Source organism: Orbicella franksi, chromosome 10 (assembly GCF_964199315.1).
Source record: "Orbicella franksi chromosome 10, jaOrbFran1.1, whole genome shotgun sequence".
In the NCBI taxonomy this organism is placed as follows: domain Eukaryota; kingdom Metazoa; phylum Cnidaria; class Anthozoa; order Scleractinia; family Merulinidae; genus Orbicella; species Orbicella franksi.
In genome coordinates, this window is record NC_138154.1 from 7437473 (window position 1) to 7509561 (window position 72089).

General features: G+C 42.8%; 1 protein-coding gene, 1 non-coding gene and 1 pseudogene across 3 annotated transcripts; all 3 read left to right on the forward strand.

Annotated features, from left to right (window-relative positions):
- The first annotated feature begins 32443 nt into the window (after positions 1-32443).
- Positions 32444-32515, forward strand: Trnah-gug (transfer RNA histidin (anticodon GUG)). Its single transcript has one exon. It is a non-coding gene; the product is annotated as a tRNA-His (tRNA).
- A 1042-nt stretch (positions 32516-33557) lies between these two features.
- LOC145501114 (uncharacterized) lies at positions 33558-35715 on the forward strand. The gene has a single exon (XM_081480668.1). The coding sequence runs from the start codon at positions 33590-33592 to the stop codon at positions 34148-34150; it is 561 nt and encodes a 186-aa protein (XP_081336794.1). The 5' UTR covers positions 33558-33589; the 3' UTR covers positions 34151-35715.
- Positions 35716-40569: 4854 nt separating this feature from the next.
- Positions 40570-45497, forward strand: LOC145500556 (uncharacterized; annotated as a pseudogene). Its single transcript, XR_014051113.1, has 4 exons — positions 40570-41997; positions 42491-42594; positions 42961-43073; positions 43892-45497. The product of XR_014051113.1 is annotated as an uncharacterized LOC145500556 (transcript).
- The last annotated feature ends 26592 nt before the right edge of the window (positions 45498-72089 follow it).

Here is a 72089-nt window from a genome sequence, read left to right on the forward strand (position 1 = left end):
CCATTGTCATCCTTCCTACTGAGAAGTATGAGGAAGGGGTTTGGTCCATGTTTAGCACCAACTCATGTGGGATTTTGTGCTGGGTGATCGTACGGCTGACATCTGTAAGAAAAGTGAGCTTGCACTCTTCAAACACCCCGCGAGGTACTGGGGGACGGGTTGTTCCAGCTCGGCAGGTGAAATTGCAATGTCTATAAATAGACTTCACCCAGGTAGGTTTGGGCTCAAATCCTCTCAATCCACTTATGTTGTTGATGTTTACAAATGCCAGTGCAGTAGCCTTAACCTCACAGGAATTTACAACACCACCTCTGCTACGAATACTTGAGAAGGGAGATTAGCTTGCTATCCAGTTCAAGAAGGCTTGGTGGATGACCATGTGTATCATGCAGGATAGCCACAATATTTCCCTCTGTATTCCCCTTTCGCCTCTCTTCTTTCAATTGTTTCTCGTACACTTGCTTGAAAGTCCTGACTGTACTTTCCTTTAGGGCTGGTAGTTCTTTCTTGAAGTGACAGATTGCCTTTGAATTGTCATTCTCACTAGCATATTTGCCAATCTTGGCACGAATCTCAGCAGAGAAGTGCATGTATTTTCCGCGCTTTCTGGATGAAGATGCAGTAGAAGACTCGGGTGTAACAATATCCGCAACACTTAATACAACAGCGTTGTATTCTACGTCTCCCAGTGAAGTGCTCTCTTTACGTGGAAAACAGGCTGGACCTGAATGCTCACTCTCTATATCTTCCCTATTCTCAGGTTGTTCTGGTGTTTGTCGCCTCTGGATCGTAAAGCCACAGTGAAATAAAGACATTGCACTATGCAGTGGTACTTGACTGTCGTGGCTTTACTGGATGATTGCAAACACATAAGGGAACTTGATATCCTATTGTGTTTCATGGTTTTACGTGTCTAAACTAAAACATTATACCCATTGCAGTATATAGCCCACCCGTAGGCTATAAGTTAGCCTCGTCCTCAGGCTTTTTGTTCTCAGCTCCATCTTTTGTCTCCGTCTCTCAGAGCTGGCTATAGTGCTAACACGCACATCTCAGGAATTTAAATGACGGTGCAGGCTTTAAGATGGCCAATTCTAATCAAGATTCCATCAAACATTCCTTTTTGTGTGGCCTTCATGGATTCTATGTCTACAAAGAAATTTGGAAGCCCATCGTTGGGGAGCTTTTGAGATGTCCTCACGAACAAAACAATATCTACGATTGTTATGCAGTTGCAGCTAACAAACGGCTCCGGGGTCACCTGGCCGATTCAATTATAGGCCATTTGCCCAGAGAGATTTCTAGAGCTACTCGCTTTTTCTTATTGAGAGGTGGGATGGTTCATCTTAAAGTTACTGATGAAAACTATTGTCGATCCCCATTGATTCAGGGAGGCCTGGAAATTCCTGTTGAGGTGATATGTGAAATGGACGATACACCAAGGAACAGGGCAATAATGGAAAGATACAAGACACTCGTAACTACACAATACAAGGAGCTGAGACAGGACGCTTAATTTGATGACTGTACAAAGGATGTATTGGAGGAACTGTGCGAAGATGATTACTCAGATGCCGAAGAACTTGAGGCAAATCTTGACACTGATTAACATCTAAAGTTGATAGATGATAGCTCCTTGTACTAACACCTTGTGTTAAAAATTGTTTAAGACCCTTGAAAACAAATACTTGATTTTTCTATGTCCATTAAATTTCATGAGATCACAGTTCGCAGTCTTTATTTTTCGCAGATCTTTAAGTTCGTGAATTTTTTAAAATCAAAAATCGCGAATTTAAGAACCCACGAAAATTAAGGAGAATAAGGTATTTCCAATCTGGCTTTCGAGGTGCAGAACACCGCAATTCAGCCCACTTATAGTAATGGGAAGCTGGTTCTGGGTTATTGATAGGGTTGTAATGAAGTCTTTTAGGTTTTTTAGACTTGTGCACAGTCGTCCCCTCGTTTTTAAAATGCCAGTGTTCACATGGCAATTTATTTGGCAAAAACAACTTCCAAGTGCGAAGGCCTCTGGGATATTAATATTATTATATATTGCTTGTTTGTGTGCGGTAGATGGACAACTCTTCGTTCATCAAGCCGTAACACTTCAAAAAACAGAAAACGACACAAACTTCTCTAAAAAACACAACTGCTAGCCCTAAACTGTCAAAGCTACCCGAGATAATGGTAAATTAAAAATGTTTCTGAGCGTGCATGTGCGTTATTTCTGTCACACCACTTCTGTGGCTGTAACTGTCTTCTCAACAGTGCTTTTACAATACTGTTTTTAGAAAGTAAGTCTCAATATTAAATAAGGAGTGCACTGTGATGCAAATCATAGGTGAATATCAGCAATTGTAGTAATTGGTCCAGTTCAGCTCTGGACTTCCCGCCAAATTCTACAAAGTTTTTTGGAAAGACATTTCTTTTTTTTTAATCTCGGCCCTCAACTATGCTTTTGACTCTGGCTGCCTCTCAGTAACACAAAGACGAGGGGTTATAAAACTAATTCCAAAAAAAGATGCGGAACTATACTTCATCAAAAATTGGAGGCCTATTACCCTTTTGAACACTGATTACAAAATCGCAGCAAAATCTTTTGCAAACCGAATTAAATTAGTACTTCCAAACCTTATCAATCTGATCAAACAGGATTTTTGAAGGGCAGATTTATAGGCGAAAATATCAGACTCATTGACTCTATTATCCAATATGCCACAGAAAGGAATATCCCGGGCCTGTTACTTTTTATTGACTTTGAAAAGGCATTTGATTCTCTCGAATGGTCCTTCATAGATGGAACATTAAGATCCTACGGTTTTGGTGCTTCACTAATTAACTGGGTGAAAACCCCGTATAGTCATACTGAAAGCTGTATTCTGAATAATGGATGGGCAAGTAATTTTTTTGAAATTCAAAGAGGTGTTAGGCAAGGCTGCCCGCTCTCACCTTATTTATTTATCCTATCGGCAGAGGTGCTGGCCACAGCAATTAGGAAAAATACTAATATAAAGGGAATCTCTGTAAATAATGTGGAAATTAAGTTAAGTCAGTATTGTTATGGTGGAACCCCATCAATCTGGCAACCAACGGGCCACAAAAATCTGGCCGTTTTAAAGGGGTGGCTGTAAGGCAGGGTTCCACTGTATAATTATTGTCAGGCAAAATTCAAGTAGATGGGCACAAGTCAATGTAATTGCTGCCAGTGTATTCTTTTAATATTTTTGTTTGTTTTCTTTCAAACATTGTAACACAATAATTGAAACAATGTACTCTGATGTTTAGATAGATGCTTAGGGGTCAAAGGGCTGAAAGGGGGGTCTTTTCTGTGTCTGAGTTTTATCAATCCCCATGCAGATGCATATTTACAAGCATCCACCCATACATGTCGGTACAGGTATAAATTATTATGAGGCAAATATGTAGTCTAAATTATTTAAGCATATTTTAATATTCTTCATTACAGGTAGTAGAAAAAAGGCCAAATATGGTATTTTAACCATCAACCTACATGTACGCATTGTAATAGTTATTCTTGTTTGTTTGCTAGACAATGGCCCACACTATCACAACACTGGACTGCTTGTGTACCTGGCTGAAGTCAATCAGTCCTTCAACTTGACACTTGTGGAATACAATAACTTCAAGGCAGGCGAGGGCAAAACAGTGCTAGACACCCATTTTGCACACATAAGTCACAAAATTGTCCGATGGGTCCGTGTTGGGAACAACTTGCAAAGTGGTGAACAGCTTGGTGAGCTGATAGGGGTAAGAGTATCTACAATTGGCTACTATAAAATACTACATGTATATACAATGAGAATGATGTGTTATTCTAGAAAGTGACACAGGCATACAGGCTTTTTCCGAGTATGCCTGTGTCACTTTCTAGAATAACACATCATTCTCGTTCATTCACCAGGCTGGAAATGTACCATCACATTTATTTCATATGTATATACAATGTTTGGAGTTTTTTGATAGAGATACCTCAAACCATCCTTTTAAAGATGCTTTTAATGGATTAATTTTTATTAAGCATCTTCAACAAACAGTATGCTTCACTACATTCATTTTAACTTTGTAAGAGTTTTAGTTGCCTTCTTTTAAAACACCTGGGTAGGCATACAAGAAATTAATTAGTATTATGCAACTTTTGGAAGATGTCTTCAGCTGTTTCTACTCTTAAAGAGCCCATAACCTATGTTCTAATCTGAATTTACATTTGAGAGAAGACAAAGACGATTGGTGAGCCAAAATCACAGCAAAATTGAAAGATTTCTCAAATAGCTTTTTTGCATTTGTTTAAATTGAAAACTGTGTGTAGATTAAAGTGAGAAAATAAAACAAATTAGGTTATGGGCACTTTAATCCAGCTCAGTATATATACTTTGATAGCAGCTGTGTGCCATCAGTGTCCAGTTGTCTGAGCCAACTTTTTTTGCATATTTGCAGAGTATAAAGAACACCTCCTGCTTCCAGTTGTTAATTGACCGACAGAAAGCACCCAAAAGTGTGGGAACTCTGAAAGACATCTCATTGTTTGGCAGTTTTTCCTTTCCTGTTGATCGTGAATTTTCTGGTGGCATTGTTTGTCGCTCATTAGTCGGAGCCGGAAAGACCCTGAGTAAAACCAAATCACAGCTTCAGTCCTTGTCAGGGAGGAGTGTGCCAATAGCAGGTGCCACTGGAGCAACAGTCAAAGAAGATGTATCACACGAAGCCACAACTGCAGGAAACCAAACTGATGGTCAAACTAGAGAACCATACAGTGTGCACTTCATGCAGCATGCACCAGTGCCCTTGCAGCCAGTCAATAAGAGTCCAGTTGCAGAGTATCCCTATACGGAAAGACAGCCAAAAGCGGGCTTTGCTATAAAAAAGGGTGGAGCAAAGCGGGTGCTATTTACCATGGCTCAGAAAGAAATAATGATAGAGTTTTATGACCGCCAAGCAACAAGTGGTATTCGTGCTAAACCAGAGGATGTTGTGGAAGTAATGAAACAGCGTGGCATTGAACCCCTAAAGGAGAACCAGATAAAGAACTGGTGGAGTACATATCACCAGAAAAGAAAGGCTGCGCTTAACTCTCTCACTGGACAGGCCAATAGTCTTGCAGCTGGAATACCACATATAGGAGTAGGTCAAATGATTTCTTTAACAGTGCCACTCCAGCAATCCAATTCTGCCCCTCAAGGAACCACAGTGCCAGTCACACCCTCCACATGCACCTCCACTGTATCTTCCGTACCTGTGCCAGCTTCAACTGTGACGCTCCAGCAAACTGCTCCCACGACCACAGGAAACACAGTGCGAGTCACTTCTGTTGCCTCTGCTGCATCTGCCACACTTCAAACCACTGCTTCAAAAGTGCCAGTCCAGCAAACTGCTCCCACGACTTCGGGAAACACAGTGTGAGTCACTTCTGTTGCATCCGGAGCACCTTTCACACTTCAAGCCACTGTTTCACCACAAGTTCATGCTTCACCTTTGTATGGGATTCCCAGCTCTCATACCCCATGTATTACAGAGTGGAATTTTCCAGTGAATTTCAGTCAGTCCACACTGTTGGGTCGGTTGGGTAGTAATGCATGCACATTTATTGCCCTCTATTTTGGTAATTTGTATTTTTTATCTTGTCTTAAGCCACCTTCAGATTGTGACACTAGATTGTGAGTGGCAAGTATCCCTGAGGGAGGCTATTTTGAAGGGCAATGAAATTCATGATGACTTATATGACACTGATCCAATTGATGTTGCTGTTGACGAAGCTGTTGAATTAGCTGGGGATGAATGTGGTGTAAACTACATTGAGAACCAGTATGATATTTTTGGGCACAATTGTAACAATGTGGAATTTAGGAAGACATTTGGGTATCCATCTTGTCAAATAAAAAAGGAATAGACAACTAAAGGTTGTAGTAGATGTTGTTTTGCATGTTTTTTTACCCAATTGAGTGTACAAGGATCTGGATGGGGGGCCAAACACTGAGTTATTGTTCCATAAAAACATCAATACAGCATTTCTTGATTGACAATTTTAGCTAGTTATTGGCTGTCAGGCCTTCTTGTGAGGGGTCCTTTTTTTTTTTCCTTCAAAAAAAGAAGGCATTCATGTTCAGTGGCAATGAGCATCCCCACTTTTTAGTCACTATGGTCTAGCGACAGGAACTCGCGAGTACACCCGAAAGTAACCTGACGCGCGGGTGCTGGCATATCAACTCAATCGACTCGGAAAGAAATGTAGGGCTGGTCTTGATGAAAGGGTTATTACTGTAAACAGGTTCATGCGAGAGCACTCTGGAAAAACCACCTGCATTATATATAAAAAAGTTTGACTAGAATATATACAAATCAACTTCGTTTATTTATTCAAGTTCTTTATTTCTTGTGGCAGTTTTGGTCAGTACACACCGTACAATGTTTTAAAAATCGAGTTGTCTGGTGTACTGTTTACTTCTTGAATTTATAGTTCTTGTGCAGTACTTCATGGGAGACCCAGGGGATAGTCGGGAAGGGTCGAAACTTTTTTTTCGGGTATAATCGGTGCCTGAAAGTTTGTCCATCTTGCAAGCTTTCGCACACCGGCTATCCCCCTGGGTCTCCGACATAAATGTTCGATAGATAACTAGGAATTGAAGGGCAATAGTTTGGAAAACAAACTCACTGAATAAGAAGTAACCGCAGTATCTCAGTGATAAAAACAGACAAAATGTAAGGCCCCTGCTTTCCGCAAAGCTTACAATTGCAATATGGATCTAATCAATTTCCAAATCGCAAATCATACACGCGAGTACTAAGCGAATCTGGTTGTAGGAGAAAACATCATCCAGGTGATCTTTGACGGTACGTAATTTACCATCCTTACAACCTTCAATCACTCCCTTTATTAGTTGGAAGGACTCGGGGTTGACTTCCATGTGACGAGCGAGTATTGTTTTGTCCAGAGGTGCGTTGGCAGCAAAACAATCGATTGTGTAAACCTCGACGGTCGCTTCAGCAATTCCCAACTGGCGAGCAATCACGACAACACTTTTTCCTTTCCTCAGCTCGTCCACCACTTGGATCTTCTTTTGCGAGCGGTAGTTGTTACCGTAGAGTCGGTAGAGGTGAATTTTCTGCCAGAAAAAGTATCAATGGTCTTAGTTCCTGTGTAATACTGACATCTTACACATTTGCCACTATTCTCTAAAATCCAGAATAAAGTCTAGTAAAGGAACATACAAAAACGATACCGCTAGTGAAACGTTCTTACAATAAAGAAGTAAAATTGTTATCTCGTATGAACGCTATCTAATACATACGTTCGGTTCAGTCTGTGTCCTGGCACGCTTCCCGCTTTCCGCTACTGTTTCATCTTCACTACGTCGCTTTTTGACGTAAAGCAAAACGGCAAATGTATAAGTTACAAAGATCGACACTTAAAAAAATAAACGGAAAACGAAAAACTCACCTTTCAGCCATACTTCGAGTTGCAATTGATGAAAATAAAGGAAAATATTTATCACTGGGAAGACCGCGTGAGAAAATGCGGCTGCAAAGCAACACTATCCTTCGATTAGGTGTGATAATCTCCTCATGCCGCACCAATGAGATATGATCATTGCTAAAACCCTTTGACGGATATAGAAAGCAGAACTTGTTTTTGACAATCAATGTTCACTACACGAAATTTGTCTTCAAACAGCACTTCCCCGCATGCAAATCTGATGAAATTGCATGAGAATAGATAGTTATGTGCGAACAAGAGCCTGTTCAATTCTCTTTCATTTTTTTAGCCAAACAGCGCTAAGGTTTAGGGAAAAACTTTTGAATTTGGCGCTTCTTGGTTGAAAACCAATCAGAGCTGCTCTTTGGTAATTATTTCGTGCTTGTAGTAAACAGCTGCCGCTGCCGGAATCCCGCTGATTCCGCTATAGTTCTTACGCGAACCATTACTTAATTAAGTTACTATTAAAAATGGTTACAAATAATAAACTGGACTTACAATTTCAAACATACTACGAATAATAAGAGTTAAAAAATTCCATTAGTTTTCTGAGAGTTAAGAATAGTATTACATAATTTAGCCTTAAACGATTTAACGGACTTCTCTGTTTTTAAAGACCGGGGTAAACTGTTCCAATCTTTAATAGTTCTGACGGCGAAAGTGCGTCCTCCCTCAGAGGCGCTTCTGTGATGCACACCATAAAATGGCATGTTTAGAAAGAGAATGTGACCAGTGTGGTGTCCATTTGATGGAACTACTTCCCGAAGAAGAATCCAATGAGGGAGTGGTTATCTGGAGATGGTATGAATATGTCTCAACTGGAAAGTTTTTGGCGAATGGTCAGGAGAAGAAGAAACTTGAGTAGTCATATACGCTGATAGGGGCAGTAACCAATCAGGAGCCAGGGATTGTACCACGTGACCAAGATTTTCCCATACATTCTCTTAAATTTGAAAATCCAAGATGGCCCCTTTGGTAGCAAAACATGGCGCCCGTGATGTCACAGCTCTTGCATGCCCAAATAAGGCGATAGACAGGAAGTGAGTTTCAAAATTGATTTTTATTGATTACAGGAAGTAAAAATTACAATGGTGAGTATCCGTACGGAAACGACATGAAAGTGTTCGTGTCTACGACGCGTTTGTCGAAGACGAGTCCGTAGCGTTTGGTTCGTGTGATGACTCTGAGATGTTTGGTGGCTGGGTTTCTCCAGAAGAAGTTGGGGTTGATGACGTTGATGTTGCGTCGTTGATCGAGAGGTTGTGTGAGTTCGTCGAGTAGATTTTGTCGCATGACGTCATAATTGAGTTGCCTGGATCCTCGTTCATTGAGTGAGAAGCCTCGGACTTTGCAGCAGACTTTACCTTGGTGGGTTCTGTAACCGTAATTTTTGGGTCCAGCGGTAGTGAAATCGGTGATGAAATCGCCGTCGTCGAGTTCGTTGGTCATCTCGCCCAGGTAATCGCCTAGCGGGACATCGGCTTGGCCTGGTTTGTGCGAGTAGATGACGGAGTCGGTGTCAAAGTAGAGAACTTGTTGTTTTAACTGTTCCAGGTAGCTGTATAATTTGAGACGCGCCCAGCAGGTGGTGAAAGCGGCGACGAAGATGTTGATTCGTCCGTTATCGGGTTGATTGTCTTTGAGTTCGGTGTGTACGACTTCTAGGGCTTCATCATTGGCGATTCGGACTTGTTGTATGTCGTTGAAGGGATTGGAAACGAGGTCAAAGAGTTGTGTTGCATTGTAGATGACTTGGGTAGTGGGTTTGTGTAGGTTTTCACCGAACTTGCCCCAGAAGGAGTTGAGCATGAGTTTGGCGGTGGCTTTTTGTCCTGGATTTTTCCGGATCATTGTCGGATCGAGAGCGATGCCTTCTTTCTGTTGGTATTGTTGCACCTACCGTGCCTTGTCTTCGGGGGTGGTACACCAGTTCGGGTAGCCAGCGGATTCCTGTTTAATTTTTAGCCAGGTGTTCACGTAATCGGCGAAGAGTCCTTTACGGCGTTGTTCTGGCGGGAAATGGTGGACTTCGTGTATTTTGTTGAGCATGTATCCCGTGGCAACGGCTTTCTGGATTTCTGGTGTGCACCAGGTCCCTCGTAGCATGCGTTGCTCGGCCGTGTGAGGGCAGTGATGCAATTTCTCTAGGAGTGGTTTGGTCATTTCGTGTTCCACGCACGATCGGCAGAGTGGGAAGGTGAGTTTACCTCCGTGCCTGAAAGGTAGAACGGGATGGTATAGTTCGTGAGGCGGTAGTATGTCCACTTTGGCCATTCCGAAGTAGTGATGAATGTCTTGATCTTGTGGGTTGACAATGACTTGTGGGTGTCCTATGGGGTATTCGCATTCCTTGTTGACCCAGGGGTAGAGCGACGTCACGTTGACGTACTTGGTTTGTTCTCCTTGGGTCACATTGGTCACGTGATGCAGTTTGACGACGTTCGTGCGCCCTCCGAAGAAGGCTTCTCTGGGTTCGAGCGGTTCGACGATTTCGAACGTGTCTAGGAACTTTCGGAGATCTGGGTCGGTTTTGACCTCTAGGTCCCAGTCGCATTCCCACTTGACGTGGAGCTGGTAGCCTTGGCGACTGAGGTCGTGTTTGCGGAGTGTGGATTCGTAGACTTCCTGTAGAGTTCGATCGGTGTGGCAGATGGGATATCTGTCTCGTTTTCGAGGGAAACATCGAGGACATCCGTGCCATAGACATCCGTGGAATTTGTAGACGGTTCGAGTGGTCGGATTGTATCCGTCCACGAGATGATTGGCTAGTCGGACTTCACCTCCGTTTCACACGGTGTGGATACGATCGCCTTGGTTGGGGTGTTGTAACAGGTGTTCTTGCCAGGCTAGCCATTTCAGGGCTTTGACGGACTGATTGGATCGGGCGCCGTGCCATCCTCGAGGGGGTCTGGAGGCGATGGTGTTGGTTGGGACGAGTTTCTTGCGCCAGAATCGGTTGCAGGCGGAGGCGATGGTGACGCATTTCTCCATGGGGTCAAAGTCCGCTTTTTGTTTGAATTCTTGCCGGAACTTTTGACAGCCTGCTTTGAGGAGTTTGACATCTGACTCACAGTAGGCTTCCATTTCTTGTCGTAAGACGAAATGGTAGCTATCATTGACTTTCTCTTGGTACCAGTGTTCGAATTCGGCTTTCTTTTTGGCGGACATACCATCGGGATCATACATGTCTCGCGGTGGCATGGGTCCTTTGTACTCTTGATTTTCTAGGGTGTTGAATTTGTGAGGGAAGAATCCTTTGCACAGTTCGTGGATTCCGAAGGTGGCGGGAAAGTTGGCCAGCGGGAACGGGAGAAAGCATAGGGAATCTTTGAAAGTCAGTCTGTCGGATCTCAGGGACAGTATCTTGGTGCCTACGGTGATTTGGTCTGTGACTTCTCGATGCGTGGCGTAACAGTGTTGTAAGATGAACATCCCGTCGTAGCCTTTGAGGTTGTGAAAGAGGACGATGACGTCCCGATCGTCTCCGTCCACGTCGACAGTGAGTGATTCGAGGTGGTCAAACATGTCGGCGGTGCAGTTGGGACCGTAGAAGGAGCAGAATTGGTCCTCTTCATCATCTTCTAGGCAGAGTAGAATGGGTGTCTGATTCCCTTCGGCGTCGGTGATGGCTTTGTAGTCGCAGTACACTTGAAGGGGAGGATCTCTGGCTACCCAGACTCGCGTGTCTGGATCATCGGGTTCGGGTTCTTCGAAGGGTCGACCTTTGACTTCGTCGCGCGACACGCGTTTCTTTTTGGGCTCGTCTTCGTCTTCGGGGATGCGTTGGATGTAACATCGGTGCGTCGGCAGAAAGACTTTCTTTTCGCAGATGTGGCATTCGCCCCATCCGCACTTGTGATCGGGGGTGAAACGGTCACCTCCTCGCCTGTTCCTATCTTTTGGTTCGTAGACGTGGCAACAGTCCGGACACTTTTTGTAAGTGTCGCAGATGGATGGGATGTTGAGGCTCCGCCGTTGCAGGTAGTAGTTGTAGCATTGGTCTCCAAAGAATTTTCTGTGGCACAATCGGCAGATCGAGGTGGGTGCAGGAAACTTGCCACGTGCTAGGGGTCGTTTGGCTTCGATGAAATCGGGGCAGTCCTTTCGTTTGCAGGCGGGACACCATTTACCGTTGCAGGAATGATTTTGAAAGTCGTCGTGATCGTAGCCTTGATTGCATTCGTCGCAGAAGTAGGATTTGCTTAGGAACCCTTTAAACGAGTTACATCCGTCGTAGTGACTGTCTTCTTTGATGAGACGAATGATCTTGTCCGAGGGTTCGGGTCCCGCGTAGATGAGCATGTGCGGCGGATCGATGGAAAGGACTTTGAGTTGGTACCCAGGTAACGCGGCCTGAAAATGCTGCAGTTCGGGAATGCCGCAAGGTCCTTCGGGTACGTGGGCTAGACGGTGGAGTTCTTTGGCCAATCGCTCTTGGACGGGCAGCCCCTGTTTGAGATTGTGGTAATCTTGGTCACGCGAATTCCCGTTCGCGTCTACCAGGGCTTTCATGGTGACGATGGCGCGAGCGCAGCATAGATTGTCTTTGTTTTTGATGGTCACGCGCGACCGTTTGACGATTCCCCGCACGGCAGCACAGCTCGGTTTGTATCGTTTTCCATTCCCGCGCCCTGGACCTGGGGTGCGTATGAAGGCGGTTTCCATGGTGAACGTGTCGTCGGGGGTGAATTCTTCGTTGGAGTTGAGTTTGGCCGCGAGAGACTGTAGATAAGTGTCTAGTCTTTCACTCCCTTCTTCTAATTTGCGTACGGTGAAGGTGGTGGATTGAAAGGCGTGCGTGAAGGCACTGGACTCATGGTGAAATGGACCGTGGAGTCGGGTGTCAGGGTAGGATCCTGAGCGATTTGTTGCTCGATGGATCGTTGAAGGGCCTGAGTCAATTCTTGGCCTAGATTGTCCCTGGGAGTCACGTCTCTGTGTTGTCTGAGCGTGGCTTTGAATCGTTGTTTGTTGAGGACATTTCTCCAGTTACGTCGAGCGCCTACGGGTCTTAATTCAAATTCTAGGAGGGGTCTTGTATTGCTTCCACCTCCGGTTTGGATCATCACTCGGTCGAGAGCCGGATCAAAGATCCAGTCGTCATTGTCATCGTCGAAGAAGGCTTCGTCGTGGGTCCGTCTGTTCTGTGAAGACATGAATGAGACAAAAATGTTACGAACGTCGCTTTTTTATTATTTTTCAAACAACATCGGAGAACGCATACTCTTTTGTCATTTACATCATGGAGTGCGTCTTTGAAATTATATCCTAAAAAGACTTTCTTTTCGTGGTTATGAATGTCTACATAATGACCGTGGATGGTCATGTGATCAGGCTTGAATCGCCCGTACATCTCATTACAAGTGATAAAATCACATTTTTTGGTTCTTAATTCTATGTGACCGTAACCCCATTGTATTTTCAGTATATCGTAACATACAATTTCTTCGTGAAGTTTGTTCAATAGTTCATTGTTCCTGCGGTCGAATATGTGTTGCCAGGTTGCCAAGTTGATCACATGACACTGTATCTCTGTTGGTAACCTGTCCCAGTGACTCTGTAAGAGAGTGGGAACGCTTTCTTAACCACCTATTATGGGCGTACTTGGTGGAGCGATCAGGGTAGAGGAAAGTCTTTTCTATGGGGACGCGTTTCTTGGCCTGTTTTATAGTGCAAGATAAATACGTTTCTTTAGGTTTGTCGTCAATGTCGATGTAACAGCCAATTATTTTCATATGTGGAAATCTGTCTATTCTCTTCTTTTTTATACAACATGGTGAATTACATCGAACTGTCACAATCTTAATGTGTCCTATACCCCATTGTTCTTTCAGTTTGCCGTATTCTATTATTTCCTTGAGAAGACAACGTAACTTTTTGTTTCTTCTGCGCTCGAGTAGGATTTGGTTCCTGGCTAGACGCATGATGTAGTCCTGTAGTTCACAAGGTAATCGATCCCAGTCATTGCTATTCTGTGGGAGGTGAGGACATTAATCTCTTAACGTCCGGTATTCTGAGACAAGCATGATCTAACCCGTACCCTAAAAATATGGCTCGCTTGATGTTGCGTTCGTCCGTGTAGATTCCATTCACGACCATGTGCTTATTTTCCATTCCTGGAATTCTTCCTTTGGGACAATAATCTAACAGACATGTCTCTAGAACTACTTTGATTGGACCTAGCCCCCATTCTGCTTTGACCTGGGCGAAGGTTCGTATCTCGTTACAAAGCTCTCTCTTCATTTCACGTTCGCGCCTCTTGACGAGAGACTGGGCCTCTCTGAGGTGAAGGATGTAGGCTTGCATCTCAGGGGGAAGACATTCCCAGTAACTCTATGAAAAGAAGGTGATGAACAAGGCGTGACAAAGATGTCGTGTGAATTTGTAACCGCAAAACACAACGAAACAAAATCTCAAGTCCAAACGGAGGTAGAACTCCAGGGTGAAGGAGGCGACGATGAGTCTCAGTTCCATGGGTCAGTTGTCTAGGGAAGCTACGAACGTACTTAGACAACACGGCGTGTGACAGATTTGACAGTGCAACTTTTCATGTGTCACCCCCTTGTTCACCATCTGATCATCGAGTGCCCTGGCGAAGCAATCGAAATGCACGTAGTGATTACAGCACTTGGTACTAGCGCAGGTTTCGGTTCTGAGGATGACTTTCTTACATAGGGTGCACGTTATACTCACTGCTTCATGTTGATCCATCTGTTGGTTCATCTCCTCATCGGTCAGCTCCTGTGCCATGATCTTTCAAGCGCTCGATGCAAGTTAAAAACTCAGAGTGCCATGAACGGTTTGAACCGATCTTTTTATACTTACGGTAAAACTGGATCCCAGGTTACACTCGACCTGGGCCCAGTCTCCTACCGTGAGGAGGGGATACCCCCTATCCCCCGGGTCTGCCCTGTTCACGTGATGTCGGCCTTTTCGTTTGATTGGTGCACGATTGACATAAATCGAGGTGCGCATTCGGCATTTTTTCGGTTTTGGTGATGGAGACTGAATCTGGGTGCCGCAGCCGCCAACCTCGAAGTCAGTCCCCCGAAGTCAGTCCCCCACGTCGACGATGAACCGCCGAGACGTAGTCGTCGCCTTCAGGGTCATCTACCTGAAGAAACACCGATTCAACAAGTGTGTTTTATTTGTCAGAGAGATATTCACGTCGATTCTCGGGCATCGTGCCAGCGTACTCCTTGCTGCGGTGTGTGGATGCATCGACTTGTTACCAGGATATGGAGAGATGGGTTGTGAACTGCGGCAACTGCCGATGCGTGATCGGCGACAATCAGCCTGAGGTCGTGTTGGAAACCGACGAGGAACTCAAGGAAGATGATCATGAGGAGCACCAGTTAACGGCAGGTGCGAATGATCGTTTAGTTAGAATGGATCGAGAGATTGAGCGATATTGTAGTGAGGGTAGACCTAACCACTGTCATTGCGAGGGGTCGTACTTGTGGAATGATTTGCCATATGACTTGGACCCTGGCGTTTGGCGACATTATTATACCTTTCTCAGAAATTTCGTGACTCTATCGGGATCGAGACCTGTACATTCACGGGTGTGTGTGTCTCCCCGTGGAACCGACCTGAGAGGTCAGAACCATTTTGTACCGTCTGTTCATTTACAACACTCCTTATTATACGTATAACTTGATCCGAATTCAAAGGTTCAGACTCTTCTTTAGACGCGTGGAAGGACAAAGGGATATTGAGATTCGACAACTGTGTCTACTACCTTTTCCTGGGGGTCCCTTGTTTTACCACGAGGACGGACTATGGACCTGACACTGTTTTTTTCATTAGCAGTGGACACTCATCGCAGAATGATTCATGATGCCCTTGTACATTTCAGAGACCATGGAAAACCCTTTGAGACGCACAATTCCTTGACGCGTTCCTGGAATCATTTGCCTTATCCCATTCCTGTCACGGTGTGGTTCCAGTACTATCGCGAGATGGAGGACTTTGTGCGATCCTCGGAGTTCCGAAGTCCCATGTACATTCACGGCACCGTGTTCTTTCCCCTCAATGTCATTTCGTACGATCATATACGCATGGAGGTGTATCGCATGTTTTATTTCAACACCCCTTTCAGAGTGTTCAATTTCACCTCCAGAATTAGGTTTCGGTTGTTATTCATATCTTCGTCGACGTTCGGGGACCAAATAAGGTTCGAACGTTTGTTTGTGACATCGAATGCCTCGATTACTCTGTACCACAATGGCATGACGTGCGAGACTTGAAGAAGAAAACAAAAGAGACTCTTTTTTGAAAAAACAACAAAGTGTGTAATTTAATGATTACAACATCAACAATAAAGTTTACAATTTCCAACGTTTTTCTTGTCTTAGGTAGAGTCATATTTCAGTCCCTTTCTCCAAGGTTCGAAATCTTCCCATCCTTCTTGTAACTTTTGTGCTTCTGTCTTCTTGGCCTTCTTGTACGTCTTGCCCTTGCCCTTGCCTTTGGGACTGTAACCACCGTCGTCGTCTATGTATTTCTCTGCGACACCGATGGATCTTAAGAACTCTTTTTGCGCTTCGGTCATGAGTTTACCTGGGGCTGATTTGGCGGTTGGTTTGGGTGGAACGGGTGGCTTCTTGCTTGTGGATGGTTTGGTATATTTGAACTCCTTTTTGAGACCTGACGTGGAAGGTGTAGCAGGTTCTTGTTTGACGATCACGGGGGCTTGTGCTGCGGGGGGTTGGTTGACTCCCTTGATGATCTGTTTCAACAGACGTTCGACAGGTGCGTCGGCCATGCCTTCGGGTTCTACCGTTCCTTGGTACGTGGGAGTGCCGCGTATACGTTTCACTAGTTTGACTTCTTCGTTTGCCATGGGTTTGGTCATCTTGACGGCCATGCTGGCAGGGATACGTTTGTCTTTCAAGATGAGATCTTCTTCGGCGGCCAAACGTCCCGCTTTGTTCAACAAGGCGCTCTGGGTGATCTTACCCTTGTAATAATCTTGCGAACGATTGAATTCTTGAACGGGTATCATCATGACTTCGCTCATGCCTTCGGCTGACTCAGGGTCGTGTCAGGAAACTCAGACAATTCTCTCAAGGCCGTCTCGTAACAGTCTTGCCAGTACCGTATGGATTCGTCTTTCTTTTCCAACTCGAGTTCAAGACTTTGAACGATTCGCTTGCCTTTACCGCACTCCCTACACAACTCGATGCACCCACCGGGCGGTGTGGTATCTCATTTCGTTTGACAGGTTTGGCAGAAGTCACCGAACTTTAAAGCCATGTGCTCTTGATACAGGTCGTGGTACCTCTTGTTCAAGTAATCGTACGAGTCTTTCCATCGGGCTTCGCGACAATTGGCGTCTTGCAACAACTGCACGAGTTTAGGAATGGTATTGGACTCGTCTTCTCTCGGTGGGAAATTGGGTATGACGTCGATCCCCTCCAGCGGGTAACCGTCTTCGCCGCGTCCTTTCACCGTACACAACATGCTTTGAAACAACCGTGTAATCCGCTCCAGAACCCTGCTCCGTTTTGGGTGAGTAGATGTTCTCTTCGACGCTTGAGGGAGTTTTTGCATCTACCCACTTCGCGCAAAACCTTTTTATGTCTTTTCAGTTTCCCATAAGTCGTTGCGTCGATGGGGATCCTCTTTTTCAGCAAATTGAGAACCATCTCGCTGATGGCGTTGATCTGATCTCTGTCGGCGTAATGCAACATCCGTTGACGTTTATTTCAATTGGCTTCTTTCAGGACGCTCGTCAAGAAACGACGTTGTCGTCGCAACCACTTCATCGTTCACGTCTAACATCCAGGTTAACTTGTCACGCTCTTTTATTCACAAGTCTTCGAGAAGGCTCAACACCGTCTTGGCCACGGTGCCGACCAGTTTACCAAGACCCTTTCCCCTTTGGACCCTCCTTCTTCCTCCTCGACGTATTCCCACTCGCCGTCTCCTTCGCCTCCTCACCATGACGTGTTCTGACACGCACACACTTTACCACTTGAATGACGTAGGCAGGTGATCACGTGTCCTTTTTATAGAGTCTCTCTACACCGCTCTGCTTCTTCTTTGAACATCTGAATACAACTTCCATGCTTTTTTAACATTGCCCCAAAAACCTTTTCCCCTTTGGATCCTCCTCCTCAGTTTGAAATAATTTCCAAATAATTTAAGTTTACCAAGACCTTTTCCCCTTTGGATCCTACTCCTTCGTCTTCTCCTCACCGTGTTGGGTTTCCACCTTGAATGATTCACGAAGGGGATCGCATGTCCGTTTTTATAGAGGTGCGTGAACGAATCGTGTTTCGTAGTCTCGAAAGTATCGGTCGTACGTGGGAGGTGTGAAATCTGTCACCACGTCGTCCAACGTTTGCATCTTGATCAAAAACCGATCCAATTCCTCCACGCCACCCAAAGCGTAGTTCCTAAGTTCAGTCAATGTCTTTTCGTACGTCGTGTAAGCGAATTGGGTCATGTCCATCTTGAGCGAATACTTCTTTAAATCGTTCCATCCTTTCAGTGCGGCGGCGAAAGCCATCAATCCTACCGCCACGTACCCATCTTTCCACACGGATCCCAGGACGATGCTCGCTGCCGCAGTCAGTAAGGCCAGTCCGTTGAGAATGGCGTTGCACAATTTGTAGTAACCGAACATCTGCCTTCGACACCACCAATACTTGTGGTAGAAAGCGTACAAACCGTCCAAACGTCTCAACACGTCCAAATCCACCACAGAGGTAAAAGGTTCATCCCATAAACAGACCGAAGTACTCATGACTCTTCTCTAACCAGTGCCAAACCTTGTCTGACTTTCTGTCGGGACGTTCGATCCTTTTAGCTTGTTGCTTGTATTCCCAGATCTCGTCCTTGAAGGCGGTTTCTACGGATTGGTTCAGGATATCCTGGACTTGTCTGTAACTATCGCATTCGTCCGCGATACGTTTCATGTCTTCGTGATCCATGCTGGTCGCATCCCAGTAAGAGCGAGAGCATCGACATAGATGCAGGAAGTAGGGGAACCACTCGACTTCGCTTCTCAACATGTTCTCAGTTTCGTACACTGGTCAAATTGCGAGTCACCGTAGGACGTTGTCCGTTCTTATTCGTGGTCGTGATGCCTGCGATTTGTCGACCCGCAGCCATTTGTTGTTGTTGGTGCAAAATCTCCTCCAATTGTTGCTGCATCTGGGCTTGGTCGAGAACACGGGTGCCTCGCCTTCTTCTTCCTCCGCGACCCGATCGAATCGACGAAGGAGGTGTGGAGTCACTACCACTTCCTCCACCTCCACCTCCACCTCCGCCTCCGCCTCCACCTCCGCCTCTGCCGCCTCCTCCACCTCTACCTCTCCCTCTACCTCTGCCTCTTCCACCACCGCTACCACTAGCGCTACTTCTTCTGCGGCTGCCGGAATCATTGGGGGACGTCGGTGTGTTTTGACGTGGGACGCGTCTCGGTCGTTTCCCTCCTCGAACAGCTCGTGCCAAGGGTGTGGCATCCGTCAGTAGGGGTGAACGTCTTACCCTTTGACGCGACAAATTGGACGTACCCACTCCGGCCGTGACGTTGGTCTGTGACGCACCCGAACCGGCGCTACCAACCCCCGCTGTGACATTGGTCTGTGGTGCACCCAAGCCTGCAGTGCCTACTCCGACGGGCGAGACATTGGGCAGGGGCGGTGTCGCCAGTGACAATCGCGGTGAAGGAGTGTTCAGGCTTAGTCCTACACCCGCTGCAGGCGGAATCGGAGTACTCGTTCGAGCCAATGGAGTCCAAGGCGAGTAATCTTCCAGAGCCGAGAAGTTGAAATCGTCACTACCATAAGAGCTCATTTTCATCCATTCCCCTTTCTCTTTCTATCTTCTTCTCGGCGAGTTCTCGTTGTTTATGAACCAAATCATCGAAACCTTCACCATTATATGCGTTTATGATGGACCGTACTTGACGGTAACTCTCGCATTCTGTGACCTGTCTCATCGGTTCGTAATCCAGCTCATGGGGATTCATGCAGTATTTGAGTCTGGTCTTACAAATGACAATGAAAAGCGGAAACCACTCGACCTCGCTCCTCAACATGACGGTGAAGCAAACTGATGGCATCATACGAATCCTTCGTCTTTTAACACGTGGCTGAGAACGCGTTGATCGTCCTGACTGGCTGGATGAAGATCCAATAGCATGTAACCGTAAGGTCGATCGGTGACCTTTCGAAATGTGTCCAACACCTCCTGCCATTGCGTGGGAAACGATTGCAGTAATAGATTTCGTATCCCCAACTGATCCCGAGGGTTCTTGAAAGCCGCGATGTAATGAGCGTTGCGGGAAATGGTCTTGGCGAATTTTCCGTTAGGGAATAGATCCTGACACAGGTAAATCACCGTGATGTTCCGATGATGCGAATGTTTGGTGAAGAGATCCAACACGCGCTTGTCGTTACCCCCCTCGTCCATCAGATCGTCCAAGACCAACACTCCCCCTCCAGGAAACCATCGGGGTAACTGTTCGCTTTCGGGGATGCCCTCGTAAAACTTGACCCCACCCTTCTTGAGCTTTTCGAAACCATCTTGCCACGATCCGTAGCAGTAATGAATACTCTTTGGTGTTTGTTGGAACAAGTCGTCGTTCTCCAAGAGCAGTTTGGTGGTGAACACCGTCTTGCCGCAACCCGACGGACCCGCTATCAACAAACTCGATGGAGTGTGAAATTGAAACGCTTTGCGTCGTTCCATGATCTTGAAATGGTCCACGGTCTCGAGACGCTCCGTTTTTATCTGAACAACTTGGCCATGGGGGTCTTGATGGCTGGGATGCGTTTCAATAGACCCAATAGGGTGACTCTACAATTGAAACAGATGGGTTTTTTCTTGGCACGACTCTTGATCTTGGCCATGGCTCTCTTGGCAGTGGCTCTCTTGGGACGCTTGGCAGGCGCCGATCTCCTTTTTCGAGGTTTCTTGGCGAATTTACTCAAATCTCTGAACTTGTCCTCGTACCAATGCCTCTTTTTCATTCTTCTTTTCCTATCTTCTCGGAAAGCCTCGGCATGGTGGGCGCTCTCTTGCGTTTCCTACGCGTGGTCACAGTCGCTGGTAATTCACCGGTGTCAAGGACAGACGGCGGTTGAAAAGACACTTGTCTTCTGGCCGGTTGAAGTATTTTAAGATCGAGTCGTCGTTTTGGCGGTTGGTTTTTCTTGAAATGAGCCTCACTGGGTTGAGGCGTCTTTTTACCGGCTTTTCCATAGCGTTTTTCTAACCTGGCTATCACGTCGTCCAAATGTCTATGCCCTTGAAGCTGAAGAGCCATGTGTCTTGTTTTGTCAGTAAATCCATAATGAACAATTTTATTTTCCGTCGCACCTTTTTATGCACTCACAAAGTGATGGCGTAAGGACTTATTGCCGTAGCGAAGAACGTGCCAATACGGGTAACACTTGTAGTCTCTACTGGCATTCGTTTGAAGTCTGGCTCTGATACTCAGGTGGAACAGGTTGTATCGAAGCCAATGATCTTTTTCCCGGTCCAGTATGAATCGGACTCGACGGTAACTGTCGCAATCCAAAATGCGTTCCATGACCTGTCGAAGAGGATCGTCCAAGGACAATTTCATATACTCTTCTCGACACAGTTCTAAGAATCGATGGAACCATCTGACTTTACTACGCAACATCCTTTTCTCAAAATGAACATCTTTTATTTCGAACAGCTTACTTTATAACAAATGACGCACTCCTCTGTAGGAACCGCACGTGTCCTGGTGACACGGGGTTTTACAAATCTTGAGCCAATCCAACTCGTCCACGATCAAACATTTCAACATCTGTCCTACTTTACGATCGTTCTCCACAAACTCGTTTTTCTTAAAACGATTCAAGAACTCGTTCATGTCACGACCTTCGGCTCGGTCGATCAGGAACATCAGGGCGTAACCGCCGCAACTCTGACTGAAGAGGGACTGTAGACTCTTGCCGTTGTGAATCTGGTACTTGAAATGACGGTCCAACCAGGCTTGGATCGGCCCGGCAGTTCTGTACGTGTCCAATGGTAGACCGTAACTGTCCAGGATCTCGCACTTGTCCCTGTCGGCCCACAAAGCGATCCAATGAAATCCCGGTTTGTCGTGAGGGTCCGTGTTCACGATGTAAGCGGTCGGTCCTTCTTGAGGTACCGTCCTTGGAAGCCGATTGCAAGGTACCGTGCCGTGAAAAACACAGCAGAGTGACGGATTCGTCCGTGCCAAATAATCCAACTGTAAATTATTCAAGGCCACTTTCTCCATTTTTCTTCTCTCATTGGTACACGTCGTAGAGGACGACTCGGTTCTCGTTGATCTCCAGCATGTTCTCGAATTCACCGTACAACAAGATGGTCAGGTTTGAGCCCGGTGCGTCTCCAAAATCGATCACCAGACGCAGTTCACCTTCCTGCTTGGGGTTCAACACTGGACTGTCCAAACATCCATTGGCTGTGTTATCAAATACAAACAGGTTGCATCTCTTGGCGTGTCCCCAGTCCTCTTTCCGTACCATGTTTCCTTTTCCTCTGCACAAGACTCCTGAGGCTTTGAGGAATCTTTGGTAACCTCTTAGATCTTTACTGTCATCGTCGTGTTTGAGCTCCAAGGTCTCGTAGGGGTACTCTTCTCCTCTCACCAGTTGTTTGATGGAAACGAGATTGAATTGTTCAAAACTGAACGGATTGACCGTCACAGTTCCATTGAAGGCTGTTTGTTTCATCAACACCACCACCAACCGATTAGGTAGCTTACTGTGGAAAGGATTGTTGCCCTCAAAATGACAATTGTCATTGGGATGAGAGTAAGTGCGAATTTCACCTCTCACCGTGGGGTAAGTGGCCACTCTTCTGCCTTTCATGCTAGTCATGAGTTCTCGATACACCGAGGGAGTCACTCTCACTTGAGACAGGAACAATCTCACTTTCACGTCGGCTTCAGTCAGTCTGAGAGTATCGGCACCGGCCCATTGGACTGTCCACATAGTGGGGGCATTGAAGTACATGTCGATCTGGATCTGTACACCAGGTACCAGTAACTTGCTGAGATAAAACACTTCCAGGTAAGGTTTGAACCTCAAAGTCACTCTCTTTCCACCAAAAAACTGAATTCGACTTTGAACCATGTTCTTGAGATCTTGGGGTAAAGCTTTGTAATCGTCGTGAGCAGGATCCAACTTATTGCCTGTCATCACATCGGCTTCTCCTCGACTGGGTACACCAAGACAATTGTACCAACCCTCTGGTTTCAGGATCGATTCACCGTCGTCTCGGTTGTGGTTCAACAGCGCTTCGATGTAGGTTTTGTAGTGGTAAGTATCGGTCTGGGGGGCTGATCAGAGTGCCATTCAATCTCACATTGATCTGTTTGAAGAGGGTGTGGGCCAGATTGTTGGCGAGTCCGACGGTACTCGCTTGCGCTATATTACCTCCGGCAGCTGTCTTGACGGCCAACTCCACTTCGAAGAAACTCTCGTTCATGTCGATAAAGTCTTCTTGAGGATCGATTTGGAAGGTCACTGGGTTGATCCCCGTATTGAACGGATTGATTCTCACCTCACGTCGCGATGACATGCTGAGATCCGTGGGAGGGGTGGTGAACATGTCCAGGCGAGGGTTACGAACCCCCGCCGACCTAGCATGAGCCACTAGGTCCATCATCGTCGTCTACGTCGTTGTCTTCGTCTCCTTCTAAGGGCGGACTGTACCCAACGGTAGTCTGGTAGTTTTGAGCGTCTCCGGAAGAGCGAACTCCCTTTATACGTGCGTATCCCTCCGGGGAGACGTCTCACGCGTCTCGAGTAGATGGGAATCATGATCCAAACAGGTCTTTTCTTCTTTTACTACCCAAAAAGCTTTGGAGCTCTTGCTTTGCTTTACGTTTCCCGGAGCGTATGGCTCCCTGCTTTAACCCGGCGAGTGCACCTTTCCAATTGGGCTTTCCTCCTTTGCCACCCGATTTTAAACCTTTCAGACCCTCCATGGCCGATTCTTTCAGAACGTCCTTGAGAATGCCGGGACCTCGTTTCTTGATGCCTTTCCAAATCTGACCGAACATGCCAGATCCCGATTGGTATCCGTCGGGATGAAACCGTATCAAAGTTCCCCCGATCATGATTTCATAAAGTGTAACGTCACGATCGTATTGCCAGCTCCAAAGGTCGTCAGTTCTCCAGTTGCCTCAGCCACTTGCACCTCTATAATGTCCAGTACTTCCTTGCGCACGGGAATATATTGAACGTGGTTGGGTTCGAAGTACTGAGTACCGTCGCCTCTTCGAATCAAGTTGACCTCTCTCAGTAAATCCGTGACCTGATTTCCTACCACACTTCCACCTCCCACGTTAGAGTAAACGAGCAAGGAACGCGAACTGCTTCCGATCACACTCTCAAATGCTCTGTTCAGGTTCAGAAAACGCCAATTGCAAAAGATGCTGAGTTCCAAGAATGCAGTATTTTCGATGGGGTTTTTCACGACATGGAAAAAACGACGATTTCCAGACGAATCATGTACGTCTCCTCTGCTTCGAATGTCTGGAATGACATCATCGAAAAATTCGATTCGCAAGTTCAGGCCAATCACGTAACTATTTCCCTTCTCAAGCAACCATCCCATTTTCAAAGCCAGATCGACGTCAAATCGTAATTCAGGTGGTTCCCTTCTGGGACGGTAGGTGTTTTTGTTATCCGTGACCAAGTCTTCGCCTTCCCACTTGAACGCGACGTAGGTTATTCTACCATCATTCGTGACGTATTTTGAGTTCATTCTCGGTCCAGAGTTATTGAAGACGCGTTCCCTTTCGAATTGGCTTATAACGGATTTCATGAATTCAACACCGTTCACGTTACTGTAAACCTCTTTGAGGTCATCCGTGTCGAACGAAGCTTTTCCAAACGTATACCCGTTGGATGTTTCAGGTTCAATGCGTCTCCATGCAGTGGAGGCCAAGGTGACTTTACCTGCAGAATCCTTGAAAGAAGGAAGCGTCACGTGCGCATCTGGCATGGTGATGCTGAACAACCCCACTTTCCATCCATGTCCCTCCAGGCGTATGGGATTGGGTAACCTGATCTTGAAACTGTTCGACTTGTTCTCCGGAAACTCGTTCTTACTGCTGTGACTGGGTAAGCTGATGTAAAAATCACTCATCCTTTCTTGAAATGCAACGTGATCGTGGTCACACCCGACGCAAAGTCCACCAGTTGTCCGTCTTCCTCCGACACCTCAGTCTCGACAATGTCCAAAACGGCCGTGCGCACCGGTAGATATAGGATGTGTCTCGGTTGAAGGTCAACCGCCTCCGGATCGTAACGCACTTGTTTCAACATGTCGGTGACTTGATTTCCCGTCACCATACTCTGTCCCACATTCGAATACACGAACAAGGAACGACGATTGTTACCGAACGCTTCTTCGTAACTGCGATCCAGGTCCGTGAAAACCCAATTGATGAAACAACTCAAATGTAATGTGTCCGGGTCTATCTTGAAAAATAGTTCGTCCCCGTCATTCTGTCCTATGATCAAGTCCATGGCCGTGGGTACGACCTCCTTGGGAAATTCTTTCCTCAAGTGGGGTCCCAAGACGTAACCCGGTCGACCGTTTTGCAATGTTCCCATCTTGACCCATTTCATCTTCTTGGCCAATTCGATGCCGACAGACATTTGCGGGTAGACGCGTTTACCGTTGATCAGGAGGCTGATGCACGTTCTCGAGTTGTTGAGGACGCATTCTCCATTCTCTGCCCGATGCATGACCGTGTACAGCAATTCGGTGGGATCATCTGCTTTGCTCTTTTTCTTGTACATGGTCACGTCGACATCCGTTCGTGATCTCAACCTACGCATGTAACGATCTCGTATCATGTTCAGCAACTCGGTACCATTCCTCGGCGTGAATTCCAAATCACCTTCTCGCGTCACTCCAGAGACCTGGGTGTATCTGTTTCTAGACGCGTTCACCATATCGATCCACCAGATTTCAAACAGAATAGAATCCTTCAAACCCATCTTACGCACCGCGGACGGAAACGAGAGGTCACTGACACCCACTTTCCAGCCAGGTTCTCTCAAATGTAACGGGTTCGGCAGACGATTCTTGAAACTGTTGGCCTTGTTGTCCGGGAACTCGTTCGTGCTGGCATTGCTCATCAGTTGCACGTAAAAGTCGTCGGGAGACTCATTCATCCTTAAAGTGTAATGTCACCGAGGTCACGCCCGATGTAAAGTCCACTAGTCTTCCGTCGTTCTCGGCCAATTGCACCTCCACTATATCCAAAATATTGCTGCACACGGGTTTATATTGAATCTGAGTCGATTCGTGCGTCATCTTGGTAGAGTCGTGGGGAACCTCTCTCAAGAGATCCGTGACTCGATTCCCAGTGATGGTGCTACGACCTACATTCGAATACAGGTACATGGGACTGCGAGGCAGAGGGAGGTCCGGATGAACGACGACTCCATGATGATAGGCCTTGGCGTATTCCTCGTCCAAATAACTGAAGCGCCAGTTGCAATAGGGACTGAGCTGTAACACTCCGTTGCTGCTCAAATCCCAAAAGTTACGGCTATGAAGGTCGTGTTCGTTGACCCAGTCTTTCTTGAAATCAGACGGGACGGTGTCGTCGGGAAAGACCTTGATCATGTTCATGGTCATGTGAACGGAGGAAAACGCTTCCTCGCGAATCAAACCCAACCTCTTGACCAGTTTAGGACCAAAAAACACTCTGGGACGTTGTCTGTCTCCGGACTCGTCGGTGTTGTCCAGAATCAAATCGTTCCCCTCCCATCTGAACACGGGGTAGTATTTTTTCCTGTCCGGTGCTCGTAGACTTTCGTTGGCACGATCCATGTAATGATACATGCGTTCGTGAAAACGACGGATGAGGTATCGCATGAGAGATCTACCACCCGTCACTTTGTGTCGGTCACGGTTCAGTTCCTTCCCAGTGACTTTAAATGGTACGCGGTAACGCGAGGGAAGCCACGTCGAACCATCGGATTGCAAGATGAACGTTTCAATGGTCCACTCAATACCGAACACGTAGTCGTCATCGTCAAAGTCGTGCGCTTGAGTGACCGGTACTTGATGCGGTCGTGACGGAGGGATCGGGTAAGACACGCTCACCAAGCCCACTTTCCATTCCTTGTCGGAGTCAAATAGGAGCGGATACGGTAGACGGTTCTTGAAACTGTTGGCCTTGTTGTCAGGAAACTCGTCCGTGCTGGCATTGCTCAACAAATGCACGTAAAAGTCTTTCATTTTTTTGTCTTTGGCTTTTTCGTCACGTACAATCCCTTTTTATCAATCCAACTGTCGTACTTGACTGGCCAACCTTTCCAACGCACCAAGACTTTATCCCCTTTCCTTTTGACGATCTTGTCGATTCGGAACAGATCGTCGTCCTTCACGGACACCTTTTGCAAATCTTGCGCGTAAAACGTGCCTCCGACCGCCGTGCCGTCCCATTCTTCCACCTTGTACGTGGTGACCTCACCAGGATGCACCCGTCGTATCACAAACACCTCTTCGGTCCAACCGGGTAAATACCCTTTCTTGAACTGTCGGAACTTCTTGTTCAGTCTCACACGGTCCCCGACTTTCAGTGGAAGTCGTCTCAATTTTTTTACCTTTTTTTCCTTTTTACCGTAAAGACTCTCCCACACGTCCTCGCTATTGGCTAAAGTCACTTGATCGGGAGCCATCTTGATACTGCGATGATACGATCGATTGTACCCTCGGACCAGATCTTGTAACACGGGCACAAACTTCATCGTATTCTTCACGGTGAAGTACCGGTACAAACGTTCTTTCAGGGTCCGATTGAACCGTTCCACCACACTGGATTTCGTATCCCCACGCGTCGAAAAATGATGAATGCCATTCTGCTTCATCAAATCCTGAAACGTCTTGTTGTAGAATTCCTTCCCGTCGTCCGTCTGGAGATTGATGGGTTTTCTACCTCCTTTCAAGATCTTAGCCATGGCTTCCGTCACCGCTTTACCCGTCTTGCTCTTCAAGGGCTGGACCCAGGCATGCTTGGAAAACACGTCCACCACCGTCAAGAGGTAACGATACCCTCAATTGTACCTTGAAATATTGATCACCTCGATCAGGTCGGCCGTCCACTGCTCGTCGATTCCGAACACCACCACCGGGACCGTGGGAAAACGACGACGTCTGGGTTTGTGCAACGTGTACCCCAAATTCTGTTGCAGGACCTCGCAAGCATGTCGTACCGAGATCTTATTGGCCTGGGCGAATCGCGTCAGACCCCCCAGACTACCGGGTCTAGAAGGATCCCGATACCGTCCCAGTAACGTCCCGGTCGATAGCGGCTTCTTCTTTTGACCTTTCCCCTTCATAGTCGATAAAGTTTGTAAACGCACTGTCTCCACAACTCGAAACGTTGCTCCCGTACCTCGAGATACTTCTTAAATGAATCGGGTTGCCGTTTCAACCACAAGATATAAACGACAAAACGCATCATGTTGGGTTCGACATCGGTATAGTCAAACACCTCCAAGGGCGAATCACTGAAGTTGTACGGGATGGGTTCACCCTTACCGTATCGCTCGTAGACTCTAGCACACTTGGAACACAAGGTCGTCCAACTCCATCGATCAGCCATGGTCGCACACACTCTCGAGATCAACCAACTCAAGGCATGAGACATAATGATTTGAACCCAATTTTTTATTTCAACTTTCTTATATGTACAAAAAACGTTGTGCCTGATTGGTTCTTACGAAAAATCGACTCTGATTGGCTAAACAAAAAAGAAGGCAAAAAAGACGAGTCCGAATCTGAAAAGTATGCAACATATTCCGTGTTCTTACATTCTTGACCATACTCATTATCACAGTCTTCCTCATAGGTATCCATGGCATATTTACAATTTCTCCAATCACAACCCACTTTACAGGGTCTCCACTTCAGGGCTTCCTCCTTGTCCCCCTTCACATAGAATGCTTGTCGCATACTTTCTCTACACTCACCACACAGGTCATCCTCATCCGCTTCAAGGGCAGGGAAGAAAAACCGATCCTTCCACAGATCACGCTGATGCATGATATCATAGATCAACTCTTCCAACTTCAGACACGTTTCCTTGTGAGCGCACCTGTTGAAAGTCAGTACCTCCTCCACCCTGGGACTCTTGTCGGACTCCAACACCCGTTGTGACAGGTCACGAGCGAACCGCAAGGGTTCAAACAGATCACGGATGGCATCGCTCATCATGTACGTGAGGTTATCCATGGCGATCAAACAGGCACGCTCGGTGTCCAGGGAGGGATCCCGACAATGAATGAATTTGAATTGACCGCTACCACTTCTGTACATCACGCGACACCACTCACCGCAGAAAAGGTAAACATTTTCATTCCTCTTCATCATCTCCAAAATCGTACCACCCCAGTCAGGACGACGTCTCATCAAGAGATCAAAAGATCACAGACAATCGGGTATTTGGCCTAACGGTTTGAAGAGATTGTCAAAAATGTACATGTCCACTTTGGCTTCTGGAATGGCATCGAGATCTCTTAAAGTGTGTACCTTCTGATCCACGATCTGCTCCAGTAGGTCCCGAATCTGGTTCGAGTTGCTATAGTAAGTCATCTCTTGCCTCGTTAAACCTTCTTCCTAGATACGACAATTCAGGATGGCGATTCGGGTCTCCCCAGTCAGTCAGGTGTCTTCGAAGCCTAGAGAACAAGAGATCAACAACGTGCAATTCCAAGTTAATTATCCTCGTATAGGTCGACTTCTTGCCTTCTTCGATTAGATCCAAATTGTCAGAAGCTCGATTCAAATATCGTCTCAGATCTTCAATGATCTCTTCAAAGTCTCTGTCATCCAAAATCCTATGAGTCATCACTGCGTCAAGAGCAAGTCGAGAATGATTCACTGCGTCCAACGGGCTCCTTTTATACCCGCGTCGTGGATCCACTTTCACTCCGTACTTTCCCGGATCACGCGCCCTTTTCAGATCCCACCAATCGGAACGAAGACCATCACATGATCCCATCACACCACACGTCACCGATTGGTCGTAAAAAACGTCCATAAAGTCGAACCACGCATTCCATCACGAGTCACTTTTCAGCAGTCGTAGTCATGGATTCACACGTCGAACCCGACAGGAAAAAGAGAAAATCGTCCAAAAAGGAGGCGCGTAAGAAACTGAAACTGCTCCTACCCAAGAGAGTGGAAGGAGAAGGAGGTAAACGACTACAATCCACCTTAGATAGATGGTTATTCAAAAAACCTCGTACCAGACTACGTTTCAACGAACGCGTCCTCTTCAAAGAGATCACCCCGGACTCTGTCAGTTGGACCACCGTCCCTCTCAAAGGCTTCTCGCGACCATGGAGCGCCTTTTCGATCAAATGCCAAGAATGTAGAAGCCAAATGAAAAGTAACCATTACAAGCGGAGGCAGAGACTGACCCCCAAAAACGTGCGAAAAACCACCCACATCCTAGAAACCATGCTACGAGAAAACACCTTGTTGGGATACTAACTCAATCTCTATCTTCCTCATATAGACTCAAAGCTACCTGCCATTCAAGGCGGATGCCTGACCGTGATAAGAGAATCGCCTCCTCGAACCATGCAAGTCCTGGAACCCGTAGGACTCGACAAATTCAAGAAAGACAACCTCATAGAATTACCACCTGAAGTGGACGACCAAGGAGAATTCACCGAAGTACAAGTGTTGGAGGAATTCGACCCCGATCAGTTCCTGAACCAACTGAAAACCCAAGATCCCACCTGCCCGCGTTGCATGGTACCCATGGAATTTGGAAGAGTGAAAACCCCCGAAGGTGGTACCTGGTGGGAGTATTACCGATGCCCCTCTTCCAGATTCTACACCAAGTGTTACGTGACCTGTGGCGCCAAAGAGGTGAGCACCTACCTGAGACGCGTAGAAGAACAGACCCACCCCTGCTACAGGAACATCGACCCGGCTCGTTTCCGATGTCTATGCAACAAGTCCCTGGTCTTAGCCACCTTCCACTCCCAGTCCAACCCGGACAGGCTCTATCTCAAGTGTCCCAAGCGTAACTGCAAGTTCTTCCAATGGATCGACGAATACCCACGAGGAGTCGCCCAAGACATACTGATTCATGGACAGAACCCAAACTAAGAAAAGAGACAGACACAGTTTTTGTAAAAACACACTCTGATTTTTTATTTTACACATTTCCTTTTTTACATGTTTGGTAATTTATCGTTCGCGTCGATCATCGCTCGCATTGTGTTCTGATTACATGAGTTAAAGGTACTATAATAAAAATTGATGACATTGACATAACATCTCGCTGTGTTCTTCTGTCTACGAGTCCACGTCGACTGAAACGGTTCGAAACCGTAGCACAACATCATTCGGTGAAATGTCACTCGGTCTACGGGCAGCTTCACCTTCACGTTCCATACAAGGTTCCTTCTAATGGCCAGGATCGAGTTGAATAAAGTTCTACCGAAACACTTCTCTATTCTACGGTACCTGCTCCGACTTCGGGTCCAGTTCTCTCTATGTTCAGCTACAAAGAATAAGATCTGGTGAAGCATCACCTCCAGCTGACTAGAGTCTTTAATCTGTATCAACCAGCGTCGGCCCGTCAACAAATCCCGGATGGGAAAGTTCATGGCTTCATAGAATCGGGTCCAGGGTTCGTCCATCCGATCAATCGCTTCTTCATAGGTGACCTCGGGCTTTCCAGGTACATGGTTTTGTAAACCAATCTCTCTCAAGGCCATGACTGCGCTCAATACAAGTGAAGACACTCAGAGTGAAGAGCGGGCGACGCGGCTTTGCTTTATGCAGATCTGTCCAGCCAATCACAGATCAAGACGAAGTCACGTGTTACCTCAGACCCAGGGGATAGGGGGTATCCCCCTACCACACCCACTCACAGTAGGAGACTGGACACCATTATACCGTGTGTATAAAACAAACGACTCGGACCGTCAAAGGCACTCTGAGTTTTTTCAACTTGTATGAACGCCCATTACAGAAGACTGTGGATACTATCGTTGCTGTGGCTTCTCAAAGTACCAAGTGAGTATAGCATGGAAGTATTAGAGCGGTGTAACGTAGAGTTGACTACCTGGGAAAAGCGGGTGAGAGAGTGGATGAACGGCGAAGAAGAAGAGACCCCTTTGTACAGGGACCTAGAACAACTTTCAGGTTTTATCGGGGTGGCCCTGGACGAACTAGATCTTTTGTGTCTGGAAGAGAGGTTGGGGGTCCTTGACAAGGACGATACCAATGATTTGGTGATTCATGTAGACTGGGTCCGCAACACTTACCAACAATTGCTTCAATTTTAGACATGGAACCACCCCTCCATTGTCACGTATGCAAACAGCTGAGACCCTGCTGCCGCCAACCAATCCTAGAATTGAGTAGAAAAGGGAACCACACCCGATTCGTACGTGCACTCTTGGGACCGTTGAGAAAAGACTGGGGACTAGGGTGCGTCTACGCAACCTGTTGCGGGGTCATCTATGGCACGTACTACAATGTGGAAACCAACTGTTACGAACCCGTCTTCCTGGGAAACAGTTACGCCCAGGCCCTGTCACGTGTCAATCACGTCAAATCGTTTATTGATTGTTATCCTGAAGAAAAAGAGGGCGCCAGTCAATAGGACCGTGCACACGTCCCACCATGTAAACTAAGTAGTGTCCAATAAAAAAGTTGTTTTTGTTCTATTTTCAGACTCCATGTCTCGATTTCCTAAACCCGAATGTATATGGTGTAAGGAAGGATTCACCCCTAATCACAGTATCAGCAACTACTTCCTGACACCGTGTTGCAACCAATTCTTTCACGGAAGCTGTAAAGCTCTCCACACCTGGTGGTTGAAACCCTCCCAAAGACTCTGCCCTCATTGCAATACCGTGAATTTCGGACTGCCTCCCGATGACATCCCCAAAACCAAATCCTAAAGAGGTAAGCGCTTCGATGGTCTAATGGTTAAGACGTTGAGTTGTGGCCTCAAAGACCCAGGTTCGATTCCTGGTCGGGGCATTAAAAATTCTTTTTTATCTTTCCATATAGAGACCCCTGGCCTGTAAAATCCGTTTGGACGAACCCCACCCCGACGAAGATGTCATGCTCCTCTTCCTCACCCAACATTTTCCCTACCCCTGGTACATGAGAAGAGACCTCTCCAAAGTCTGGCCCTTCGGACGCGTTTTCGAATCCTCCTCAGGATTTCACGGAGAATTTCTCACCCCCCAAACCATGATGCTATCCCTCGTGCACCTGGGAACCAATGACGTGCAAGCACTCAAGATGATGCAAAAAATCACGCAACAAACCATGTACATTCTCTCGTTAAAGGATCTTTATTAGTTACAGGCATGAATAAAATGTTTTTTCACTCCTCTGATGGCGGTTTTACAATTTGTTTGATAAATGCTTGGTACGCTAACTCTTCTCTGTCGACCCAATTGCTCTTCCACGCATCCCATCCGGCCTCAAATCCATCCGGCAACTTCTCCAAACACACTGGGTCTTTAAACGAGATTGACTGGTCTGCAAGCATCTTCTCAGACAGGATTTTTCGGAACCTCAGCACATCATCCGCCACCTTAGTAATTTCTTTCCTCAGAACGACATCCATGGCGTGAGAAACGGCGTTCTTCATTATCTTTCCAAGAATACCCTCATGAACAGCATCCAGCACTCTCGCTGCAAACTCCTCTCTCTGAATCTCGTCTGGCAGCGATCCTGAAGGAATCTCAATCACCTCCACCTTCGTCTTGCTCTCCTCTGAAGCCATCTCGTCATTGTGATCTCCAAACAACAATGCCAAACTCACCAACTCATCACCCTTTTATCCCATCCAAAAACCCTCTCATTGGTTCTATTCGATCAACCTCGATTTCATGTTACCCTATCTGCGCATGCGCGAACTGTGACATCACGGGCGCCATGTTTTGCTACCAAAGGGGCCATCTTGGATTTTCAAATTTAAGAGAATGTATGAGAAAATCTTGGTCACGTGGTACAATCCCTGGCTCCTGATTGGTTACTGCCCCTATCAGCGTATATGACTACTAACTTGCCCTTGTAACTAAGGAGACCCCACCATCGCAAATGTTTGGATACTTCAAGTATCTTCTTAAAGACTATCCCTTACACTCCTTTATGGCCAAGTGGCAACGAGAACAACTCGACAGTCTCCTTGAGCATTTACCACTGGATCATGCAGTCGCTATACATGACTACTCAGAGGGATATACCTGCAGGTCTCAAGATGAAACACAGTCTGAGTACTTTGATGTGGCAAAGGTTTCCCTGCATGTCACCATTCTCTACCGCCACTCTACAGAAAAGAATGATGGCATTGAAAGTACAGAGGAGAACCCAGAGGTCGTAAAGGAGCATGTGTTTGTCATTTCTGATGATGTTATTCAAGATAACAACTCAGTTCATAGGGTGCAGGAACTTTTGAACACATATCTCACAAAGGATCTTGGTCAACAGATCACAGTTATACACGAGTTCACTGATAGTTGTGCAGCCCAATATAAATCCCTCCATTGCCTACAAGATTTGTCTTGTTGTGTAGCAGATTTTGGTTACAAAATCCAGCGTAATTTCTTTGAAACCTCGCATGCCAAAGGTGAACAGGATGCTGCTGGGTCTCATGTTTAGCAGAAAGTGAGCCAGGCAGTCCTGCGTAGATCAGCTGCAATCAAAAGTGCAAAGGACATCCATGCGTACCTCAGTGACAGTTTAACCTTGCCATCAGCCTCAAGCTACTTATCCAGAACAAAGTCCATAAACTTGAAGAAGCGCCTTTTTTATGTCCCTGCAACTGGTGAAGATTCAGTAGACAGGAACAGGCCTGACCAAAAATTTAAAGTGAAGGGCATTTGAAAAATCCATGCTGTAAAATGCACTACAGAACAGTGCAAGGTTTTTAAACGAGACCAATCCTGCTATTGCCTTGACTGCTTGCTGGAAACTGGCAACCAATGTAAAATTCAGAGTGGGTAGATGACTGGCAGGAGCTCAATATTGAAAGAGAAGCATCACCAGCAACCACCAGGAACGCACAAGACAACAATGTGGTAGTGACAACAGACACGGCTGTTAAAATAGCAGACCTAGCAATAGAGCAGAGTGTGGTTGCCGTAGCAGCTGATGATGATGCAAGTTATGACTATTATCTTCCGAGAGTGAAGAGTAACGGAGTCGAAGAACTGGCAGATAACACCGCAGATGACTATGGCAGCATTTACACTGCAGGACAGGAAGTGCTTAGAGGACACTTCTTTCTCCGGGACAACCTAATTGACATGACTTACAAACTCGATGAACGAAAAGTTGCAATTGTTCATGCAGCGACTGTAAGGCACATCTGTTCTGACCTTCATGTTGTAATGAGGGGGAGAAAGTCAGTTTTTAAAGTACCAGTTGATCTGAATGAGAAAATATTAGCTTCCATGTAATGTAAAATACTTGTGTGAAGGTCAAGATATTTCATTTCTACTTTTTACTTGTACCAGTGAAATAAAACTTTTGAAAAATTGATCATTTATATAAAGACCACACCCACTAGGGATTATGGGTGAATTAAAAATTCAGTTAAACTAGGCGAAAATGTAATATTTTGCCAAAAAATTGTAGATCATTAAGTTTGAGCATAAAATAAAGCTAAAGAAGTGATTTTGCCCCCAATTAGAAAATTTTAATTTTTTTGGGCTCGTTACATGAATGGGTATGGTGATCGTGCTACTGATATATAGACGCAAGAACTTGTTGGAAATTCATGGCGTCCCCGAAGATTTGTATACTTCCACAGAAGATGTGGTCATCAAGTTGGGTGAGGTGTTAAATGTTCTGATCCAGAGATGATATCGACATCTCACATAAATTATACAGTGGAAAGAACAAACCGAAGAATATAATCGTAAAGTTTATCAGCCACAAGAAGAAAACTGCACTTTATAAAAAGCAAACTGAACTTAAAAATGTGAGGATTACACAGTTGTTTCCATATTCCCCAACAGTCACGGTTTTGGCCGCGTAACATCTATACATCAACAAAAACCTAATGTCCTTCCGAAAAGATTTAATGAAAGAAGCCAACCAAATGAGAAAAGATGGACTTTTGGTCAGTGTATGGTCCATGGACAGGAAGATTTATGTTAAGACCTCACCTGATGGTGCACCCAAACGGATTCATTCCAAGGAAGACCTCGACAATGTATGACTGTAAGCTAGCCCGACTGTTCTGTCGCACTTTGTAATAATCATCGCACTTTGTAATACCTGTCACACTTTGTAATAAAACTGTCGCACTTTGTAATACCTGTCGCACTTTGTAATAACACTTGTCGCACTTTGTAATAACAAGTTGTCACACTTTGTAATAAACTTTCAAATTTCCTTTGAATAGGATATTTGGTAGAAATTATATGACTTAACTAATCCCCCAAGGCACAAATACATTCTTCCTTGATATTTTGCTCTGCATACTAAACTGACCAGACGAAAATGAAACTCATTCTCCCCCACGCTTCTCGCAATTGTTATTTTGGAGATAACACAGCTTGCTTAGCAACGATGGAATGCAATAAGTGAACAGAGGGCAAATAACTCCTGGTAAAAATAAAAAGATACGCGAGAGGGTTGAGTCCAAGGGTTAGTAAGGGAGATGGAGACTTCAAGTGACTTGCCACATGTTCTATATGAGGTAATTTTTGGGGGAGTAGACACAGGATTTAAAATAGTTGCTACAATCATGGCTAAAAGTCGGGATACCTTGAACACCATTACAAGACAAATACCAAAATTCTTTTTGCTCTTTTTATTTCACCTTGTCGCGATTTCATGAAGTTACTTTATTCTTTTTTTAAATGACAACTGCATGTACTAAAAAGTGTGTTCATCCGTTTGCCTAAATAATAATGTACAGATTCGTTTTCGGTTCTACTCGAACGGCATCCCACGACATCTCATGGTCGCCACGTTGGCGACTCATTTTCAAGCCTGGTCACCAGAGGCAAAATTTTAGTCGCCATGGCACCTAAACTGGTCGTAACTTGGAGGGTTAATATTTATAAGAACAATAATAATAATAATAATAATAAAGCTAAACAAATTATAATAAAGTTAATTAGTACATGGATAGTGAACATATGAACAACTCCACCATAGGCTCTTCCGCTTATGGGCGGTCTTGGAGAAAAACGTCATTTAACTTTGTGTCAATTTTGACGCCTAGGAGCCGGCTTTTCTATTATGATAAGACTATTCTTTTATTGTGCAACTTCATAGTTTTTTCCTTCGATAAAGCCGGTATGGCATATAAATGGATCTTAGCCTTTATGAGCTGCCTTATGCTGTGTTTTTGCAGTTTCGGAGCAGAAAAGAAAGGGAGATATTTTCATTCATTAAGCGACGAGGCTTACGAGACGCTGTTGCTGCTGGTACAAGGAAATTTTAACGTGCCCGTGGCAGAACGCACACGCGAACAGAGGAATGCAGTAGTGCGCTATTGGCGCCAACGTGATAGCTTACACCTTGGACCTCAGTCTACCCCAACACTGTACTTTGATGGCAAGAAAGTAGTTAAGAAGTCGTCGATAGCAAGTCTTGTTGCAAAAACGTTTGATCAAGCAAAAGCTGGTGGATGTAAAAAACTGCGAAATCGAGCCGCAGATGGCTTCGCAGGTCTGAGCGAAAGAAATATCCTACGAGTGACAAACAACGAAGCGAAGTATCGCATACACAATGTCAAATTCACAAATAAAGCCACGCCAAGGCCAGTAACCGCCAGGACCATTCAAGGTCAACATCAAATTGACCTGATGGACTTAAGCAAAGAGGCTGTCAACCACAACAGGCATGTGTACAAGTATGTTCTAAGCGTAATGGATATTTTCAGTAGGTATTTGTGGTTGCGGCCGCTGGAAAAAAAGTCAAGCTAACATGTTAGTCGGGCACTTCAGAGGATCTATAGCGAGCACGGTCCACCGGATCGCCTTCAAAGTGACAGAGGAACAGAATTCGAAGGGAAGGTTAGAGCTCTTTGCAAACAGTTAAAAATAAAACTAATTAAATCGAGACCCTACCACCTGCAGTCGCAGGGAAAGATTGAGAGATCGCACAGACGATTAAGAAAAAAAATCATGTACGACTTAGTATCCCTGGGTAAAAAAGGGGTTAACTGGGCAGCGAATCTTGAAGACGATAACCGGATTTTGAATGAAGAATGTAAAGAACTTGGCTGGAGGTCTCCTTTCGAAATATACTATGGGCGGAAGTCAAATCAATTAGTGAAGGCGTCGCTGGACTGTGTAGATTCTGATGATAACATGGTTACCACAGCGCCAAATAAACGGGAATTGGCCTGCCACCTGAAGAAAGTAAAAAAGATCCGACGGAGAGCTAAGCTTTACAGCAAGAAGCTTAACGATCGAATGGTAAAGAGCCACAAGCGACGCCACAAAGCGGAAACTTTTAAAGTAAAAGAGCACGTTCTGGTACGCTACAGACCGCAAAAAGGAGGTAAACTTGCACCGAAAAGAAGGTTTGTTGTTAAAGGCACAGTAGTAAAGAAGAGAAAAACAAATCCTGATACATATAAAGTCAGATTTAGGCCTCCAAATTCTTCTAAACACATAGAATGGTTTTCGGTAGAAGACATTGCAAGCATTAGAAAACGCCACCGAGGAAGCACAGCAGAAAATAAAACAATAAAACAGCAGAAAATAAAACAACTTCGAAAAAAAATGTACATACCGTTAACAGCCCGCGATCGTTTTCTGGATCTAGACTTTCCCGACATGGATTTGTCTCTCATGTACAATCCACCAGGTGACGGAAACTGTCAGTTTGGGGCACTGTGCTTCTGGTTAAACCGTCTCGGTATACACCGATCAGCAGAAACTGTCCGGGAAGAAATTATAAAGTACCTGACGAACGATCCAAACAACAGTGAAGGTATGCCTTTGGAGCTTTTTGCGGCCACACCCTGGGCAGAATATTTACACTCAATGGCAAAGAATGGCACCTATGGTGACCAAATAACTTTACAAGTGGCAGCAGATTTGTACAATATTGAAATTGTTGTAATTTCGACCTTGGGACCTGATGCCACAGCGGTAATTTCTCCCTCTTCTAGCATACCCACTGCAAGAGTTCAGCTGGGGCATTATGCAGAGAACCACGGAGAACACTACATATGTGTGGACGGCAGAGTGTTGCTGGAGGAGGAGGAGCAGGAGAAAAAGACAAATGGAGAGGTGGAAAAGGTGGAAGATGATGAGCAGGAAGAAAGGGCAGAAGAAGAGGTGGAAGATGATGGCGTGGATTTGTTATCTACTCAGGAGGATTACGCACACGGCCAGTATATGGGAAAGGAAAGAGAGGTGCCTGAACAAGATCAACATCGTATACAAATCCCCATCCACTTTGTTGGAAACGAGACCGTTGGAATGGTTTCCACGAACGACGCAACCACCCCCATAGAAAGGCTCCCGAATGAAATTTTAGAGAAAATACTTTCCGAGGCGTTATTATCTTCTGGTTTTTCCTGGCCTAACCATGTATGCCGGATGTATAATAACCTATGTTCAGTCAACGTCCGTTTTCGTGATATCACCCATAGACTGGTCTCGATGCTCCCGAGTATTTACTTCTCTGAGGGTGGTGAACTTGGCATCGTTAGCGTCAGGAGCCTAATTAAAAAGTTTGGATCTTCGAGTGGTGTTGTGCTGGAGGTACGGCGAATAGTTGCCAGTCCAAATTGGGCAAATGCTTGGCTGGATCTGCGATTTCGTGGTTTGGGATGGTTTATCATCCTCAACATATTCTGGCGAAAAAGTCAAAAGTAGCATTTTGTTGAAATCTGCTTTGTCATTATTATCCACTCGGCTAGAATAGAATCACCCATGGTCTTTTAATGACTTTTTGCTTTAAAACAAAAAACAGTTCCTTGAACTGAGGAGAGAGAAACATTCTGTTCGTTCAGTTGTGTATTAAGTATTTATAAACAACTAGTTAATTCCGTTTCATGTTATAGTTCGTTGTTGTTTATTCAAGGTTGAAATAGACTTTTATTCAATGGTTCTGATTCAATGCTTTAATACCACATATACTGATTACGGCTATGATGGTTGCTGTTCCATATTCTGGCTTATGTCAAGCCAATGCGATTTTTGAATTAAAATACGATACTATTTCACAATTATTCTATTCAACTATAGTTAACTGTCCCTTCTTAGAAGACTCCCAGTGAAAGCCTTTATTTCCGGATCGTACCATTTTGTACAGCTGTTATAAATACCAGCAAGATGTGTCCTCTACTCTTTTACTGATACACTATGTCCCTGCAAGTTGCTTTCCAGTTTCGTCCTCTCTAAAACTCCCACGGAAACAAACCTTTTTATTTTCATCCGCAGGAGATGCCAGTATATTTAAAATTCGAATCTTTATTTAAGATGTGATAAATACCTTTTTAATACCTGAATTAAGCTATCATTTACAAATTAAACATGCAATAGGGTCTCATTTGCACGATAAATTAGACTAGTACCTAGCCAATGGAGTGGCTTAACAAAACCGATTTTTAAGTCATTATTCGTGATGACAAAGTGTTTCTGTCGCGATACATCGTAGTCAAGACAAATAACAATTGCGAGAAGCGTGGGGGAGAACGCGTTTCTTTTTCATCTCCTCAGTTTAGTATACAAAGTAAAATATCAAAGAAGGACGCATTTGTGCCCTGGGGGATTAGTTAAGTCATATAATTACTACCAAATATCCTATTCAAAGGAAATTTGAAAGTTTATTACAAAGTGTGACAACTTGTTATTACAAAGTGTGACAGCTTAATTTATTACAAAGTGCGACAACTTGTTATTACAAAGTGTGACAGCTATTTTATTACAAAGTGTGACAAGTGTTATTACAAAGTGCGACAGGTATTACAAAGTGCGACAGTTTTATTACAAAGTGCGACAGGTATTACAAAGTGCGACAGGTATTACAAAGTGCGATGATTATTACAAAGTGCGACAGAACACTGACTGCGCTTTAGCGCATCTTTATTTCTAAACCCTACTGATAAATTATTATTTTCGTTTTAAGTTCAAATAAGGACAGATAAGACACAAAGTCCTTTACGTTCTTAGATAGCATGCAGTTAACGCTTGTATATGTTTGTGTTTTGCGTATGTGTTTGTTTCAATTGTATTCGTCAGTGTAATTTTGTTGTTTTCTTCCCTTTTATTTCATGACGACAGTCTAATCATAAGTTGTTGTTATTGCGAACCTGTGAATTTCAAATCTGCTTGTCAGTTGTTGCTTCCCATGATAAAATTATCGTTTGTCAACATTAGTATGTAATGGTCATCTCAATGCAAGTGAAAATTAGTATCCTATCTTTAAATGTTGGAGGCTTAAACGCGGGGGCTCCGTATAAATAGGGCTCCCCCAGTTTCCCCCCCCCCCGTTCGATTAAATTAATACACGAAATTTTCAACATGGCGGACATCAGGCCGTTGGCAGGCGAGAATCAAAATTGCTTCTTTCCTTCAAAAAATACAATCTTTGTCTAAACAATAAAAGCATACTTCAAACCTAAGTGTATTCTTGTGTTATTCCTGGTTTACATGCAGAAAATTGGGTGTAGTTTACCTGAACACTTCAAGGTGTTTTCGATCGTGCGCCATTTGTTTGAATATCTTCCCTAGCACTAGCTTTCCCTGGGTTTTCCTTTGTTCTGATTCTTCCCCTGTTCTTTTGAGACTTACTATTGGTCTGTGTATACTTTAATAAATATAACGAGCTCTATCATTGGTGCTAGCGATGGCGCAAAGTTCGAATAAAATTAGAGGGATTTCCTTGTAGTAAACAGAACCATTTTCACGATCGTGGGATGATGTTGGGTCCAGGCGAGCCTTGTGCAAAGAAAGCTAAGTGTGATAAGCAGAGAGTCTACAACGAGAGACGAAAGGAAAAACCTCGCAAACCGCAATTCAGTTTGAATTTTCAGTTCGGTTTCGGTGAAGAAGAAGAGATGAGAGCCACAAACGAGAGATTCGTTTGGCTACGCAATATGGCCGATCTTAGATCTGGTCGAACCAATGCCAATTTCCTGATCGCTCTCATGGATCGTTATGAGGGGAAAAGCGGCCCAGATGACAAAGAAATGCACTCAGTTGAAGTGCAAGCGAATGCCACTGAATCTGTCTTTGAGCTCTATGCCGAAAGAGAAGCCAAAAAGACCGACTTCCAGTGTCAGTGGCTGTGGGGAAGCTCCACCATGTAAACAGATTTTGTCCCCAGCTCGTGAGGATGAAAATATTTTTGTCTGTGGACAGGACAGTCTTACTGTTTTGCTACAGGAAACTGCCACAGGATGTGCATGTAGTGCGCAATACGGTTTCGATGGGACTGCAGCTATGGATGGGCATGTACTGAGGACAGAGTTGTGCTGAATGAACGGGCAGAGTCAAGTGGGCTAACTCGTCCATACTTGGCAACAAGTACACTGCCAATTGCAGGTAAGACAATTATTTATATTTTTATCACAGTGCTGCTCTTTCAGTAGCAAACAAGCTTACCTTTTAAGCTAGTCATTTCACGGTTTAGTAATTATTATTTCCTTCTTGAATTAGTTGGGTAGTTGTTTCACCAGACGTCCCCGGAATGCACGAATGGGTACGAGGTCTTACACCAACAAATCTGAGTTGTGTTTGACTTGCTGTTATCAATCGAGAACAAATAGAGCTTATTGCACGTACCTGCTGTAGTTAAATTTACAGTCGCAAAAAGGATTCAAGGCATGACTACTGATTTACTATCAGTTTATCCCTATTTTTTGTCATGCACCGGTGGCACTATCCTTTGAATTTGTTATTATCTATATACATTTTGTGTCAACATTCTGTGTTTTGCTTACATAACCACAACACTGCACTTACTGTTACACAGGATTAGGGAAGGACTGTTAACAATACCTTGTCCATCGTTTTTTAGGTTGGTTCATGGTTTTACAAGCTCTGGTATGCTTGAAAGCCAGTACCAAGGCTTTGCTGAGGCTGCAAAACTTGGCAATGTTGGAGACAAGTATATTGATTTTGGTGAGCTCTCGATATAGTCAATGTTTCTTTGTGTAATACTATTAACTATGATGTGAAAACATTTTATAATTATTATAGTAAACTATAATAACAAACTAGCACACTGATTTCCATCATGCCCTCATTACAGCTGTATGTACTTATTATATAATTGCTGCAATTGGTAATTGTACATAAACAAAAGTGTAATTATTATTACTGTTATCATTGTACTTCAGTTCACATTACATCATTATCACTATTGTAGTTTTCATCTTCATCATTACATATTTTTGAGTGAGGAGGTAATGGTTTGTTACTGTTGGTGTTCTTTTTGGAATGTAAATGTTAGTACCTGTAATGAAATCTGTGCCTTTTCTTTTGTAGTGTATGACACCATGGGTTATATTAACACAGTGAATCAAACTGCAGAGGCACCAATAGCAAGCAGTATATGTGAGGTCCAAAACACTGATTCATACAAGGACAGGAATGGAGCTGTAAGTCAGTGATCATCATCATCATTAATCCTTACTGCCCCCAGTGGGGCATGGGGCCATAAGTCAGTGATACCTTGAGCATAATCAAATTTATACCTAGCACAATATACAGCTCTACCCTCTGAGTGATACTTGCACATGCATCTGATAGTTTATACATATGAACATGTTAAAAAGGTCTTGTAATACTGTACTCTTCTCTGTTAGACTGTCATAACTGATTGCCGCCATGACTCGACAGCTAATGCATACCATTCAACAGTAGTAATGATATCTTATGAGTAAGTACATACCAGTGGTGATCAGCAGTTGATATCCCTTTGTAACATTATTATTTCATGCTACAATATACTTGCTGTACACGTTTTCAATCAAACACAAAAGAACACCAGATATTAATGGTGTCAATGTTCTGATTCAACAACTGCCCTCAACTAGTAGGATACCAAATTATAGAAGTGTATTGTGAATAACCTGTTTATTGATTTTGGGTTTTAAATGGGCAATAACAGTGCAATATGAAATTAAAATCCAAAGACAGGTCTTAATACATTATGATAACGGCCTTCCTGTCTCCAGTGGTCACTTACAGTGAAGCATTACTATTTTATAGGACCCAACATGTACTGGCTGCTCAAACGGTGACAAAAGCAGAGTTTCGGAGCTCCCAAACACATGAGTTTGAGGCTATTAAAAAAATTATCCCTGTTGTTCAAGCTAAAGGTATTTACAGTCGCACCATTTGTCATGCGTCCAGATTACATGTATTCATCTCAATGTAACAGTAGTTTATTAACATATGCTGGTACATCTTTCAGGACTCAATGTGATAGAAGTGGCACATGACTTTGTGCCAAAAATAAAAAACTGGCTTTTACAGCAGAACATACAAAATTCATTTGACACTTGGCATGGTAAGAAATTAATTACCTGATAATTCAATTCCTATTGCAACATTAAGATCATGATTGTACTTATTTTTACAGGCACTAGTAACATATTTTCAGTGGATTTGAAAACAAGACAATACATGGTGTTTCATGGGATTTCAATTTCTTTAGAATTAAAATCATAAGCCTTGTCTTCCAGTGTATCAGTAATCTTACTTTATTTCACCTAATATCTTGTTGCTTTTTAGGAACGAAGGGAGTGGCAAAGGCCATGAAGGAAATAAGTAGTGGTGCTCAGAAATGGGAAGGTGAAAAGTGGTATTCAGAGCTATCAGACAAGCGTACGTACTGCAATCTTTTTTTCCTAGTTAACAAAATAGTATATTTAGGTACAACTCCACAGGGGTAGTCAGGTATATTGAGATGCATAACTGTTATTGAATTTGCCAATATTTTTAGAGGCCAGTGTTAAACGGCACTTCTACTACTCCATGAAGAATTGCACAAGTCCAGATGATCTGAGGAGGAGACTGCTCACAGTAGTTGATCACTATCAGGTATGGCACTCTCTACTACATGATCAGGTATGAAAAGGTCAAGAATACTGATTGATATCAATTATTGAAATGTAAGCAAGGATTTCTTAGAGTAACAACTACTCCTAGTGTTGAAATAAATTTTTAAAAAATCTGAAATCTAGCCACTCATTATTGTAGGGCAACCATGGTAGATGTGATCCTGAGTCAAAGTGCAAGAAACCTGGATACCAGTGCAGCAAGACTAAAATTACAAATGCAAGAGCAGTGGCTGCTTTGCACAAATTTATTTTAGAATCAAAGGTGTACAAGCTTGCTGAGGACTACTATCTGGTATATTAGCAGCCATTGGTATTTCTTCTGTGTTTCGTAGTAAGCCTTTAGCTCATTATGCCAAAGAACTTGAACAATGAGCAAATAATTTCCAAGAAAGGTTTTGACAAATCACCACAAAGCTACTTTAACACTGAACCATTTCTATAATTGCAGTGTCGTGACACTTACTGGGTGGAGTCTTTCAACAACTGCATTCTCATCTACTGCCCAAAGAGAATTCACTTTGCTGACCGCACTTTCAACATGCGCATTTCTCTGGCAGTAATGGATTGGGTAAGTCACAGACAGGTAGATTGGGAAGGTGCTTGCCTTTAATAATCTGCATACATACCAGGGTGATCTACCCACCTGCCCCCTCCCCACCAGTATACTCTATATACTCAATTTGCAGATAAAGTGACTTACTGTGTTTGTATGCCAATGGTAAATATCCCATGTTTCAGTTCATCAAATTTAACATGTATGGCTGATATTATGTACACTGTTATTGCTATTGTATCATTGCAGAATGAAAATGTTAACAGAGAAGCAACCTCAGTCAGTTTGTTGCAAGATGTGCGCCGACCGAATCGCAGAACAGGTCACAAAAATCTTCGCCCCAAAACATTTCTATTCAGGGAGGTTATTTGGAGTAGATTTTTCCAGTTGAACTACTGAGTAGTGTGGAGCAAGAAGGATGACTAGCATGCAAGACCTGTTCCAAAAAGGCTCTTTTTTGAAAGAGCCACACACCTGCATTGCACTGTGCAGGGAAAAGTCCTGTAGGGTCATACTTACCTGGTATGACATTGCACCCTCCAGTTGATAATACCAATATGCAAGGTACCTGCATTGCACTCTGCAGGGAAAATCCTGTAGGGTCGTATCTACTTGGCACGACATTGTACTCTATGGGTCAAAAACCAAAGGCTCCTCTAGGAGCCACCAAGTTAAATAAAAGTCATGATCAACAGACTGCCATAAAGATTTACTCTGCTTGTTTATTACATTTTCAAAATTTATGTGAGCTATATGACTGGTTCAATCCCTATAGAGAACCTTTATTTCAAGGATACGGCAAATGAACTTTGCTTTACAGTACTGTATAACAATTTTCATCTAACCTGGATTGCATTTATCTGTTTCCCAAAACAATGTCAATAAGTCACATTTTAAAGTTAATTAACAGATAGACCCAGCACCACACAGCTTGAATATATCTTTCTGTACAAGTCTGTTTAGTACAGGTCTATAAACCATTCAAAGCTCCACAGTGTCACTAGACATATAACAATAATACAAGGCTGGGGCAGCAGAGCATTTTGAAACATGGGGGGGCCCCTCATTGTTAAGCCAAGCGCATACCACTAACTCATATTTTAAAAGCATGTCTTTTGCACTGTTCATTCGCACAAACAAAGTTCTTTGCAATGTCTATGGTGTTCCATGTGTCCCTAAGACTTACAACAATGCAGGAGGAGGCATTTGTTTAGCCAATCCTGCTTCATGGTGCTTCTAAGGTAGGTTTTTGGTCTTCATAGGGCAGAAAATGTGCACTTTGAAGTCAGTGATGCCACAGATAATTGTCAAATGCACTGTGGATCTTACACTGTGGATCTCTTCTAGAAGAGTTTTGGTGATGAGTTTTGTTGAGAGCTTTGCAAATGGTTCTTATAGTTGATGAAAATATTTTTAAAAAGATCACAAAACAAAATATTTTTTCAGACCATTTTTATGCTGCAGTATCAATATTTTTGGCACCTTAATGTGGGGAGAAGGGTGGCTACAACATCCCTCTCCCCCCCAGCTCCACACCCTATGCCAGGGATAAATGTAACATCACAAATAATGCTGATTTTCCGTGACAAAACACAGTTGCTTGGAAAAGGTCTCCCTCCCTCCCCAACCCTCTCTATTCCACTTATACGTTTTATTTTGGCCCTCGCTTTACGCCCTTTTGTGCCCCATGTATGGCACATCCGGTGGGTTGGGATAGTGCTTCCTTGTGTCATCAAGGACACATTGGGGCATAAGTTCCTGAAGTTCAACTTCGCTCAGGCCAGCTGAGGTCTTCCTATGAAGATAAAGTTCGTGCTGCCACAAACCCCTGTCCTTTAGACTCTTCCAGAACTTACGATAATTTTTGTGGCATTTTGAATGGTTCGTAATATCTGGAGCACATGATCCCTGTATCCTGGTCACCTCACTGACAGTGATACAGGGACCCATCAGACAGTGTTGACAAGGTGGATGGTCTTCCAAACCACCTAGTACACTGTCGGCCCATGCATCGGCAACATTTCTATTAGGTTGCTCCTGATGTGGTGTAGCTCTGACCACAGCAGGATCTGCTGGTGTTGGGTGTGCTAGTGCACCCGTGTTTACTGGTTGTCTTGGCTCAGTTCCTAAAAACAAGGCAATTAATTTCAATGACAATCATGCTCAAAAAGAATGAAATCATACATAATTCACATAAAAGAAGCGACTGGTTTCTATAATTTGCAACAACCATCTAATAAAACAGTAGGGAAACTGCTCAAAATACTATGACAAAAAAAATGCTTAACCATAGATTCAACGCCAAATGGTAATACTTTAGCTTAACAAATTTTGGGAGGCACCAAACGTAATTACACTGCAACAAAGGATAGAATGTTGCTCTATGAAATACCGCTGGATTATTGTTGGAATTCTACGACTTCACATCCCAACTATAACAACACAAAGTTGCCTGGTAAACGTTGAACGAATTGGTGGGAACTCTGTCTATTGTTCAATGGAAGTGAAATGTAACTCGCTGTGCACGTATAGCACAAGTAACTTTGTTTAGTCGATAATTCGGAAACAAAGAACGAAACATGAGGACATTTGCATTATAATAACACTAAGGGCGTACTGCACAGCAAATAAGAGTTGCTATAAATTTACATTTATTACAATCATTTTATGAAATAAAACTCACCTGAATGCAAAGGCCGGGAAACGCGTCTATGGCTCACATATCGCCATTCCTGCGGTAATCGCGTGGACATCACAGGTTCAACCCTTGCCACTTCGCTCTTGGGCACCTCGATCAAAACCTGGCATTGCCACCATTTAACTTTATACAGCGGCCAACAGGTTTATAAAACGAAACGCTAAAAATATACTTACTTGGACACGAATCATTTTCAGTCAAAGAAGATATTCAAACAAGGTTTCACGTTGCAGTTTTCTGCACAGTTCGTTGATCAAACGATCGAAGCTAACTTCACAATGTCTACACGCACTCTTTTGTGGTTAGTTACTCATTACTTTCATCAAGGACCAATAGTAACAGTTTTTCTATCTGTATTCTTTATTTTGGCCAATAATAAAGTACAATATATCATGCTATGTCAATTTGTTCTCGCACCGTGCAGGATAATTCAAAATCCACTCCGCCATGTTTCTTGGTTAATCGTCAACTAATAAAAATCTTCCTTAGGAAGGATTCCTTATATAGTGACCCCCAGCATTTAAGAAACCAAGTTAAGCGAAGGAGTATTTTTAGATTCCTGAAAGATCTGAATTGTCAGATTTACCTTCTGCAGGAAACATTATCGGAAGAAAAAGAGGAATCAATATGGAGAAGTGAGTGGGGAGGTGCTACTTTCTTTTTCCACGGGTCAACCCATAGTAAAGGAGTTTCTATTTCGATAAACCCTTCAAGCAAACTGTAGAATGTTGTGAACTGTGTAACCGCTCCTCCAGTAGTTTTCCAGTAGTTCAGTTGAATGAAACACGTTGTCAGTCGCTTGAATTAAAATAGAGTTGCGTTCTCGAGTTTTGGCTGATTTATTGGCTCTAGAATATTACACTGGCAATGAGGTACGGACAAAACCATGGCATTGATAGGGAAAATTGACGAATACAACGAGAACGACAGTTGGATTGAGTACACTGAATGGCTCGAACAGTATTTCGTGGCAAATGAGATTACGGACAACAACAAGAAACAGGCGGTTCTGCTCAGTGTGTGTGGAGTGAAAACTTACAAACTCATCAGGAATTTGGTTAATCCAAGGAAGCCTACCGACAAGTCGTTCGTAGAGCTGGTTAATTTGGTAAAGAATCATTTGAATCCTAGACCATCATCTATCGTGTATCACTTCAAGTTTAACAGCCGCTTTCGTCAGCAGGGAGAAACAATACAACAGTATGTCGCCAAACAGAGGAATTTATCAGAGCACTGCGACTTTGGCAACCAACTGGAGAAAATGCTGCATGATCGACTGGTTTGCGAATTGAACAAGAACGGATACAGCTGAGATTGTTTGCTGAAAGTCAACTAGAGTTTAAGAAGACGATGGAATTAGCCACCGGGATGGAAATTACTGACAGGAATACACGTGATCTGATTGCTGGAAATCTGAGTGAGAAACCCGAAGAATTGCAAGTTAACCATGTGACCCAAGACCCACTGAAATAGCCAGCAAGGGATCTGAAAAGGTCGACAAAAGAATGTTATCGTTGTGGAGGACAATTCCACGATCCTGATAAGTGCATGTATAAAGACGAAGAGTGCTACAAATGCCGTAAGAAGGGCAGTAAGCGTAAACCGGAGTTTCAAAAGAGCAACAAATTTGGAAATACACATCACCTGAAGGCAACAGACAAGTTGGGTGAGGATGAATGCAAAGAATACACAATGTTTCACATAAACGCCGTGGAGAGAGAACCGTTTTGAGTCGAGCTACCCCTAGACAGAGTTCAGACAAGCATGGAAGTGGACACTGGTGCCGCTGCTGCGATCATCAACAAAGAAACCTACAAGAGATTATCGCAGGGAATCTGGTGAACAACCAAAAGCAAATTGGAAACTGCTAAAGTGAAGCTCCAAATGTACACAGGTGAATTAGTCAAGGTCATAGGAACTTTGAATGTTATTGTGAAGTATGAGAAACAAGAAGTGGAACTGCAAACACTCGTGGTGGAAGGATCTGGACCTAACTTACTGGAAAGGGACTGGTTGAGAGTTCTGACACTCAACTGGAAGGAGTTGTTCAAAATGCAAGTTGTCAAAAACAACCAAGAATCTTCACTTGAAAAATTGGTTGACCGTTACTCAGAAGTGTTTAGAGAAGGACTTGGGACCTTCAAGGGCCCAAAGGCAAAAATTCATGTGGAATCAGAGGCACAACCAAAATTCTTGAAGGCGAGACCAGTGCCATATGCTATGACAGGGAAGATTGAGGCTGAACTCAAGAGGCTACAAGACGAGGGAACGATTGAACCGGTTCAGTTCTCGGAATGGGCTGCTCCCATTGTACCTATTCTGAAAGCAGACGACTCAATTCGCATCTGCGGAGACTACAAAATAACTGTCAATCAAGTGTCAAAACTGGACAGTTACCCTATCCCAAAGGTTAAAGACCTCCTGGCGACACTTGGAGGAGATGAAAAATTCACGAAGTTGGACATGAGCCAAGCCTACCAGCAGCTTCTTCTGGATGATGAATCTAAACAGTACACCACCATTAACACATACAAGGGGTTGTTCCAGTACAACCACCTACCCTACGAGATATCGTCAGCACCAGGAATATTTCAGCGGAACATAGAGAATCTACTGCAGAACATTCCTTATGTAAGCGTCCGGATGGATGATATCCTAGTGTCCGGAGCCTGCGATGAAGATCACTTAAACAACCTGGAAGAAGTCTTGAAACGACTAGCAAGTGCTGGCTTATGACTTCTGAAAAACAAGTGTGTTCATGGAACCTCAAGTAACCTACCTGGGTCACAAGGTCAGCAAAGACGGTATTTAACCATTGGATGACAAGGTCAAAGTGATCACCAATGCACCAGCGCCCAAGAATGTGTTGGAACTCAAATCATACCTAGGCATGATTAACTACTACCAGAAATTCCTGCCTAACCTGTCAAGCGTGTTGGCTCCATTGCATGATTTACTACATAGAGACCCACTGGCATTGGGGTAAAGAGCAGATGCAGGCTTTCCAGAAGTCTAAGGATTTCCTGAAGTCCTCTAGACTCCTTGTCCATTATGATAGTCAGAAGAAGTTAACCTTGGCATGCGATGCATCACAATATGGCTTGGGAGCTGTTCTCTCGCATCGAATGGATGATGGCTCAGAACATCCAATCGCACATGCCTCCAAGTACACTGTCCAATGCAGAAAGAAATTATTCCAATCTTGAGAGAGAAGCACTTTCCCTAGTATTTGGTGTCAAGAAATTTCACCAGTACATTTATGGCAGACATTTTAGTCCAGTGACTGATCACAAACCATTGGAATCATTAAAATCTTAAAAGTTGTTGTCACTGACTTAAAAATCTTAAAATAGACGTTTCGGCTAAAATACTACAACCTTCTTCAATGATGAAATGAATGTTAATGGCATCTAAATGTAAATGAGATGTTTATAAGAATGTGAGGAACTCGCTAGGGATTAATTTAGCATTTTGTAAATGTCTGGAATATGCGCGTGGTCATTAATTGAGTTCGGTTCGCAAATGGAATGCCACGCTTCCAAGAACAATCTACACGACCACAAGGGACAGCAGTCTATGACCTTGACATTATTAAAATCAAATTCGTGGTTGTTTTTCATACAGTGTTGCGCCAAAAGAGAGTTCTTGTCACATGTGAGGACAGCTCTTTTAAGTTCTTTTGTTCTGGATCTCAGTGCTCTGGATGTTTGACTGATGTAAAGTTTTTCACAGTTTTTACAATTGATTTTATACACGACACCAGTTGACAGGTCTTGATCGAATTTGTCCTTCAGTTTCTTGAGGATTGAACCAACCGTCTTGACGGGTTTATGAGCAACATTTCCATCGAATTGTCCCAAAGTTCTTGCAATTTTTTTTTCAGAGATTCCTTGAAAATATGGCAAAGTAACAAAGCCTCCGTGGCTTTGAAGCTGATTATTTTGGGGCTGATTTAATGCTTTAGGTGGTTTGGTTCTTTGGCAGCTTTTTAAGAATTGGTCCGTGTAACCATTGGTTTTGAGTGCGTCCACCACGTGTTGTACTTCGGATTTTTTGTCTTCATCAGTCGACGGAATATTCTTTGCTCTGTCAGGAAGAGTTCTGGCCACTGAGCGTTTGTGTTGCAAAGGGTGGTGAGAGTTGAAATGGAGATACTTGTCGGTATGGGTTGCTTTTCCGTAAACACTGGTTTTAATTGATCCATCAGTATTTCTAGTTGTCTTCGTGTCGAGGAATGCGATGGATCTATCACTCTCTTCTTCGACTGTGAATTTGATGTGCTGGTTGATCGAGTTAAGATGGGAGTGAAATTCAGTGAGATGCTCACTGGCAAGGCAAACATGGCTATCGTCGACATATCTGTACCACCACTTAGGGGGGTGTGGTGCAGTACTTAACGCTCTCTCTTCGACGTGTTCCATCACCAAATTTGCCAAGATGGCGCTTACAGGTGAACCCACGGGACAGCCAAATATTTGTTTGTAGAAAATGCCACCAAAGACAAAGTAGTTGTTGTCAAGCACGAATTCAAGCAACTTCATGTTGTCCACGGACATATTGGTTCTTTCGGGGATGGTCGAGTCACACTCAAGTCTGGTCTTAGTCACCTCGAGTACCAATGCCATGGGGATAGATGTGAAAAGCGATACAACATCAAAAGACACCATGATCTCATGCGGTTCGATTGTGCAATTGGAGATTTTTCTCACAAAGTCGTTGCTGTTCGTAACAGTGAATTGGTTGCGTTGTAACGGAGACAAAATAGAAGCTAGGTATTTGGAAGCCTGATAGGTGGGGCAGTTGATGGAACTGGTGATGGGTCTCAGTGGGACCTCGGGTTTATGTATCTTTGGTAATCAATAGAAAGTAGCTGGTGTGGCATCAGTGCTTCAGAGTTTGTAGTACAATTTGTCATCGAGTTGTTGCGCACCAGGATCATGGATTGATTTTGGATCTTTGATTTGTTTGAGCAGAGCATTCAGAGATTTCTCTGTGTTCGACGTGGGATTTTAGCGCTGGTCTGAAATCTTTGTGTAAGTGTTTTCATCTTGTAGCAGGCCATATATCTTTTGTTGATAGTCGCTGCTATCCATCACTACTACTGCACGGCCTTTATCTGCGGGATGGATGGTGACTGATGGATCTTTCGATAGTGCTTTCAATGTTTCAAGCTGGTCTTTCTTTATGTTAGATTGACGTGAAGGTTTGCTTCCCTTTAAGATTGAAACTGTCTTTGCACAGATAAGATTAGCTGATGCAGGTGGTAGATGTTTTATCCCAGATTCAATAGATGATAGGATCTCTGCGATGGGCAACTTCGTTGGTGTAATCGCGAAGTTGAAACCATAGCTCAGTGCTGTTTTGTCTAACTTGCTCAGGGGCTTGTTAGATATATTCACCACCCATCTCTCTGTTGGGTCATTCCCACGGTTATCCGAGCGGTTATCTGAGCGGTTATCTAGGCGCATATTCCAGACATTTACAAAATGCTAAATTAATCCCTAGCGAGTTCCTCATATTCTTATAAACATCTCATTTACATTTAGACGCCATCAACATTCATTTTATCACTGAAGAAGGTTATAGTATTTTAGCTGAAACATCTATTTTAAGATTTTTAAGTCAGTGACAACAACTTTTAAGATTTTATTACTATGCCTGACTACAACTACAGTATTTTTAAACACATTGGAATCATTGTTCAATGAGAAGAAGGCCACACTGCCTATGACAGCAGCTAGAATTCAGCATTGGGCCTTGACTCTAGCTGCATACAACTACTCCATTGAGTACAAACCAGGACCAGAACATGCCAATGCTGATGCCCTCAGCCGACTACCCTTGCCGGTTAGTCCTTCAACTACACCTTTGCCTGCAAAAACTGCGTTTGCAATGGAACTCCTCAATTCAACACCAGTGAGTGTAAATGAGATCAGAACTGGAACCAGATGTGATCCAATACTGTCACAAGTAATCAAGTTCGTTCAGCATGGTTGGCCTAATCACAACTCAGATGAAGCATTGAAGCCCTACTTCACTAGGAAAGATGAATTAAGTGTTCAAGATGGATGTTTGCTCTGGGGCAATCGAGTAGAGGTCCCCCTAAGGAAAGAGCAAGAGTGGTGGAAGAGTTACACGAGACACACCCTTGAATTTGCTGCATGAAGGTGTTGGCGAGAAGTTATGTGTGTTGGCCAAAAATGGATGCAGACGTAGAGCAGAAGGTTCACCAGTGCAGTCCCTGCCAGGAAAACAGGAAGCCCCTCTACATCCCTGGGAATGGCCTCATAAACCCTGGGTTCGACTCCACCTAGACTATGCAGGTCCGTTCCTTGGAAAAATGTTTTTCATTTTGATGGATGCCCACTCCAAGTGGATGGAGGTGTTTCCAGTGAATATGTCAACTTCAAGTGCTACCATTGAGAAATTGAGAATCGCTTTCGCGACACACAGCCTACCGGAAATTGTTGCCACAGACAATGGCAGCAACTTCGTGAACAAAGAGTTTGGAGATTCCCTCAAACAGAACGGGATCCGTCACATCAGAACAGCACCCACCACCCAGCGTCTAATGGACTGGCTGAGAGAGCGGTACAAACATTCAAGGAGGGAATGAAGATGAGTGGAGGAAGTGTGGAGGCACAAGTTTCAGAATTTCTAGCTCATTACAGAATCACCCCACGGACTTCAACAGGAGTGTCCCCTGCAGAATTACTTCTAGGAAGGAAACCCAGATCAAGACTAGACCTAGTCTACCCGGAAATCAGAAGGAAAAAGCGACAAAGCCAAGCTTCTCAGAAACAGGCACATGACTGGCACGCTAAGGAACGCACCATGCAGGAAGGGGAAGCAGTTTACGCAAGCAACTTCCAAAGACCAAGGTGGTTACCTGGAATCTTGAAAGAGTCCACGGGTCCAACTTCCTTCGCAGTAGGATTGATTTGTAAACTACGGCACTTTCTGCCAAGACAAACTCTTTTAACTGTTTATAGATCGTTAATTACTCCTTATTTAACTTATGGTTTGGTGGCCTGGGGCCAAGCATATAAATCACACCTTGAAAAGCTTCTCAAGCTCCAAAAGCAAGCTCTTCGCTTTATTTATTTTTCTGAGCGAAATCAACATACGATTCCTTTACTTATTGATGCCAGTGTTTTACCGTTAAAATTCTTGTATTATGAGCTTTTAGCTAGCCTTATGTTTGAAATAAGACACGGAAATGCTCCTGGAAACATTCAAGATCTCTTTCAAGACATTTCTGATATTCATTCTTACAATACTCGATCCTCTGTCTCAAAATAATTTTTACACACAAAGTTCTAGACTCTCAATTCAAGTGAATTCATTTTCTAGAATCGGAACAAAATTTGGAATGAAATGCCTATATATTTAAGAACGCTTCCAAAAAATGTCTTTAAGAGGAAAATAAAACAAATACTTTTTGAAATTCTAGCTTCAGAAGACTGTTATATTGATCTTACAGAAATTGTTCAAAAAGATGTATGTATGTATGCAGTTCAGCTAGAAAATGGCCAACTCTTGAGACGTCACCAAGACCACCTTATACAGCGATCCTGGGTTCCCCAAGTGCCTATTGCTGATCAAGAGGTTCCAGCAGACCCAATTCCAGCATCGCCAGCAGCTGAACAGCCAGAATTGCAGTGGGAAGAAACCCAAGGGAGCCAGCTGTTCCTGTGCAATCAACTACCCAAGGCATTCCAGAGAAGCGTTACCCTACTAGGAACAGACACACCCCTCAATACTTGGTTGATTTTGTTACTAAGTGACTTTTTAGGTTATTAGGACAGAGACACTTAAGAGACACTTAAGAACTGCAAGCTAAGTTTTGTCGTTGATTTATTGTACTAGTTTCCATGGCTTAGTGGGGGAGTGTAGAATGTTGTGAGCTGTGTAACCGCTCCTCCAGTAGTTTTCCAGTAGTTCAGTCAGATGAAACACGTTGTCAGTTGCTTGAATTAAAATAGAGTTGCGTTCTCGAGTTTTGGCTGGTTTATTGGCTCTAGAGTATTACACAAACTGAACATGGAAGTGACTGGTTGAGCGGTAAGGATCTTGACGGCAGAATTGCGTCAATTAATTTGATCTACAATTCAGGCAAAATTTCAATCTGTAATATTTATGCTTCGAATGACTCTCAACAACGACAGAAATTCTTGCTAACTTTAAAGAGGTACCTGATGTCACATACGGAAATTAGTAATCTTATTCCGGGAGGAGACTGGAATGTTACCTTGCAAGCTATTGACAAAAAGGGCAGTATTCCTTGGAGACCAAATTTATATCGCGATAACCTTATCATGATAATGGATGACATTGGCTTGATCGCCGTTTTTAGGAAGCTTTATCCAAATGAAAGAAGCTTTACTTATGAGTCCAAATCGCTGAAAGTCAGATCCAGAATTGACTTCTTCCTAGTATCAAAATCAGTCGAAAACTGGGTCATTAAAACCAATACGAAAGTTTCAAATGCTCCAGATCATAAAGGCGTCGTACTTGATCTTAAAATTCTTAGTGAAAAGCGTGGGCCCGGCTTGTGGAAATTCAACAACTCCCTAGTGGAAGACAATGAATACATTGAGCTTATAGAAGAAAACTACGCGGCTATACTTGAGTATTCAGATTTGAAAGACGATCGGTTAAAGTGAGAATTAATTAAAATGGAAATAAGACAGCTCACCATTTCATATTCAAAACACAAAGAAAAACTACAGAGAATTTGAGAAACGGAGCTTCAAAAGCATTTGCGAGCTTTAGAAATTAAAATTGACAACTGTAATACAGATGAATACTTAAGCGCTGAAATTGAAGATTACAGCAACTTAAAAATCGAACTTCAATGTATCTATGAAGCCAAAGGGAAAGGTGCAATCTTTCAATCTAAAGTCAGGTGGGTTGTACAAGGTGAAAAACCTACAAAGTACTTCTTTAATTTAGAGAAAAGGAATTTCAACCATAAAGTAATTATAGAAATAAAAAGAGAAGACGGGAAAATACTTGTTGAAGAAGACAAGATAATGAAAGAAATTGAATCCTTCTATGAGAATTTATATACTTCGCATGACAAGGATAACAATGCGGCCCTTAATAACTTTGTGTGTGATCTGCAAACTGATAAATTAACAGACGAAGAAAGAGAGGACCTAGAGGGTTACATAACGATAGAGAAATGTTCCAAAGTCTTAAAAACCTTCCCTGCTGGTAAGTCGCCTGGAGATGATGGTTTCACAACGGAAATATTGGTCAAAATATAAGGTCAATAAACGACATCCTGGAACAGACCAAACTACAAAATAGTCCTGGAATATTACTTTTACTTGACTTGCAGAAAGAATTTGACACCATCAAATGGTCCTTTATCCAGAATACTTAAATCTCCTTAACTTTGGTGACAGCATCAAATGGTGGGTCTCCACTTTTTATACTACACCTGAAAGTGCAATTCTGAACAATGGATTTTCCACAAATTATTTTCAGTTATCAAGAGGGGTTAGGCAGAGTTGCCCTCTGTCACCTTACCTTTTCATCTTGGGAGCTGAAATTTTAGCATGTAAGATACAGCAAGACAAACAAATACAAGGAATCAAAATCTTCAACTCCGAAGCCAAGATAAGTCACTTTGCTGATGATACATCATTAATTTGTAGTAGCCTTGAGAAAGCAACTCAAGTGTTAAATTCCTTTGGGAATGTCTCCGGTTTACCATTAAACCCCACTAAAACCAAAGCTTTGTGGCTTGGCCCTTGACGTGATAGGGAAGAAAAACCATTTGGATTTAAATGGCCTAAAGAACCGGTCCGAGCATTAGGTATCTTCATATCGTATGATGAAAAGCAAAATAATAAAAAGAATTTTCAGGTTAAAATCAAAAAATTAGGCTCTAAACTAGAGGTTTGGCGATCTCGGAATCTATCAATACTAGGCAGATGTCTAATCACAAAATGCCTCAGTATCCTGCAGTTAGTCTATTCTATGTCAATTCTAGATGTTCCTACGAATTGTATCCCAACCATTAAGACATCTATTTTTCAGTTCATTTGGAAAAAAGGAAAGATAAGATTAAACGTCAAGTGATGTATCAAAATTACAAAAAAGGAGGATTGCGTGTTCCAAACGCAGATGCAATGATAAAATCCTTAAGGCTAGCTTGGATATCACAACTTCTAGCTAAAGATGACAAAAAAAACGAGGTTTGGAAAACAATCCCAAACCATTTTTTTGACATGTACGGCGGTCTCAATTTTTTGTTAAGATGCAATTATGATTCAAAGTTTCTTGAGTAGACTGGTATGCCTCAATTCTATAATTTAATGCTGCAATTCTTTCTTGAACTAAAATCCTCCTATGAATCTGACCTTGGGCAAGACTTGGTCTTATTTAACAATAAAGAAATTCTTGTTGATCAAAAGACTTTCTTTTACAAATTGTGGTTTCAAAAAGAAATTTTCCAGATACACGACCTCTTTAATAAGTCTTTAATCATGAGGAATGGCACCTTTCTTTCGCATGGTGATTTTACCCACAAGTATGACTTAAAATGGAATTTCCTACAGTATTTACAAGTAGTTTCAGCAATACCCCGGCGACTTGTTGAAAAAGCAAAGCAAAACCTGGATGCCAAATTTACTTTTTCACCAGAAAACAGTTTTTTTCCAGCTATCACCTTGAGTAAATGTGAACCTTCTGAAAATGAAGAGTAAAGATTACTATTGGTTTTTCCAAAACAAATTAGATGCAGAACTTAAGGCACCTGGAAAATGGACTCGTGATTTGCAGACTAGAGATATAGAATTGAATGTCTACTTCAAAAACCTAAAAGGTATCTGCAAAGAAAAAAAATAAGAGAATTCTACTTTAAATTTCTACACAGAATCATTGTAACGAAAAAGGAATTATGTCTGTATGGTATAGAATGCAACAGTGCATGCGTGTACTGTCAGGAGTCTGACTCGATAAGCCACTTATTCATCCATTGTCGATGGACAAAAAAATTTTTCTCTGAAGTAATTAAGTGGTTTAATAAGGAAAATGACACCTACTCACTTAACACAATCGAATTACTCTTTAGGAAATTATCAAATGAACCTGACCCCGGTTCATCCCAGATGTTAAAAAAGCTTAACTCTATCTGGCCTTATGCGCCTACTGGCGTGACAAGAAATGATGATGATGATGATGTCCTCCTGTTTAACAATAAGCTTAGTTCAAAACAAGGAAGCTTGAATGAATTTACTAGGAAACTGGAATTCAAGTATCATTTAGAAGGATTTTAAGTCAACATACAAGTGTAATTATGCCTCGAAATGTACAGAAAAGGGAATTGTAAGTTAAAAAAAAAACGTTTTATGATCTGCACAGTATTCGCTGTTAAAAAAGTAATAATAGCTTATTTATTGTAAAGCAGTATAACATAGTTTATTGTAGTCTATTTGAAATGTAGTGTAAGTTGTGTAAAGTAGTGTAATTTGGTTAAGTAGATTATATTGTAATATAGTGCTATGTGTTTGAAATGAAGTGTAAAAAAAAAACCACACTAGTATTTCTTTCAAAGTAGCTCAGTTCACAAGCACGGTTCGCTCTTCAAAGTAAAAATGGTTGCTACCCTTATTTGCCCAACGAGTAGCGGCTTTGCTTGGACGTCTGCTCTAGAAAAAGTGAAGGAAACAATTCAAACGTTTCACCGGGAAAACAGAGAGGGAACAGCAAAATTCAGAACACCCTCAATGCAAGAGTGTTACAAACAGTTCAATTAAATTTTCAAGGAGAGATCTGAGGAGTTTGCTATTGATTTTCTGAAATTTCAAAAGAAAATACCAGCTCTCCGAGGTATGTTTAGTCACTGGAATCCAAGAAGAAAAGACGAGAAGGAAAAGTATATGGAAACATTCAGCATAAAAATCTGGACGGAAATGGCGCATGCGGAAAAAAATGAGCGTTCTTTTCAAACTGCCATTGCTATGCTAAAATTCAAGCTTTACTCTCAGTGGAGTCAAATCAATTTTTGGGGATAGCAAAGGAAAATCCCGTTTTTATTGCTGGCAAGGAGAAGAAGATTAGACCAAGGAAGGCAGGAGAAATAAAAGAGATTGCCAGGGCTCTCGACAACAAAATTGATTCCATTTCTCAGAAAGTACGCAGTACATCCTTTGGAGAGGTTTTAACCAAACTCCCAAGGCTCCAGCTTCAGAAGAGAAAGTCCCCAACTGAAGCCAAGAGAGAAGAGACAGTGCTATAGAAAATACAACCAGGAAGTAGAAGATGAATGGGAAAAGAGTTCCCTTTTAAGGCAATTAGTCAGTGTGAATGGGTATGCGAGTACGTAAAAAAGAGTCTATTCATTGCAGACATTAAAAGGAACATAAATGATAAAATTGTGGCCTCAAGAAGAAAACAAAAACTAATTGATAATTAACAATCAAACATCAACATAGAATTCTTTACTTCTATCCTCTCTCTGACTTACATGTATTATCTGTCGATTATAACCTCCCGCCTTTCTCAACTGGTAAAAGATTTATAAACAACCTGCTAAGTGTACGTGTTTTATAGGCTCTTTATCAGCCTTGAGTTCAACAAGCACAAGGAAAGCTACATTTACTTGTTCAAAGTTTGAAACATGTAAATCATATTTTATCTTACAGGTGTCTTGGCAAGTGACAATCATATGCGCTAAGACAATGAGAGCGTCTTGATTCTTCATTTGAGACCAAACCAGCAGCAATAAAAGGAAAGGAGACCAGTTCAGAACCTGAAGCAACAGCCCCTATGAAAAGAAAATGTCATGCTGGCAACTTCGATGCTATGACATGGAACAAGAATGGGTAAAAGCTTGAAGTGGAGGGATACAAAGATGACACCAAGGTCAACTGGTCTGAGCTTGCAAGAAGACATAAAATAAAGAACAAGAAGGGAGAAATTGCTAAAAATGGTGGTCAAATAGCACAGGAATGGCTCATATCTCAAGGTGTCAACCTGCATAGATTTAAACAACACTCTGAAGCTCAGTGACAGCCCCGAAGAAAGAAACTAAAAGGGCTTGGTGGTGAAATCTCCATCCCCACACCAGAAACAAATGATACATTAAAGCAAAGGCTTAAGCTCAAGATTCAACAAGGAGAATTTACAGTTGGAGAGCTCATTGTTCCTGGAGAGGTGAGCATGTGATGAACTGTGATAACAATGACAACGATGATTTAAAAAGGAGAGCAATTTACCTACCATTAAATTCGGGAGAGATAAGGGGGCAAAACCATCTCAACAAAGAAACATATGTACAATACATGTAACATTTCAAAATCTGCAAACTTTTTCTGAGCTGTTCTGAAAAAAAACAATGTGTATTATGTATTACAGTATTGGTTATTTAATTGTTCTACTTATTTAGCATCAGTAATTTTTCTTTCTTATTTCAGTATGAGAAGCTGGTCATTGATCCAGAAGGCAAAATCCAAGTAACAACATTCACTGTGCAAGGACGAAAGCAACCTCTTGAAGAGATAAGAAAGAAAACACTGCAAATGCATGAAAACTTCATGGAAAATAAGCCCAATGAGTACTACACTGAAATGTCTAGGGAGGAGGTCACCAAGCAATTGAAGAAACTGGCTGAATACAGCAAAGATGATGGACTCACCAAAATGAGGAAAAAATTACAAAGAATATCAACAACAAGACACCTTCAAATATGGCATGACCACTTCACACTAGCAAACACTGGCCACATCATATTCACAGTTAACTGCTTGTATGACCCTGTCATCTACATGACAGATGAAGAGTATGAGGAAGCAGCTGGAAAGGTGGCAAATGTCCAGGCTGAAGTATAGAAGTCCCATGTTTACATTATAGCAAGGTGTAGGGGCTGTGATGCAGAGCAACTTGCATATGTGGAAACATGCCTTTGTTGTCTGCAGCACCTCCAGAGAAACAAACCACAAATGGAGTTGAAATTAAGGACATCATGAGATTTTTTCACGGGGATTCCCCATCTCGGGAATTTGAAAGCAGGCAACAAAAGGGAGGCCACTACTACTGCTCTGGTTGTGGAGCCCACGCAGACAGGGTTTACAACCCTGCCTACAGTTTCCACTGCACAACAGTTTCACGAGATGACTGTCAAAAAATAGTCTTGCAAGGGCCTACAGGAAAGAGGAACTCTCTCCTTCAAAACACCAAAACCTTTCACTGCATTGCAAAAGCCAGAACTTGAATTAGAACTAGTGGGGAGGGGAACATATGGAAATATGAAGAAAGAAATGCAAAAGCTCTTGGAAGAGGATCTCCATGGTGTTAGCCGAGTGCCAGCACTTCTCTTCCGTAGCAAAGCTCACTGGAATCTTTAAATCTAGGAAGTTATGAGGTACTTCCATGTGAACCAATGCATGACATTGCACATCACATTGAAAACCTACTAACAGAGCTACCAGTACACATAGAGGATGAAGGATGTAACAAGAAACTACTTGAAGCAGCAAGCCTAACAACTGGAAGGAAAGAAACAAAAAGAGCTGTTGATTTTCACTGTTCACCGTTTACGACCTCCTTGTATGTCCAAGGAACAGCTAGCCCAAGAGTGCAGAGTCTTCTGGATACAATGGTTGATATGCACGACATTCTTTACAAGGATGAGAAACTGTTGGTTTCAATCTTCAAAAAATGACTGAAGAAAGTTCTATGGCACATACTTCCATGACCTAACACCTCATGCCCCACTCCAACACTGAATCATATCAGGACGCTCTTCAAATGCTGAAGAAGCAGAAAGAACATACAACAGTGTCAAATCAATCACTAACACCACATCAAACTATCACCCTGCCCACATCATCAGCAACATATTCATTCGTTTTCAGGCTGAAGAAAAATTAGGATGATCAGAGAACTCTGCGGAAAAGCAACAGTCACAAGTTTCACGTTTAGCACATTCACTTCCACTTCCCACCAAAAGTCGAACGAGTTTGAGGCAATACCTACCCAACAAGTCCAACAAGTGGGGGATAAAAGTGTGGGCTCGATGTGGGATCAGTGGAATCCTGTACGACTTTGAACTTTACACAGGCAGGACTGACAAGGCACAGACTAAGCCTGGGTTGCTCATGGGGGGTTATGTAGTTAACCGTCTGACGTGCACACTTCCCATGAATGTCAACTGTAAGGTTTATTTTGACAATTTTTTCTTCAATTCCCCTCATGAATTCACTAAAAGAAGATGGGTTGTGGTCAGTTGCGACCATCTGGAAAGACCGACTAAAACGAGCATTAAGTGGTTGTGGTTGTTGTTGTTATTTTTCATTTTAGATATGTTAAACAATAATTTCAGATCAACAGTTACTTGCTTTATGATTGGCACATCAATGTCCTGTTAATACTGTTATTGCCTGTTGTTGTCTGGGAACAACATTCTGTAATGACGTCATGGTGACGTCATACGTACACAAAAGTTGTAAAAATTTACTTAACTTATCCTAACTAGCTTATTCTGAAGGAAAAATATTTTTTATAATGACCCCCAAAAATTCATGCAAGAAAGGGCTAATAATTTAACATGCAACACAATTTTAAGTTTAAAATGTCTGTTGTTCAGGGCATAAGTAGTATTTTTACGTAGACATGTTTAGAGTTTGAGAGTATCCCTTTCACTTCAAAGGGTACTTTCCCTGTATTGCCTTTTCTTTCCATCCATTTAGGTTTGTTACTGGCCGCGATGTTTTGCAGTCACCTTGAATCATTTTGCACACATTACAGCTGCTTTGTCATCTGTAGGAGTGATCTCTTAGAGGTCAACAATTGTGCGCATCCTTATGTGATGAAATTTACATGTTAACCTTGACGCTATATTGAACAAAAATGTTCCATTGCTGAGCAATGGCTTTCATAAAGCCAGAGACATATGAGGCAACTTTCTATGCTCAAAATTTGCATGTGTTTTGTCTTTGTCTCAAGCATGCAATCAAAGCCATTGCCACAGAATCGCCTGTGAATTTAACTGCCAACATTAAGTAACAAGCCATTTGCGATTCTATTTTCTTCTGCTTCCATTATTTTTTCTTTCTGTCTTAAAACACACATGCACAAGCTGTTCCCTGAACTAAAGAGTCTCTAGAGGCAGCATTGTCCACTATGAAATGTTACATGAACAAGTACCTATTAATCTTGAGAGAGCAAACATGTCAACAAGAGTGTTTTCAATGCAAGCTGCTACAACACAACAAAAATGCCCAGTGGTTGCAAAAGACATGCGTGTGTGTTTGCTGTAGAGACCACATCAAGTTCGAAGCAAGATGTGAAAAACTTGAGAAGAGCACAAACAATACCAATTTGTGTTACACGAGGTTGGGTATGCTTAAGCATACTTTTCTGATAGTTGCTTCTTTATGGAGTTATAAAAGCTGGTGTTAATCTCAGAAATAAATATGCATCGAGAGACAAATTTTAAACTTGTTTTACATGTAGAGAAATGTTTGTCAAGGGAGTTTCATAAATGTTTGTAAGCTTTTTTACATGTAACACTTTTTTCTTGCCTCCCCGCTCAAAACAATTGATGATGTGTACAAACATATCTCACAAGAAAGAGATGTTGACGATGCTGTTGATGATATTGAAGAATTTCAACAGTCCCCCTTTCCAAGATCACCAGAGACAGTGCATCCATCTAATCAGCTACGTTTACTGGTACCTGTAAGGTAGAGCAAGCAGTTCAAGTTTGCCAGTTCCCTACCAAACCAATGAAGGGATTGACACTTCATTATACAAAATTAATTTTCCTCTTTTTTTTTTTACTGTCATATTCAAAGATGGTTACAACTTGGCAGAACCACTCCCTGAAATTTGTTCTGATTCAGACCAGGAGACCTCCATCCACACTTAAGGATGCAAGAGTTCTTCCCACCAGTTCAGCACAAACAGGGGAAAGCACTACTGCTGCTGCACCAACTGTACCTTTGTTGCCATGTGCTAGCCAACATTCATTGACTGGGTTGTTCATTGGACTGCCATCACAAGCAGGTCACAACTCCTCTTATTTGTCTGGGATTATAGAGTGGACTTTCACTTAATCACAATCAGAAATTGAGGGTAGAACTGGCAGTAATGCTTGTGTCTTTGTTACCTTGTACATGGCGAAACTAGGTTCTAAACAAAATTTGTCCTGGCCTACTAGTGACTCTCTAACAGAGTCTTGGCAAAGATCTCTTGGGGAAACGAAGATTAAAGGAAACAAAATTCATGATGATCTGTTTGACCATAATGCAACAAAGTTTACTGTTGATGATGCTGTTTCCATGATAAGAGAAGGATGTGGGGCTCGAAAACTTGGACAGATCAATATCTTTGGCGCAAATTCAGTAAATCAGTTAGCCAATGTTCTGGTACCAGAGGCCCAGAATTTGTCATCCCAATCATTTAGTGTTATTGTTTTATATGCCTGTACTTTTCTTGTTGCAGTGATCCCTGACCAGTCTGCAATGCTTATTGACTCACACAGTCATGGAAGCAGGGGGCCATCATAGCTTACAAGCAGAAAGGAAATATTTAAGGTTTGTTTGCTCAAAAATGTGCTGCAGTGTTAGTTATTCTGTTCCAGGTTAATTGTTCCTCAACCTCTTCAAATGCAGCATCTGGTATTTCAAGCTCAGTGAGTTAAGTTATGTTATGTCCTGAGTTGCTTTGGCTTGAAAACTTTCGTTTTCTGGAAAAAGATGACTTAACACAAACAGCAGAAGTGTGTTTTGGAGTTTCTGGAAATTTAAAATTGCCATAATTTGGAAAAAAGCTCCATTTTCCACATCAAAAGCACTTTACCCTACCTGGAAAGTGTAAAAATCTCTGGAAAACAAAATGTTTTGATTCCAACTGTCTCAACAGCCTATGCCCCGGATAAGAAAAATGTTTTGAACTTCACTTTGTCTACTGGGGAAGTGAGGTTCTGATTTTACTTGTCCACACCTCAAGTCTAGTTGTTCTTGGATGAAGAGTATTGTAGAGTAAAATCCAAGGTCTAAATGATTCATGAAAATAAATATGAATCATAAATTTAACACTTTATATTTTAGAACTCAAATAACAAATAGTGCATTACTAAAGTAAAAAAATAATGAACAAAGATAAACCGTTTTAAGCGATCATAAGCACTTTCTTCTAGTATTTTTTGAACTTCGAAGTTTGACTTTGCAACCTGAAAGGGGGTCTGTTTTGCATGTGGCTGAAACACTCATCTTACAAAGGATGTGACATTGTTAGTGGTTCCGAAGATGATAGTGTCATGGTGGATAAGAGAGGAAAGAAAGGTGGATCGAACTATTGTGCTGCTTGTGGCTCCAATAAAGTCAATTGCTCCTAGAATTTCCATGCATCACTTTCCCTAAGAAGAAAGATTATGTCAGAAGTGAACTGATTTGTGCCCATAAATTGAAAACATCTTGTGCAAAAGAAGTTATCATGCTTGTGTTCTGTCCATTTTGATGATGCTTGTTTGAACACAAGCCAGTGTCCTAAATGGATGGAACTGGACAAGGCATTGAGTTAAAAAACAGCAGATAAAATGTTCAGCTCCATCAAGGGCTACAGTTGTGCCCTATACATCTCCTCTGAAAGACCAAGAGCTGTGAAGAGTAAGCAAAGTTTATAATTATTCTATCTTCAGTTAATCACATGTGGCATTGTTTTGCATTTAGTTGATGTAATGCACTCAAACAAATTCACAAAAAAGTTTACTTCATCTCATAGCCTGTGTAGCTGGTGGGATTTCACACACAAGTACTTTTGCTTTTGCGGCAAAGCTGTGAAGCCACGAGGGGATTAGTGAGGAGTCAAGTCGAGTTCCCCCCTGCCATAATTTGTGGGATTTTTTTATTATGCATTTGCCAGTGCACATAAATTTAGGATTGGCTGAGACTACTGAAATGTCAAATGTTAATCAGTACCTCTCATCTATCCCAGGAGAAAAGGTCAAAAGGTTTGTTTTCATATGCAGATTTGCAAAATGAAGAATGTGAAGAAAAACATGGAGGAAGCTTTGGATTGTTTAAATATCCGCACAGAAAGCAGGTAAAATTATACTAAAGGCAGAACAGGAGGGAGCTGTGAGAGAGTTGATTTTGGGGAATGATGTCTTAGCAATGCTGTGCAAGGGCTTTGGCAAAAGCATGATCTACGCGATCTTTACCTTTGCGAGGCAAAAAATGTGATCAGTGAAGACTTGCTTACTGGTTATCTCACCACTTAAAAGCCTTATCAAAGATGAAATTGTAGAAACAGACTCACTAGGCTGCACAGCTTTCGAACTAAAAAGTGACCATGTCGAATTAGTCGTAAAAGATCCACCACAAATTTGTTTTCTGCCCAGCAGAGACGGTAATAGATAAACCTCAAATTTCATATTACAGTTCATTCTCTGATTGGCTCATTAATCAAAGGTGATAAAAGTGGGCGGTAAGCAAAAGGCATAACAAAGAAGGCAGGCGAGAATTTCACGAGCAGCAAAGCCGCTCACGATGCAGCTTTGCCACCAGAGCTCAAATGGCCGCTTTGCCACCAGAGCTGACACGCTTGTGAATCCCACCAGCTATGCAGACTATTCAATTCACAAATCGTTTAAGACATATTTCATCACTAAAATCATGAACTAAAACAGACAGGGTCAATGAAATACATCTCATATTGAAACACAATTACAGCTGTATGCTTGAATATTTTCAGTGGTGTACACATACACTTTTGGTTTCATAGAATTCTGAAGACAAATAAATAAATGGTTTGTTATATGAATTACTTCTTTTATACTACACTGTAATTCCTACTAATAACACATGTTTTTTGAGCATGTATTTTTTTTTTTGCAATAACGTTACTGGGTAAAGAAAACTTTCTTCACCATTTTTACCATTTTGAATTTGGAAAATAGGCGATATTCTCTTTTCTAGCACTTAAGAAGAAATTGCCTTTTTGTATTAACAGTTTCCCACTCTGATGGCTTATGGATAAAAATGTATGATTCGTGTAACTGACTTTCCAGATCTCCAGAGAGGTTATGAATAACCCTCCCAGCAAGAAACTAAAGTTCAGTGCCACATCAACATGCAGCACCACTGACACTGACAGAGAGCACACATCTTAGCCCAAGCACATCTTTGTATACAATGTTTTCAGCATCACCTTCCCCTAGTTCCAGCACACCAACCTGTGCCTCCTCTAACACTCCTGAGTGAGGCTACTTCTGACCTTACCCCCAGTTGTCTAGTCACACCAGTGCACCCTGGTAGTTGTAAAGGCCATGAAAAGTATTCAAAGAAAATGCAATCACTGTCAAAGAAGCATAACCAGCTTAAAAGAAGTATATCAAAGTAGAAAACAAGTTGAAGGTGTTGCAAAGTGTTCAGGTTCATTTCGGTTTATTTTCTTTTTTTTTCAGTAAGTTGGTCAGTGTGATGAATACCGGTACTATCCTGGACAGGTGTACAAACAAAATGAAGACCTACTTGAATATTGTTTGCCTTTTTCCCACAAATTAGGATACAAAGAGAGATGGAGGATAAGGAGTTTGCTGTAGAGATGGAAGAGGTCAGGGAGAATGTAGAAAATGAAGTGAAGGACATTGACTGGGCCTCACATGAAGATAGTCCACCATAAACAGAAAATTACTCTTCACAAAGTGACAGAGTGTGATGAAAAGATTTCCAACAACACAGTGAGGTAAACCTATTTGTAGTCATCACTTTTGCTAACCCTTAAATACGCTGGCAGCGGAAACATAAGCATGGATACACGTACATATATAGAGGCAAGGGTAAAAGACAGACTTTTGAAAGAAAATCAAATAGGAATGTGTTGCATCCACAAAAGCCTAACAGGTTGACGAGGATCCTTGTCCACAAGGGGGGCACAATTGGCCCAGCAGGAATCACCTTTAAATATCATGGTAGCTTGTAGCTGTATTTTGCATTTCAGGGTACCCTGCTGGAAATGTCCTACTAAACTTCAGTGTCCTCATAGCTGAAGCATCTATTAGTAAGACTGTCTTGGTAATCAAGTACATGGGCCTCTCAGCTTTCAGTGAAAGGACATTCTTTTTCCACCAAAAGAATTTTCTGTTTCCCGCTGTCCTTAACTACTGGGAGTGTTATCAGGCAGCCCTCATCAAGAAGATTGAGAACAGGAAGGGTGCTGGCTGGAGTGGGTATGGGACCTTTGATTCTGGGCCACAGTGCCAAATTTGGTGTTTATACCATGTTCTGTAATACCATTTTTAAGGTGGTACATTTTCAACTTCTTCAGGTACATTGAGTTGAAAGGAATGGACAACTGAGCAAGATTTTTTCTCAACATTAGGTTGGACAGGAATTATTTTGTGATTTTTTTCCATGTGTTTATGTTGTGTTACTAGCTTTGTACAATTTTCTGGAAATCAAAATATAATTGTTAATCCCTAAGTTGGGAAGGGTAGTATAGCTGTAGAGCCTCTTCAGGGAATAAGGTGCAAATGGTGATCACAATAACAGGCCTTGTTCTTATTGAGTGATCACAGGAAATATGCCCATCAATAGAGCAAGGAGGCTTGCGAAGATTCTTCATATTCATAAAAATTTGATTGGTCAAGATACATGAATTCCATGCCCATGATTTCCTACTTGCTTTTCTTGTCCATTTATGACTAAAGATACATTTTCATTGTTAATATGTTCAACACTGGAGTCTGTACTTACTGTTGGATTGCTATATCATGGTCACCCTATTTATTTATAATTTATTATAGACAACTGACTAAACATACATTTTCATCTGTTAATACATTCAACACAGGAGTCTGTACTTACTGTTGGATTGCTATATCATGGTCACCCTATTTATTTATAATTTATTATAGACAACTGAGACTGGTGGCATTTACCAATGGAGCTGGAGGGAGCTAAGTGTACATTTTCCCATCTCCAATAAGTTGGTCTTGCTGTTGTAGTATTCAATGCAGATTGCCACAGGAGAATTGCCCAGTAGATACAGGGAAGACAGCCTGATTGTGCCAATTACTTTGACATCGAATCGTAAACAGAGTCATGGTTGATGGAAAATGTTCTAGCTGGCTGAATATTCCATCTGGCGTGCTGCAGGGGTCCATTTTGGGTCCCCAATTTTTTATTGTTTTCATCAGTGATCTGCCTGAGGTGGTCAGTCAAGAAAGTTCTGTGGCACTATATGCAGATGACTGCAGGATGTTTAGGGTGGTAAACTGTCCAAGTGATCTAACGATGCTTCAAGATGATCTAGATAGTTTGTGCACCTGGAGTCAACACAACAAGATGACCTTCAATGTTAAGAAATGCAAGTTGATGCGCATTACCCAGAAGAAACAACCATTCAGATCTAGTTTCACCCTGAATGAATCGCTCATAGAGGAAGTTTATGAGTTCCACGACCTTGGTTTGCTTACTAACCATCATCTTTCTTGGAACTCTCATGTAGATGCCATTACAAATAAAGCTAATAGAATTTTAGGCCTACTTAGAAGAACTTTTAGAGGTTGGAAGGACATCGAAACCTTGAAGGTGCTGTATTGCACATTGGTGAGATCGCAAGTGGAATATGGATCAGTTGTGTGGTCACCACACACTGCAAGAAACATTGACAAGCTTGAGCACATACAGCGGAGGGGAACAAAATTTATTCTCGGAAAACGGAATTTTACCTATGACGAGCGCCTGAAATGTCTTAATCTGCTTTTGCTTGAAAAGGGGCGACATCTGTTTGATGTCACATTTTTGTATAAGGCTTTAAATGGATACTTGAATGTGGATGTATTTCCGTTTCTGAACTTTTATTCTCAAGATGATGCGCATAGGTTTAGACATGTTGATGACTACTCCTTGAGAACAACTTTTGCTAGAACGACTACTTTTAAAAACACTTATTTTAATAGAATTGTTGAGATGTGGAATTTGATACCCTTAGATATTAGGTTATCTCCTAGTTGTGCAGTTTTTAAGTCAGGAATGAAGAAGTTTTTAAGTGAGGAATGAGTATTTGATTTAATTTTTTTTTTCTTGATTGTTATTACATGATTACTTATTTAGATTAGCTACATGGTGATCTGTCTTGCATGGAGTGTTCCACTCTTTTACAGATTATCCTTATGGCTTTGCTTGTTTGTGTATGCCTTTAGACTTAGATTTTAATTGCCATTAAATTGTAATAAATAAATCTGGCACATGGGTAGATTAAAGACAATGCTGCACCTGGGCAAAGGGAATTGCTGTGAGAAAATAGCTGACTGGGTAAACGAAGTATGCAACCATCTCTACTGGTGTGCCACATCCACCAAGGAGGGCTTCCAGGAGATGATGACAGCCAAATGGAAATCTTTTATGGAGCATGTTGCCAACAAACATGACAATCGTCCGTCTTCACTTTTCAAGAAGTGTGCAAATGAGGAGATTGTGGAGATTTCTGTTTTGTCTGGTTGGCCCCTTGTAGAGCAGTAGACAAGACATCACTACATTTCCTGAGCTGGATAGACAATGGACGAGAATTGTAATGCTGGAGACTATTCGGGTTTCTGTGTCCCGAAATGTGGCAGATGTGGCAATCTGACAAACCGGCTTGAGACCACAAGGTTATCGCTGTCGCCCGAACACAGTGATTTGTGTAAACTTTGGAAAGCTTGGCCTTTGTACTTATTTCTTTCATCATGTTTCCAAGAGTGTTGACACCAAGCGGGCGGTTTTTGTACCAGATTTCGGGTGTGATGGCGGATTCATTCCAGTCGCGTCGAGGTTGCTGAAATAAGGCTTCGCATTTCGGATTCAGCTTGGAGATATACAAGCTCAGCGCTCGGTAGCCGTCGTTCTCACTCTCTGTTTTGTACATACGAGCCGTCTTCTCAAAGCTGGATCGGTCTTGAAGTCCACCGGGATGGTTTTTGGTGGTCTTGTCGTGGGTCATAGTAACGTAGTGCTTGCCTTGCTCGTCTACTTCAAATGCAAAACTCGTCGGCTTCAAATTTCTCTGCCCTTCACGACCTCTTCTACACCAGTAGAGAACAACATGGAACCACACGTTTCTCAGCAAAGACCATGGATTTGCAAGGCTTAATACTGGACCAGCTTTCAATTTCTGCAAGTCGTCAACTGGCATGGCCTCTTTGTGCTGCACATTTTCCTTCCCTTGCTGTTTCAGGCTCTTAATTTTGGCGTTCAGCATACGGTTGGAATTTGAAAACGTTGAAGAATTTAGCTTCAAACTTCTGTTATAAGGTGGGTTGTTCAAATGCCTCTCTATTGCATTTCTGAACGTA

Coding starts and splice junctions, on each gene's coding strand:
- LOC145501114 (XM_081480668.1), top strand. CDS start 33,590: ATGTTTGGATACTTCAAGTATCTTCTTAAAGACTATCCCTTACACTCC.